This window comes from Pagrus major, chromosome 13 (genome assembly GCF_040436345.1).
Source record: "Pagrus major chromosome 13, Pma_NU_1.0".
Lineage (NCBI taxonomy): Eukaryota > Metazoa > Chordata > Actinopteri > Spariformes > Sparidae > Pagrus > Pagrus major.
The window spans coordinates 2,249,024-2,321,112 of record NC_133227.1 but is presented as its reverse complement, the minus strand read 5'-3'; the positions used below and the strand labels follow the sequence as shown (position 1 = coordinate 2,321,112).

The window sequence follows — 72,089 nt, the reverse complement described above, 5'->3', positions numbered from 1 at the left end:
CCACATGAAATTACTCTGTGCAAACTGAAAGCACGCGACAAACAAGAACACTATCCTGAAAAGGCCACTGGTGCTCATTAGCATTTTTTTGCATTTCTGCACCACACTAAGCTGTATGTGGCACCAATGATTCACGCATGCTTTTAATCCAGTAGAACATATGCTAATCATTTGCCAACGCAGTGCAGCGTAAAATGTCACACATAGCAGCAAAAGTAGAAGGCAAGTCCATTTCCCCAAAGAGGCTTTGCCAGGAGGGGTCCCTTTATTTTGAAATTTACTGTAGGAACAAGAGCAGAGAGAGACTATTTCAGTCATTCTTCTGAAGCCATAATGGAGAAAAATAGACACTACAAGCTAAAGGTAATAAATCCTTTAGGTTTAAATATTTTTTGGCAACATGTTTTGATGTTGTATGCTCTCCGTGTGAGACAGTTTCAAAGAAGACAAACTCACTTCCACTGCAGTGCTTTTCTCCTTCTCCCAGGGCAGCCTGCTGTGCACTGACAGACATTTCTCAAATTCTGTGCAAATTGCCCTGTTATTCTTCTTTCCAGCACAGTGAACTGTGATGTGAATTGCTACATCTACAGGATGCTAATGAATACATCTTTAACACTAATCTCGTGAATGGACGGCACTCTGAGCGGACTCTGATTTCTGGTGCTCACATGACCTTTACAAACTATCTTGAGTCCACTTAGCTCTGGTTTGTAACCGTTAACAATTAGTGTGACGATGAGCGTCAGTTTTGTTGTGTAAATGAACTCTGACAGTGTCATCATGATGATGTTTTACACTCTGAAATGCTTTATCAACTCCTACTGTAAACTTGCTGTGACACGAAGTGTGCTAATTGCTAACTCCTGCTTCTCTCCATGGAGGAAGGAACCCTCAAGGATTTCAACAACAAAAGGGCGGAGAGTTCTTATTTAACCTCTCTTTGTGTTTGTTTTGGTGAGAAAATGTCTTCTGAGTATTGATTTTGGACTTTCATGCAAATAATTGTCTTCATCTTGCCCTCGGTGTGACGTACCAATGATTGGGTAAAGAGTTGGGCTTTTTTTTTTAAAGCAAATGCGCTTAAGGCAAGAGTAAGTGCAGACAGTTACTTGGTTCTTCATTATTTCTCTTACTGTAAGGATTTAACTCTCTAGATTTGGCAGTTTTACAACTTGTGTCAGCATATCCTCTGATGAAGCTTTAATTAGCATGAAGTAATCAAGACTGTCTTTGTGTCCCTTGGAAGACATGACAATAGAACATTAATCTCTGCGGATGACTTTCTGAAGTTTTATTAACCAGCTTGCGTCTCCTGCTGTAAGCTATTTCCTGTGTTATAGAGAAGATATTGAAACACACTAACAATTCTCACTTTGTATTCCCCAATTTAATTATGCCAGCATTGATATTACTCAAATGCAAACAGGGACAGCTGACACAAAAGAAAAGGCTTGTCGCCAAACTTGTTTTATAGTTACGAATGATAATTGTTTATATAGCTTTACATAGCAGTTTTAGCCCAAAGAAGTGCATATATATATATGTGCTAGGATTATTGCTGCTATATATGATAATGTTAAATAATATTTGTTGTAGAGTCATTGTGAAAAAATGGAAATCATCTTCATCATCTGAGCACTGGAAATTCATATTCATATTATATTTAATATATAGTATAATCCTATTCAGACTCTCAGGACGCCAAGTCAAGACCTGCTTCTCAATTTATGCAGCACGCACTTTTTCTTAATGATAGTGAGTGTGAACGTCACTTAAACTCAACATACGTACAGTATATCCTCACATGACTGTCATTTTATGTGCAATTTTATATTTAATGGCATTCACCACATACATGCAGATCTTTTTGTTTTTTATGTATTAATGTTTCTCTTATCTGATTGTTTTATCATAGTATTATTTGTTCTGCTTTTTTATTTATTTATTTTTTTTTACCACGATCTTGGTGGATGCTCAGCTTGATTGGTTGCAGGGTGCCAATTAACAACTGATAGACAGACTCCTGTGGAGCCACTACTTAGTTCAAGTAAAACGTGCTAAACTCTGTTATCAAAAATGAATATTCTATTTACAACGCTGAGTGTAATCCTTTAGTGCATCCTCTTGTAAACACCGAAGGATTGCACAAGCGGCAAGGAGCAACAGTAGCATACACTGCCCCTCTGAACGCAAGCGATAATTTCACTGTGCACATGGACTACCATTCGTTTGTAAAAATCTTGATATTGATTTGGGAGCAATGACATGGCTGGATAGCTAGCTAGTCCTCTTGTTAAAAATATCATAAAATGATATTACCTGTTCGTCAGTGTTATTGATTTTACCCCTTGCAAGCATAACGTGAGCCTTCTGGCTAATAGCGGAGCCAAAGGCATCTATGAGCCGAGCAGACCAGTTTATCTTCTGCTGTCAAGTCTTATCTATGATCTGTCCTATTTACTAGAGTAGTGAACAACGTTTCCATTATATAAGAACCTAAGAGGATTGTAATGACTGTTCCAGCTCTTAGTCAAACCCTCAGGTGTCGCCAGGGTAACAACATTGCCTGTGAAAAACATTTCGATCGCATTATGCATTCAAATATAAATTAATAATCGTATTATTTTTTCTGTGGCAAGTGACCATGGTGTAAGGGGGATAATGCCCTTCAAGGTGACAGTCCCACGCGTAGCAGAGGACTGTTGACTCCATGGAGACAGGTGATCAAAAGTTAAAAAAATCAGCTGAGAAAAATGTTTGTATATCTGTTGTAAGTGACCTTTGATACGACTTGACGATAAGAGATAAAAAAAAAGATGTTTTCTTTTAGCTAAGTTTACCAATTTGTACATGTTATTATATAGTGCTGTATTGGTACTTTATTGTGTATGCAACTCCCGGAAATAAAAGAAATAGCATTATGTGTGGGAAATGATTTCTGATCCTGTTGAGAAAAGGTTATTTCAGTATAAAATTTTCATTAATCAGAAATAACTTGAATATAATTTACTTTTAATTGGTGTTAAATGTATAATAATATGTTCTGTTAAAGTGGTGTAATATCAATCCCTTTTGATTTAGATGTGGATGTTGTGACACCCTATCGAGTATATTTGGTTCAAATATATTATACATGCATTATTCAAATTTGGTTTGATTAATAATTAATTATGAGGCTAAATGTTTAAAGTGAGAGTGAAAAATGCGAGCATGCATGCAAATGTAGGTACAGAAGCAGCATCCATTTGTACTTGACTGTACTGTGTTTGTACTGGGAGGGTAATATGCAAATAGGTTATATCACGGGGTAATCAGGTTGCACTGAGACAGCAGTATGGTTGTCATGTAAGCTTGCTCACATTCTTGAGCTGTAGCTGTGATCTCATTATATGTGGACAAAGTGCTCCTGCAGATACGTGCCAAATGTGGCAAAAAATCCAGTAGCTGTGCCAAGTTTCCGGTCAGTAGCAAAACTATGAAGCAGATTTCAGTTCCCATGTCAGGTTTTGTTTGTCTGTTTACATGAGCCTGTTTTATTAATAAGCAACCCCCTTTCTGCCGTTACAGCTACCAAGTATAAGCACTGAGGACTCTTCCCTGTTTCTCTATAAGGAAACATTGCTGCCGGTTCGATTCACAGACAAAACTAATGAGTCATTTTGACGTGGAGACGCACTGGCAGTGTTCCTCGGGGACAAAAAGGGGTGGAAGAGGGCAGATAGGGGTTTAGTCTCACTCCTCCTCCCAGGGTCAAGTGTCCTCCAGAGGGGCTACAGAGGAGCAGTAATCCACTGAGATGTCAGAGAATGGCTTCCCTTGGAAAGGAAATGTAATATGACGGAGCACAAAGGAAGAGGACTGGCTGAATTTCTTTACAACACAGCAGGAAATAGCTGGAGGCTTTTATACGGCCTTGAACGTGTTAGAATTTGGCTTAACAATCCTGCATAACACACATAACAATTTTGTGTTCAGGAGCCACGTTGGTAGCTGTCTTTGAGTGAATTATACAATCATTTGAGATCACAAATCACCTTGCCTTGACTCAACAAAGAATACAGGATCACAAAATACTCTCAGACAGTATGACAACTTTGAAAAATAGTAAGCAAAACATTGCATATCTAGTAATGACTTCCTTTTTTGCCCCAAGAGGGCGATTCATTTGGCTGACAAGGATCATATCACACAGTGATACCGCACACACACACAGAATGCAAGCAAAACTTGTAACGGCAGCTGCAGTGACGCAGTTTGTGTAATTTATTTAGTGTTGCTTGTTTGTTTAGGTCAATCTATTGACTTTTGGATTGCATCTATTGTAAGCTCCCAGCTCCACTTCATCAAATGTGTCTCTTCAACCCTATTTCCTCAGTCCTTAAAGCTACAGTGCATAATCCAAACGTAAACAAGGGGCACTGAGCATTAGAGAGAAAGTTGTAGACCCTTATTTTAGGTATGGGATTTTTATTATAAGCATATTCTTAATTCTCTCTATGTTTTAATTACAATTATCATCAATACTGTGGTTATAATGCACTATTTTAGTTATACATTTACAAAACACAGTTTTTATTTTATATTACTTTGAGTATCTTTTGACATTTGTTAACACGAGGAGTAAATACAGATGAATTCAGGTTCAAATTCTCACGACTTCTTTTGGCTAGTTACCACAAGATAAAGCTGCCAGTATTTGTCATCCAAACTTCTTACTGGATGTTCAGACACCCCCTTTGAACCCAAAGCTTAGTGCCTAAAGCTAATCAAACCACGACCGTTTCACAATGTTTATAGCGATCCAAAAGTCAAAGTTTGTCATGTGAATGTTTATTTTGAAAGTCTAATCAGAAGTTGCATCGCTAACTTGACCACGGAGCTCTTCGATTGCAAAATTGACACTATAGGGACAAGTAGAGTGTCATAGTCTGAAGCTTAAGGCCACTGACCAAGCTGACGTGTTGGGTTGGGTGTGAGAACATGTTGGAATGGGTGGCATAACTTTCTGAAAACCCACAATCCAGCACTCACACCCTCGTCATGCTAATTGGTCGGCTGTGTGGAGGTGAGAAAGGAGCCTTTTTCATTCTTTACACAAATATGTCTGTCGGCTCTGATGTATACAGATGAATGCAGCACTATTAGGGGAGTCACCCTTTGGGGAACATGAGTTTCTGTACCAAATACATTCCAATCCTTCCCATAATTGCTGAAATATTTCAGTAAAAAAACAACATGTGATCCTCATGATGACACTAACGGACAAGGCAGGGTGTCAGGATTCATCTTGTAGGAAACACGAACGGCTGTACCAAATTTCATAGCAGTCCATTTCAAAGATATTTCACTGTTGGTGGTGCAACAGGAGAAGTCACAGGATGACCAAAGATATTAGGATACATCATCTGGAACCCATTAATATATGTATTAGAAACACTGTGTGTGTCTTACAGACGTCAAGATACTTCACCAAATAAATGAAATAGATGAAAAATCCTTTCCATCCTCTCAAGACCTTGAATGTCAGCAGAGAGTTTTATGCCAATCCATCCAATAGTTGTTGAAATATTTCATCCAGTACCAGTATTTTTCATTTGATTTAGAAGACAGCTTTGATGATAGACAAAAAGCAATGAAGGAAGTGCAGCAACACGAAGCAGGTCAGACCAGCGGCCTTGAAACAGTGAGAAAAAGCTTGTTAGTCAGAAACGTCACTTCAGGCTCTCTCACATCTTGTTAGCACACTCGTGTGAATGAGGATGATTGACAACACAGACAACACAGCTGGAAGGCCTTTTTAATTCTTGTTAATGGACGAGAAGAATCATATTCTGTGGCTAGAATCATCTAATGCAGCCTGCTCTCCTGAAGTCTACACATTCATCACTTGTATAGGAAGCATATGCAAAGGACAAGCATGCAGCTGCACAGCACCATCTTTATATTGAAGCACTGAGAACGTTACGTAAGTATAAGTCTTTAGGTATGTTTGGGAAAATCTATTTAAAGTTTCTTAGAACTATGAATGCATTAAATTATTAATGCTAATGCATTATTAATTTTACTGTTGTCAAGCTAGAACTCGTTTTATATATTGACGTTTGACGTTTAATCAATTAACATTATATTTTTTTCAGAGACTGACATGTTTGTGTTGTAAAGTAACTAGTAACTATACTATTTTAGTTCAATTTTGTTTTCTACTCCCTTTTTATTTGGAACTATGTAGAACTTTGTCCAGTAATATAAAAACAGATATACATTAAAACTGAACGATGCATAAAGATTAAAGAGTAACTATGCCAATTTTACACATTAAAGTGTGTATACAGTCCTTTGGGAGTACTACTGAGCATATGAAACAGTGGCATAAAGCTTTTTGTGGCTCCAAAGGAAGCTGCATGTAATCTGCTAAACTGCCTTCAGTGATGCCACTGAGTTGCTCAGTTGCATTGTGGGTTGATGTAGGCACCAGGTCTTAAAAAGCAGTCCAGCCATCCCTTGTCCAGCACTACACTGCTTATAACACTGTTGGGCTCATTATGGTAAGTTTAAAAACAAATTATCCAAATCGACACAGCAGAACAAGAGATATCATATTTTATTCCAAGCATTCTTCTTTCTTTTCAAAAAATTTCACTGTACAGTCCTTTTGAAATGTCTGATTCAATACATCTTCTTTTCCTGCAAACATCTGGTAAAACTCTGTGGTCATTTATTCTATTTTTTGTTCTCTGCTCTTACTTGTATTACTGGAAACTGATACAATATTTTGCAATGCAATGGTGTTCTGTGTGGCATGGGCCAGATATTGGCATGTAAGAGAAATTAAAAACTAATTAACAAACTATTCTTCTCAAACAAATGCAGTGGAGTCAAAAGTACTTTATTTTACTCTGGAGTGGATTTGACTAGAAGCGTACAAAATTTAAATCCTCAAGTAAAATACGAGAACTTTAGCACTAAGTATTGTATTTAGTTACATATGGCCACTTTCCAGGTGTCAGCATGGAAACACATACAATCTACAGTTCACTACCAGCCAATGTCCAGCAGGAGGAAGAAAAGAGTCAGAGTGTTTGGTTTTTTCAGTAAGTCACCAAAGTACCTGATAAGAAATACAGAGAAAAAGGCTTGATGTGTTGTTAGGGTATGGGGTTGAGTGCATTATGTAATTGCAGAGCTTTTAAGGTTCTGATTCATTTTAAAACAGAACAAAAACACTGACCACTATGACAGTTGCAGTGTGACACAGTCTGCTAACTGTTTCATTATTAAGATGAAACACTGTGTTGTTTCAACCGACTCAGCCAGCGAAAGCTGAAAGCAGTGGCTTCCAAGATAAGACAGTGAGACTGCTGCACAGAATAAGATAATGCAGTTTGTTTGTTTTTCCCTGTTTTTTATTGAATTGATTATAATAACATGATTTTCACAATTATCTGGCATTGCTCACTGCGTGTTCATGTCTGTATGTCTGGAGCATTCAAATTGCTCTAATTAGTTCACTTTAATAGAGAAACCATAAACAGCCCCCCCTCTTCCCAGTGACATAATATTCTTAATGCTCAAGTTGTTCTCCACTTGAGAAGTTTCTGTTACCCCCATTGACCTGGTCAGTTATGAAACATAGCGCAGTGCTATTTCTAGTTGAACAAATAGTCTCACCAGCCTGTGTGATTCTCAGGAGTTCTCCTCCTCCCTAAATACATTATTTTATGACTCCCTTTTGGATTATTGAGGATATTAATATTCCTATCAACATCCAGGCTGATCTTACCATTTGTAATCTTTTAACCCTTTATTTACCATCCATTTAAAGCAACTAAAAGAAGGTTTTCGTAGTTGAATAAAGCTATAACTTCTGGAGGGGAGTTTTTGGAGGATGGTGACTCTCTACCACATCAGTACAGACCATAGTATGGCTGAGAGACACAACCCCCAAGTTACTCATATTATTCATCAATCTCTTTAGCCTGCACGATTATTCAAATTGCTTTAATTGTTAACTTGTTTTCATTTTGAGGTAAGAGGGGTGATTTGATATTAGCTCCTGGTAAAGTTGAGCCCTACCTTGCTGCAAGGAAACCATTAACGCATAATGTGAAGAGCTCCACATTTTACTGTGATGGAGGAGGACAATCTTTTTTTGTCTCTAAATTATTTAATGCTGACACAGTTAAGATTATAGAGCCTGTAGTAAAGATATCAAAACAATGTCACCCATGTTAGAAGTTATTAGTCACACAGCAAAGTCTGTGAATTTTTTAAAGTTGGGACTTTGACACTGGGAAGATTTTGTTGAGTTTCAAATATGTATCATATTAAAATTCCCTTCACCTCCTCCACAAAGTCTCTCTGGCAGGTATCTGCATACCAAATAAAAGTGCACAAGAGTCATGGGGAAAGAGGTATAATTTTGATTAAAATGTTCACTTGATGCTATATCACACATTTCCAAAGCCGGCTGAAGTATAGGATAGTCACTAGTTTGAAGACGAGTGATGGGTGATTATATAGAGAGATTGTTTATAATATATTTTTAGCCATGCTAGCAGCTAAGGATGGGTAAGTTGGTCTGTCTGTCCCTACTTTGGTCCAGACTGAACAATCGCCACATAACTGTTTGATAGATTGTCATGAAATTTAGTACTGTCATCTAGTTCATATATATATATATATATATATATATATATATATATATATATATATATATATATATAGATAGATATATATATATATATATATAGATAGATATATATATAGATATATATGTACACACACACTCCATCACTATATATATACACACACTCCATCTTCATTGGAAGCAACACTATGTAGAAACAGTTTCTGAGTGCTACACCACCATCAGATGCAAATCCCAGGTCTGTAACAAGTTGTCAGACGTAATGTAGGTGCTAACTACACACAAAACTCATAACATGCTCAGATGAGGGCTTGAAAATTGTTTCTATTTTTCCTTTTCTACTTTATCGACGGTGATATGTTGTGGTTTCTTTCTTGTGACAACTGTACTTATTGTAAGTCGTTTTGGACAAAAGCGTCTGCTAAACGCCCTAAAAGTAAATGAGTGAGTGAGTAAAACATGGCATATCTTACCCCACTTTCACCATGTAGTTTCTGCACATTGCAAGCAAAATATAGAGGCTACAAACATACATACAATGAAGACTTCAGGTAATGATTCTATATGAAAAATCCCTATTTGTTAAATGTCATTTTAATCAGTTGAACTACTTCTTATGGAAAATTACACAATTTGACAATCTCCTTGTCATGAGCAGAGTCATGTGTCCAACTATTTAAAAGCTATGGGTGAGATAAATTATCAAGCTAAAACAACAGTGACAACGTTCACGGGCAAACAATGAATTAACGCATGAGAGGGAGTTAAACAGCATTTTACCGTTCCAAGTGTTTGTCTACGCAGAGCAGTGACTGAGAGGGAGAGAGGGAGGAGATAAAGAAAGAGCGTGAGTGTGTGTGAGAGAGAGAGAGGGAGAGAGAGAGAGAGAGAGAGAGAGAGAGAGAGAGAGAGAGAGAGAGAGAAAGAAATAAGTTTACACTTAAGCAGGATCAGGGAAACAGAGGAAAGCATTCATGATCTGGGAAAGCAGGTTGGGATCTGACGACATCTACTGCAAAACAAACCATGTGAGGTGAGTCAACACACTTTGAGCAACTTCATTTGGGGGTTCTATAAAACTCCCAGTCACAAAGATGATGTTTGGTGTTCGGACTGTTCAGGATGTGTTGCTTAGTGATTCATTTATCTCTCATTTTCTCTCGTTACACATTCACATGATGGTTTAGGTGGCTGGTTGATCATGCAGCAGTAAATTGTTATAAACACACAAGCCATAGGTACATATTCAAGGCAAAAACCTGTCAGTGTTTGCATGTGTGGCAGTTATTATAACATTATTGCAAGTCTGAGTGAACTTGTGGTTTTACTTCACCTGTCCAGCATATTAGTTTGTTGGCTGAAACAGGATTTAATGTTGTCACTCAGTTTAAATCATTTTGATCCTACATTAGAATACACTCTCTAACTTGCATCACTCTCTTTTGTTGGTTTCAACGTGTAGCTGGTTGATAAGATAATTAGCAATAATGTGGAAGTTGTTCCAGTGAGTCACAAAGAAATTAAATTTGTGTTTCTGCAAAGATGTTACTGGTCTGCGTTGTGTAATCAACACATCCTGGATGAGCTAATGGTTAAAAATGTTGCTAACACTGTATGATAATAGTTATTTCACTGGTAACAAACATTGGAAGGCTTTATAGACCATCTATTAAGCAACTGTCTATTGTTACGTTGCGACTGATGTTTAAACAGTTTTACTTTGTAAACTGTTTATAATTACTGTGTGGTTTGTCTATAAACATTATTCGGATGGCCATTACAGAGTTGCAACTGGTGTTTATAAACCTTTGCAACTGTTTATTAAGTAATTGTTGTACAATTGTTTTTTTTGTAAATTGCTTAAAAATGTTAAGCAATTGTATATTGTAAACGTGCAACTGATGTTTGATGTTCATTGTTTGTTGACTATTAACTAAAGTTTACTCACATAAATGTAACATTTATAAATGATGGTTACTATAAAGTACAACCAAAATGTCAGTTTGTGGCAGAACATTGTGCAACGACGAGGTATGCATACAAATGCACAGTACACAGATCATATAAAAGTCTCCTTGGCCATGACCTTGGCAAATTGCCAAAGTACCATTCTGCTCTCAGTGGTTTCACTTCTTACATGTTGTTAAATAATATATCTATATTGTCGGCCTACCATGTGTCATTCTGGGCCGGATGTTTTGCCACAATGTTATCACACACTGTTGACTCATCCAACTTCACCAGCTAGATTGAATTTGTTCTATGATGCCCACCTTTGTGTGCAGATATACCTCTATTATATTAAGAGCTGCTGAATAGCAATATAATGTCATGCAGTTAAGTAGATGAGATCATTTGTAGTGTAGAGCACCTGCATATCTGATGACAGTGGTCCATAAATCTCAATTGGTAACTGTTAATAAGCAAACCATTGAGATATGCTGCACATGGCTTACAGAGCCAATATTATGTGGTTTGTAGTTGTGCAGGTAGTTGTAATACAGCATGTGGCCAAAGTTTACAGGCACAATATACCAATACATCCCTTTCACATCATATGGATCCATGCCAGAGTAGCAATGTCTTTTTCTGGCACATTCTTCTCACGTGAAGAAAATTTGACCATCATTTTTTCTCCCTCTTCTCTAAGACTGTCTGGGAAGCAAGAAATTAATTATGCAATGAATTGTAAAATGATCTGGGGTCTCATCGTGGTAACACAGTGTTGTGTTTCACCTGTTACCTAAGTCGCCTGGTCCATCAGCAATGAAAAGCAAAATGAAAGCGTAGACAAACGCGGATCATTTGTTGTTCTTTGAGTTTTGTATTAAATCCTCTTTGAGCACAGTTCACTACCTCTCTGTGACTCGTCATGTCCAGTGAAGCCTGGTTCTTGTGGGACCAAATGAAAGCAGCAGGCTGACCAGGGACACAGCTCGATCTACACTATGTCAGTGCTGAACAAGCAGAGTCACCATGGAAACAAGAAGTGTTTATCCCTGAGGGGATCTATTGACATTAATAAAAACCTTGGATTCTCTGAAAGGCAAGGCAAAGCTGAAACAATGGTTACTTTCAAATACATTAACTTAAAGCCTGGGAAAACACAAGTTGAAATCTTCATTGAAAATTTCTATTGAAAAGGCTATTGAAAAAATAGATTATCTTTTCAATAGCCTGAAAAGATCATCTATATATATGGTAATCATTTTTTGCAGAACACATTTTATGGATGAAATTGTTACTATTGCACTTTTCATAATGATAGTAGTATAACAAAAAATGGTAATGCACTAATCCTAAATCAGGTTTGTTTCCTTTATAGATACCTATGACACAATGACGTATCTAAGTCATTACTACAATGATCACTGTGTTCTAAAAACATGTTGTTAACTCATGTTCAGTTCTAGCACCTTTTTAGGAAGATTTTGACTGTAAATAAAGATTTAATTATACTTCAATATATGATAAAATTCACCAATACAGAAATTATTATTTTAACACCCCCATCATTTCCTCCGCCCTACTTAGGCATTATAACTATATATCCGCTGCTCCCTATCATTGTCACTGTAAACACTTCATATTCTCATATCTTATGTCACACCAGGGATGATATTGTGTTGGGAAAACCCTGAATAAGGTGACCTTACGTGACTCATTGTCACAAAACAAGAGATAAAGCAGTTCCGGGAGGAAGTGGTAATCTGTACTTTCATGTTGTCCCAACAAGTTTGACATTTTCCTTCTTAAACATAAATGAGCAAGCAGTTTGTTTGGTTTAACAAGTCATAAAGTCGGAGGTAGTGATATGCTGCTATCTGTGTAAACCACAGCTACTATTAAATATTGCTTGTGTAACACTTTGTTTTTAGAATCATGTTGGATGGTGGAAGCTACCATGTGAATGATGGACATATGGTAGCTTCTTGTTTGAAAACTTAAATAACAAAACAAAACAAAAAAACAGCCATACGACTGTCACATTTTTCAAATGATGTTACAGGTGTTTGTCCTACCTTAATGTTTTTAATCCCTCTTTATCGCAAGGAGGTCAGATGGGTCAGGTCAAACAGCACCTGGAATCTCAAATGGATTTAGCCATGATGTGATAATTTGACTTGAATTGAATAACACAGGCTCAGTCATACTTTTGCCAAGTTTAAAGTTTGAAGATGGTAACATACGCTCAAGACTTCTTTCAGCAAAGTTTTATGACAAATCATAGAATGATAAATGGCGGTCACATATCGTTTAAAGCCCCTTAAATATACAGTCCCATCTAAGATAATATCAGTCCGCTGCTGCCTTTGATCATCAAACCTTAATTAGAGAATTTGAGACCAGCTTAACATCATCTATTTTTTATGGGAGTACATCGGATGGCCTTGGCGTAATAAGGAAGCAGATGAGCAGGTTAAAAATAACACTATCAAACATGCACAATGTATACACCGTCAGAACAGCCTGTCAAACAGCAGTCTGAACTACTTTAATCAGCCAATACTACTGGCATGGTTTTATGTTTAAAACAGTGGAACACACTAGAAACACAGCATTATTGTCAGTATCAGTGCCTATTATTTTGAAATTCTAAATTTGTTGAAAGAATGATATAGTGACATGAAACACAAATATTGGATTGATATAATTTAATTGTATTAGCTGTCACTGGAAATCTGTTCAGCTTGTTCATTAATAAAGTTTTTCCTTTGACGTTGCACATGTAAAAAGGACTAATGATTTTAGGATGAAGCCTGATGATGAAAAAAATAGCTTAGCTTCCGACAGCTGGGACTTTGAAAGCGCACCTGACAGAAAAATGCCAAAAGTCTGTTAGTCCAGATGGATGATATTTTAGTCATCCATACATACTTTGAGTTATGATGTATATTCAGCTGTGTTATCCTTTTAAAGAGAAAAAGTAGTTTTAAGAAAGATGTTTGCAGGTCTTCAATGTTCTAAAATAGGCAATAAAAATTGTATTTCATACATTATGTGGTCGGATACACAGGAATGTTTTCCTTTTTCCGACTGGAGGGCTGTAATTTGTTTACATTACTCCTTAAACCGTGACTGCATGTTTTATGAGTGTTTTTAAGATCTTGTCTTGACTTAGCCAGTGACAGTGATGCACAATATAGCTCAGCCCACGCTTTAGCAAATGCTTCCTCTCTGTAGTACATTTTTCCGTCTTCAGGAACAGCTCCCCAACCTCAACATTTGTTTACACAAAGGCACATTGTCCTTATCTCACTCTGTGATATGTGTGATATGTGTACCTCCAGAGCGGAAGGCAGTCAAATTGGACTGGAATTCCCAACAGAGTAAAGAGGACAATGAAGTCTACACATGACACCAACTGCAACCCTCTACCCTGCATACATGTAGCTAATTCAGCTCTTATTTTGGCAATAAAGGAGGTTGTATACATTTTCATGTAGAACTACATTTCAGAATGCTATGGCCCCAAGCTTTCTACATACTTTCTCTGATGACTATTTTTGGTAATATGACCCTTAACAGGCAGCTGCGATTAGACTATTCATTAAATGTCAGAAGGATAAACATACTTTACTTTTGAAATACACAAAGGGTTAGGGTCCTTTATATGGTGACATGTGCATTTTCAAAGTAATCACCTTTATTCTTGTTCAGCAGGGAAGTGTTTACTTTGGAGGCCAACGGTGACACAAGACATGGCTGGGGGGTGCTTTCCACTCTGTGATCTACTTCTGAACCTGATTAACTTCATGCACAGGAGCCATGGAAAGGATCCTCTGATGGAGAAGTGAACTGGCAGTACATGAGAGGATTTTCAAAACAAGTGGATGAGCCTGTTTGAACATTTTCTACTGAGATACAGCGGCACTGTCTCAGTGACCCACTGCCTGAGGAGGAGGTCACCATGATCTCCACAGCTGTCCGCTGGCTCTTCCTGGTGTGTTTTATCATTCTGACCATTGGTGGGAACGTGCTGGTATGTTTGGCCGTAGGGCTCAGCCGACGACTTTGGCGCATAGCTAACTGCTTCGTTGTGTCACTGGCAGTGACAGATCTCCTGCTGGGCCTGCTGGTGATGCCCTTGTCTGCCACTGTGGAGCTGCGCAGTGGAAAATGGCCCCTCGGAGGAGCCCTGTGTAACATCTACATTTCGCTGGATGTCCTACTGTGTGCAGCCTCCATCCTTACTTTGATGGCCATCAGTGTGGACCGATATCTAGCCATTTCAGCTCCCCTTAGCTACTCCCGGAGAGTTACCCCTCTAAGGGTGACACTGGCCATGATCGCCATCTGGGCCTTGTCACTGGCTGTGTCCTTTGTGCCCATCCACCTGGGCTGGAACACAGTGGACTACAGAGTGCAGCACTTGGACTGGGGCATTGGGGATGAGGACAAGGAGGGACGCTACTGCCAGTTTGAATGGAATAACAACTATGTTCTTATTTATGCCTTTGGCTCATTTTACCTGCCTCTGCTGCTTATGTGTGGAATGTATCTTCGCATATTCAGAGTGGCGCGAGAACAGGTCAGTGTTTGTTTATTCAAATTCCCTCATGTATTTAAATTATTTTGTTAAACATGCTGAGGTGGGATATAAAAGGTCATAACTTGGCATGCATTAGTTTTTGCACCTGACTGAGGCTGTTGTTTTAGAAATCACAATTTCAAATTAGTGATTTGCATTTGAATGGAAACCAACATCGGAAACAGACTTTAAAATGACATTCACAAAGTCATATTCACTTATAATATATTCAACACATCCTCATACCTAAACCACTGAATAGGCCAATACTCAGTGACTCCCAAGAAGACAAATATCACCATTTCCAAAACGACGTGAACAGCCTACCAGGGACAGGTGGACCTTGCTCATACGGTCACAGTTTGGTTAGGTTTAGGCTGGGCTGGGCTGGATTTTGGCACAAGAATTCTAGGCACATGCCACGGGCCTCCTTGCCACTAGGGGGAGCCGACAGAGGGGAAAAGAACATCAACTGTTTTATTTATTCATTTAAAAAACAAACCAACATAAACAACATTAGCATCAGAGTATGGGAAAAAGTGTGCCAGTGGTTTCACCTCATTGAAAGTCAGGAGAAAGTATCTGTAAATGCAGGTTTTCCATTTCAATATGTTAATCTGAGTAAGACGCATTAAAGTGAAATATTAAATTCATGAAATTTAAAATAACATTATACAAAACCGATTGCATTTAGATAATCTAAAATATATGCCTAACAAATTAATGAGCATAATATTAATCATGTGGTAGTTGTTTGTTTATCAAATATCAAAATGTGCTTACAGGGGTTTGCATACATAGTTTGCCTAGTGTAATCTACACATTTAATCCAGCCCCTGGGTTTATGCATTAAAACTATTCTGTCAGGGTTAAGAAAACATTGGGAATTGGGTTACAATAAGTACGTCACTTATGTATCTTAAGTTACCAATGTAAGTAACAAAGGTTACATTATGTAGCACGTTAGTAAATTAAATTAACTCACCGTTGACTTTTGGTTTCCCATGGGACATGAACAGCGTGTGTTTGTTTAACCCAACGATTCACATCATCCACCTCCTAATGCGGACTTTGTCGCTCTTTATACTCCGTCACTTTACTTCCTCCTTTGCCACCGTAATAACTAATATGGCCACTAGAGGTTGCTAACAATACACCTAAATATAGGTTGTATTAAGCTGCTTGCACAGTCAACCTATATGGCCATATTTCTGGTGAAGACAGGCTAGATATATATTGCAGAATTGAATCCTCACACTTCCACACAGGACAGTGTGTGACCTCATCTTATATTCTGTGTGCTGTGGCGCTCTAACTTTTTCTCAACCCATCTCTTCAGGTGCGCCGTATTCGTGCTGCCACTCCATCATTTGCACGCACAGCATCAACTGCAGCCATAGCTCGAGAGCACAAAGCTACTGCGACCCTGGCAGCTGTACTGGGGGCCTTTGTCATCTGCTGGTTCCCCTACTTCACCTTTTTCACCTGCATGGGCATAAAGGAAAAGACAAACCCGCCTAACACGCTTCACTCCGTGGTCCTGTGGCTGGGCTATTTTAACTCTGCTCTCAACCCCATCCTGTATCCGGCCTTCAACAGGGATTTCCGCAGGGCCTATGCAGAGCTGCTTCGCTGCAGAGGACCGTCTCACAGAAAACAGCAGCTGACTCGTGTGTCTGTGCATAAACGATTGACCTTTACTAACGGACAAAGAATTCCTCGACAAACTGAGAAACATATAGACACAGTTAAGAAAGAAACTGAGGGGAAAAGCCTCACCATACATGAGGGAAATGGTTTCCCCAATGAGCCAAGCTGAAGTCCTGTTGACCCGCTGCTGGACTGTAGACTGGCAGCAAAATGTTGTAAATTACAAACATGCTCCACTACTCGCAGTATCAGATAGACAGTATCAGTTAGAATCTAACTTTGTTTAGTGTTTGGTGCCAAAGCTGATGCAATTTATGTCAAATGCAAGGCACAACATCAAGAATGAACATAACTTGTTGCCTCTTATTTTCTTGATTGCACTGAATTTTACAATCAGTGAAATTCACAGTATTGATATGTCTATTTATAAGATGTGTGTATACAGCACGTTGTTACATGTGTAACCATACAGCATTGTCAAATGTTCAAAATAAAGAGTAGGCAGAGCTGAGCTGAGTGGAATGAATGGATGACTCAGTAAGTTTCCAAGTAAGCTGCCTGGGGACACAGGTGGTTAAAAGTTTGCAAGTTGTTTATTTTCTCTCTCTTCAACCCAGCCAACGAAAGTGAATAAATGACCAGCAAGTTGATTTGATATGTTTAATATGTGCATATGACCTGCATGACTTCCTGGATGTTTCCGCTGGGAAACTCCACCTGAACAAGAAAAATCAGACAAAATACATCAAGAAATTAAACATTATTTTTTATTTTGTGTACCCAAAACATAGTGTAACTCTCTAAGTTAGGATGAAGTCACAATATTTCTAATGAAGCTGCACCCAAAAATCCTGACTGTCTACTGCACACACACTATATAACAATATGAATTAAAATCTATGTCAAAGAGGTACCTATGACAACTTTGCTGCCTTTATGTACTATATATGCTGCTTGGACTTTCTCATGCATAGACATCAACAACAGTTAAAATATCTTGAGACTGTAACCCATTGTCACTAGTCTCAGTAAAGATAAGGAATGTAAATGGAGTGAAATGTGAGAGATAACTTTGAGATGGATTATTGGAAAGAAAGCACATTGATAGTTTCAAAATAATTTTGACCTACATTACATCTGACTAATTGTCGCAGACCTGGGATTTGTTCTCACAACGGTGTTGTTGAGCTCAGAAACTGTGGGGGGCGCCAAATCACACAAAATGCCAATTTCTACACAATGTTGCTTTAATTCATTTTAATTAATTACCAAATAATAATTTGTAATTTCAATTAATAATATAATGAATGATGATATTTCATTATAATGTTTTATAATAAAGTAATACATATGAATCAAAGGCTAATTGCCTCCTTGTTACACCTTTATATGTATATTTATTATTTTTTTTAGACATTTTTATTCATAATCTAATCACTGACAAATGTTTCTTTAATTTAATTGATAAATTAATAATAATATAATATATATTGTTGTTATAAAATGTTTTCTTGCATAGGCAGAATAATACAATAGTTTTTTAGGCAATTATTCATCCATGAAATACACTTTTCCCTAGCTTATCAATATATTGCAAATACTGCACTGTATAAGTAATGGAAGTATTGTGTTGGTTTGTTTGGTGCTTTTAATGATGATTTTTTAATGAAGACCATCACCAGTAATGTGCAGTTTTTAATGCATTGTCAGTATTAAGGCAAGGCAAGCTGACCGTGATTAATGAAAGTTTAATGTGAGCCTCAGCCCTGTCAGTGGTACTTGATGTAGGCTGATACAGTAAGCTGAAACAGGAAAAGAGATTTAAATCCCTGTTGGAATGAATTGATGACTTGCCTCAACCTTGTAGAAGAGGGTATACTGCTGAGGAGGAAACATTAGATCACACTTAGATTCTTGAATATAGGGTCTAAAAGTGGAGGCGATGAAGCCAGCAGCTGCACAGTGACATATAGGTGGAAGTAATAAATTTATCAAATCTAATTCAGGTCAGGTGGCAGAGGAGTAAAAGGTGAGAATGGAGGTGCAGGACCACTTATAGGGAGCATTAAATGCAGCTGAGTTCTCTGAACTGAGGAGGAGTGAATTTTTGATACTGTTCCCAGTCACATCACGTCAGTACATCTCCAGCACAAAGGTCTCTCTGAGTTTTGAGTGTTGCAAGTGCAGTGAAATTGAGGTTAAAAGAGTTGTCTCTATAAAACTTGCTGGAATCCAACAGAGATGGCTCCGTGGCTGTATTTACATACAATATATCAAGCCTGTCTCTGTGCAGACATGGAAAGAGTAAACAAAAGTGATGTTGCAGTAGTAGGTGGCAGTGACAGCTGTACAGTCAAAGATTTCAAGGGCGAAGAGACTTCATGGAGGCTACGCTGGTTGGCACAGTGACAAATGTCACTATCGTCGAATGTTATTTTACAAAGGTGCATTGTTTATACAAATGTATTATTCAATTTATACCTTTTTCTAAAAATCTACTTATAAATCTTTATACAACCTGCATTCCAAAAACATTGGACGCTGCATGTAAAGCATAAATAAAAACAGAAAGCAATAATTTTAAAAGAAACTGGATTTTTCAACGAATGGTTTTAGTTCAATCACGTACAGTCCTGCTCACCATTATTGGCACCCATGAAGTTTAAGTACATAATGTGGAATATTTTCTGAAAAAAATGAATCAAGTGAAACATTTTTTTTCTATAGAGAACTCGTGTTTGATACAAAAGAGCAAATGATAAACAACAATATAAAACAATTAACAATGGGAGGAAAAAATAGAAAAACTTAAAGCTTGCTGTGTCACTGGTATTGGCACCCTTTGCTGTAAATCAGTATGGAAACACATTGTGACTCACCTGTGGTAAATCACAAATGAGAATCATCTGTGATAAATTGTCTGTGCCCATGTGACATGAATTAGCCAATGAATGATGACTTCTGTGTTTTAAAAAGCCATCTGTGATCCCCTGTTCCTTTGTCACAATGGTGAAGACAAAGGAGCTGCCTGAGGACATCAGAAGTGCGATAATTGGCAAACACAAGACCTCCAAAGGGTATAAGGCCATCTCCAAAGACCTTGGTATCCCTGTTTCAACAGTGCGTAATGTTATTAAGAAGTTTGCCAAGCATGGAACTGTCAAGAACCTCCCTGGGCGTGGGGGGAAGAGAAAAATTGATGAGAGAAGTCTTCGAAGGTTGGTGCGAATGGTGGAAAAAACACCACGTCAAACATCCAAAGACCTGAAGGACAACCTGGAACAGTCTGGGGTCATGGTTTCAACAAGTACCATACGCCGCACACTAAACCAAACAGGGCTTTATGGGCGAAGGCTAAGGAAGACACAATTGCTGAAGAAAAGACATAAAAAGGAACGACTAATCTTTGCCAAAGAGTACCTGGACAAACCACAATCCTTCTGGGAAAATGTTCTGTGGACAGATGAAACAAAAATAGAGCTTTTTGGCAATGCACACCAACAGTTTTTTTATAGACGACGCAATGAAGCCTACAAGGAAAAGAACACCCTACCAACAGTTAAGCATGGTGGAGGATCCATAATGCTGTGGGGCTGCTTTGCTGCATCTGGTACTGGAGGCCTTGACCGTATCACAGGAATCATGAAATCAGAGAATTATCAAGAGATTTTAGAGCGAAATGTCCTACCCAGTGTAAGAAAACTTGGTTTGAGTCGAAGATCATGGGTCCTCCAGCAAGACAAAGACCCAAAGCACACATCCAAAAGCACGCAGGAATGGTTGAAAAGGAAAAAATGGACTGTTTTAAAAATGGCCAGCCATGAGTCCTGATCTCAATCCGATCGAAAATCTTTGGTATGAGCTGAAATCTGCCATTGGGGAAAAGAAACCTGCAAACGTTCAAGAGCTTGAACAATTTGCAAAGACAGAGTGGGAGAAAATACCAGCTGAGAAGTGCAAGAAGCTTATAGAAGCGTATAAGAAACATTTGGAGGCTGTCATCACTGCCAAAGGGTGTGCAACCAGATATTAAAGAGGGGTGCCATTATTGCTGGACATGCTGTTTTTTCTGTTTCTTCTTTGAAATTACAATATGTAAGTTGAAAAAACAATTTTCTTTGTTAAATTACTTTGGACCTCCAATTAAAAGATCCTGATGATATAAATTTGGTACATTTCCATTTATTTCTGACGATACTGTAGAGGTTATGCAAAAAATGAAGGGGTGCCAATAATGGTGAGCAGGACTGTATACTGTCACCTGTTACCAGGGAATCTTTTAGCCTGTGAAACATTCAGGTTTTTTTTTTTTTAACAATCCACCACTTCCCCACTCTTTTGTTGTACCTGTCCCAACTTGTCTGAAAGATTTTGCTGGCATCAAATTCAGAATAAACATATATTTGGAAAAACCAATGAAGTTGATGAGGTAAACTAATAAATAGATTGTATATCGTTATATTGTTTTCAACTGATCATGTGTCATAAAGGGTTAACAAATCATCTAATTCTGGTTTGATTAGGTTTTACATAGCTTTCCAACTTTTATGGAAAAGGGGTTGTATGATTTGAGGAAGAGCAACAGTTCAAGTAGCAAATAGGGAAATTAAAGGTTTAAGCCTGTATTAAAATAATGCATGCAATTATGCATCTGTGTTCTTCCTCTACATACCATCAGTCCATAATTCAATGCAGCTTGCTGTTTCATCTGTTCAACAAGAGATGGATCAGAGGGAAATCTAGAAGCTTTTGGAGCTTTTAATACCTGTCCTCTGTGAAATGAGTGAGAGATTCAAGTTTTCAATTAGGCTTTTGAAATGTTCTCTGTCGGTTTTGTTTGTCTGCTATTGTGATGGTGAATTAAGTGCTCCTTTTAAAAAAAAAACATAATAAAATGATGGTTCGAAATTACATTACTTGGCTGCCAAAGACATTAAAAATAAAATTGTTAGTCTGTGTCTTAAAGCTCTGAAATGTCTCTACCTGCAAATTGTATAAAGGTACACTACAGTTTAACCATATCATGTATCATAGATGTATTACTATATAATGCATGCATAGATAGTTCTGATTTAAAAATTTGGCGTGAAATTCATAATGGGAAGTTCCATTTGTGACAGCTCTACCTACTTAAACTTTGCCAGTCTGGGTTCTGTGCATCTGTAAATGTTTGATGACAAATAGTCCTGGACTGACTGACCCCCACAGAAACAGAGAGCAAAAGGAACAATGCAAAAAAAAAAAGGATCCACCACTGATTTTTTATCATGCCAAGATAGTCTCAGCCATGATCGAACTGTCCTCCCTTGTTGTTCTACGTAATGGGACCAAAAATGGGCCTTTTAATCATGTTAAAACTGAATTAAGAGACTACACATCCATAATGTTTCCAGGCAGTGTGCGTCACCAGTGTGCTTTATGAAAACATATCACTCGCTCAGAAGTGGGCTAATCCAATATTGTACTTGTCTCATTACTTAGGTAAGGCCTGGTGAATCAGTGGTGGTGTGCTACCTGCCGTGACCTGGGATGTTGAGGTCTCTAATTTTCATTGTGGTTATCTCTGTTTACTCTTACACTGTCTCTTCCTGTTTCACATCTTAGTACCACAGAGGCAGATAAAATCCCACCTACTGTTAAACAGAGCGACATTTTTATCTCAATGTCAATATTTTTATTGTTTTGGTGTGCGTCTGTGTGTGAACAAATTATTTTTTCATGTCAATGAAACACAGCTAATTCAACTAGATAGTTGTAAGTAGAGTGTTTATAGTGCAAATAATCCAACCGTACAGATGGATTCTGTTCTATAATTGCCATTTTAGCGTGATTACAACATGAGACAAAACACACCAGACAGCGTCACAGTACTGTATGTTCTATGAGCCTGTTCCAAAGACACACTAATTATACTGATGCAGAGCAAAAAAAGAGGAACAGAACCAGGACATAAATATTATTCCAATCCCACATGTAAACATGCCAGATGAATGAAGTGTGAGCTGTAAATACGGTCAACTTTGATAAATTGTATAACTGACGTAATGAACAGAATTCACTTTATTCCTAAACAGATCTAAAAAGTTGTTTATTTTGGGTCATACGCTTGTAAACGTTCTGCATGCAAAAATTAAGCTTGAGCCAGCTGGTTAGCTTAGCTTAGCACGAACACTAGAAATGGGGGGAACAGCTGGCCTTGCTGTTTCTAAAAGGAACAAAACATCACCTACCAGCAGCTCTAAAGTTCACTAATTAACAAGTTACTGTATGTCTTGTTTGTTAGATCCATAAAAGGTAAAAGTGCAAAAACACTCATGGTTTTACAGGTGGTTGTGTGCCGGCTGTGCTTGGCTGGGTGCAGCTACTTCCTGGAGTGATAATTGGTGAGCTTTGGAGTTGCTAGTGACCAGAGCCTGACATGTTGTTTGCCCCTGTTTCCAATCTTTGTGCTAAGTTAAGCTAAATATTCAAGATTCAAGATTAATTTATATAAAATTTATGCAACACAGGATTGTATGACATTTCCGTTGTAATTCCCTTGGCCACACACACACACACACACACACACACACACACACACACACACACACACACACACAAAAAATAAATAAATAAATAAATAAAATAAACAAATTATGTTGAAAGTGTTGAGGATGAGTTCAAGAGTCTCACAGCCTGAGGAAAGAAGCTGCTCTGTAGTCTGGTGGTATGGCAGCGGATACTTCTGTATCTATTGCCAAACGGCAGCTGGTTGAACAGACTGTGTCTGGGGTGGGTGTTGTCTTTTAGTATCCTTTGGGCTCTGTGCAGACATCTCACTTCACTGACATCGCAAATTTTCAGATGGGTACAAATGATGTTCTGGGTGGTTTTAATCACCGGCTGAAGAGTGTTGCCAATTTGTGATGTTTCCAGGCAGGATGCTTTTTATTGCTCCTCTGTAAAACTTGACAAGAACTTGGCACAGGAATTTAACCTTCTTCAGTGTAAGAGCCTTTTCTGTGCATTTTTTTTTTTTTTACCTGAGTGGGATGAGATGTGTGATGATGATGACAGGTTCTCTAGAGTCCAAGGAAACCTAAACTTTTCACCTGCTCCACCTCTGCTCAATTGATGTACAGTAGACAGGGATACGTGTCTTTGCCTCCTTTTTTCGAGAATCAACTATCAGCTCCTTTTTTCGTATTTGCCATACAAATACAAGAGAGGTGACAATCTTCTATCTCTCTGCAAGGAGATGAAGAAGCATATTTCACAAAATGTCAAACTATTTTCCTTATACTCAGAAATGTTTTCATGCCTTAGTTAAACATCTGTTCTAGCAATTACCTTGTGTTAGGTAATGCATTCTTTTCTAGATTTACTCATATTCTTGCTGACTCTGACGCCGATGATGGCACATACTCACTTAGAAACTGAGAACAAAGTGGTGCAGGAATATCACCCTTTAAATTGTGGGTAAAACTGCTTCACCAAATTTGGGACAGAGGTCTTTGTCTGAGTAGAGGATGACAATACTTCTCTGCCTTGAGGATGAGTAGGCGCAGTACATTGAACACAGGGGCAAAGGAATCACTGACAATAAGCCCACTGCTGCCAACAACTTAACTGTAGCAGTGTCATGCTCACAGCCAAGGCAGGGGAGTGCCAGTGTGTGTGTGTGAGTCGACTTCTGAAGGAGCCAGTTCTAGTGATTTTCTCAACTGCTTTCTCTGAAGTGAAGAAGCAGAGAAGTGGCAGTAGCCTTCTTGGGGCTGGATCAGAGGCAAGGAAGGCAAATTCCCCAAGGACCCAGACCCTCGGGGGTCCCAAAGCTTTGGCTGCGGTACTTGATTTGTGCTCCTGTCTTGTAGAGGAGCCCTGTGCCTAAACTTACATGGTGCACACTTCTAAATAAATATGTGTTTAGCAAATTACTCCAAACAATCTGGGCCCATAGCTCATCTCTGCCGCAAGACCTACCCCTAGTGGGTTCAGCCGGCTGTGCTGCAGCTGCTGCATTTATAGCCTTTATAGATTTGAATCAGTTCAGCCAGAGGATACACACACACATCTTTCAGTGAGTGATTCACAAAGCTTTGTGGGTAAGTCCGTGGTGTCTCTATGGGGCATACTGCAGCTTTTATCAAAGACAACAGGACAGTAACAGTTCTGTTCTCTCAAAGCATGTCCACCAGATGGCAGTATGAACTAGTTCTCGCTGCAAACCTGACCTCCAGTTAATGTGGACTTCTCAAGGCCTTATTCTTTCTTCATGTAGTTACTGGTCTCAAGACAAAACATTTTGATGATGGAGCGTACAGATAAGATTACACCAGAGGGAAGGCGGAAACAGCACTCATGTCATTGTGGTAATATGTCCTCAAAGGTATAGACTTAGAGTTTAAAAAGGTCTATTGGATTCATTATAAACTGAAGTCATTAAATAGGAAAAAAAACATAAATGTTACTGTTGGAAAGAGAGAATCAGCTCTGAGATTTGGGAGTAGAAAAATGAATAAAAACAAAACTGATGTTTCTGTCCGCGAGGGCTCTCTTCAGCTCAAAGATCAAGCAAAGCAGAAAAGAGATGTGGATTAGTTCATTCTTCAGGATACTTGGACGTTGCATTTATTCCAAATTTGTTGCTCCAGAACTGATCAAACACTGATTTTGATCATAAATTCATAAATGAATAACTGATCACCTATTGTTCATGTTTGCATCATCTTTTTCCACTTGGTTGGTTGTTAATTCATATATATATATATACATATACATACTTGTCATAGGATTGCAGTAAGTGTTTAAAAAACCTCATGCATTATGCAACTGAGTAGGAGGTAAGGTGGGTGGTGAGGTGCAAAGCGTAAAAAAAAAAAAAAAAAAAAAAAAAGCGATCTTGTTGAGCCTGCACTGTAATGTTATAAATACTGCCACTGTATTTGATTGGAGTGCTGGCTGGTGTTTGTTAAGTCACACATCATAATTGTCCCCAGTGGACCTGAACAGGACAGCAGTTGCCATGGATAATTAAACAAATTTCTTCTGCAGGCTGCACTGCGTGTGGTGAGTTTTGTGGAGGTCTGCCAATCGGTCAGAATAAACACAAGCAAATGAAGGAGCTGTTCAGTTCAGTTTAGTAGCAGCTGCATTTTGTGTCTCATTTCTTATCTGCAGATTTGTGCCCAAAAGGCTGTGATAAATTATGTTTTTATCTTCATCTCTGCTGTAACACAGTGTCCCTTGCAAGTAACACTCATCTTCTGAATGCCGATTCAGCTTTCTCTGCACTTCTTTATTGTTCCCACATTAGTGCCATCTGCAACAGAGGCGTTTTCATGTGAAGCGCTGCAGAAAGACTCAAGAGCACTGATTTCCAAGTTTTAGCAAACTTACCATCTTTTTTTCCTGAGCATTTTCCTCATTAACTGGCATTTTTTTTAATTGCTGGTTGCTTTGTTCTACGACTTTTAGCCACAATAGCAACATGATTCTGGTCTATCAGTCATGAAGTGTAAGATCTTTGGTGATGCCCTGTCTTTTCATCTCGTGCCATCATCTGGCATAACATTCTTTTTGTAAAGCCCCACCATCGTTTATGGCCCAAATTTTGTAAAAAAAAGCAACTTCACATAGAAATATGCATTTTGTGCAATTTGGCGCCACCCACAATTTCTGAGTGCAACACCACTGTCGTGAATACAAACTCAAACAAATTTGTCCGATGCAATGTAGGTGCTAATTACAAACAAAACTAATAATAATAATAATAATAATAAACAAATAAGTCCCTTTACTTTCTGTTCAGTGCGAAATAATCAAATGTTAGCATGCTAACCAGCTAAACTAAGATGGTGAACATGGTAATCATTGAAACAGATAAACATCAGCATTGTAATTGTGAGCATTTTATTAGAGCCCACTGATGTTAGCATTTAGCTTAGCTTGTCCCAAGTACAGCCTCATATAGCCAGGGCTGCCCGATCAGATTGACATTTTCCGACCAATCACAACTTAAAACCTGCCCAATTCAATAAATACAAGCCTGATCTTGCCATAAATCTGTGCAAAACCATAAAACCATTAAATTAATAATAAAGCAAGTTATACGCATACACAGCTATCTGCATCAGTAATGTTTGTGAAATTCACCTCTGTCGTTGTACAGCTACAATTAAGCGATAAAATACTGCCATGAAATCTCAGAATGAACAAAACAGCCCATCAAAATCAAACCTATTTAAAAACTACAGGACGGCAGACTCTGCTGAGCGCACACACACACAACAAAAGTTTTTAAATGATCACTAATTGACTTTGTGTTAATCAGCTGTCACATGTTGACAAGAGCATGCAGTCTAAAGTTGCATCTACTTGTTCAACAGTATTTTTGCCAACTTAACGTAAAGTAACCCAAATGGGCAGAAACCTGCTGAATATGGCAACGCTGCACAAAGACGCTAAGACAAAATGCAAAAAACAGCTGAATGTGGCAGATAAACTTCACTTCTACTTCACAAAAGTTTGTTTTGCAGCTTTTAACCACAATAACAATAACTTGCTGACTATTCCACAGTCATTCTTTTTCCAAAGGATAAAGCCGATTATGTACTGTAGCCTACTTTTTTGTCTTCAGATGTTTCTGTATTTATTTCATGTACTGACATGCTTTAACCAGATCTGCTTTCTCCAGCAGGTTTTGGCTCGTTCCACATTAAACTTACTGAGACTCTAACTTGTGGTTTTAAAAAAGATTACAAAAAGCTATTGTGTTACAGCCAAGACATGTTATGTGTGCTTGCTTACTGTATATGTTTCTGTGGCCCTTTTTGTGTTTTTGTGTGTGGGTGTGAGTTTGTGAGTGGGTCTGGTAATAAAGCAGCTGTTGGCTTTGCCTCACACTTCAGGATCTCTCAGCTCCTTGGCCTCCCACTGCTCTTGTCACTTCTCATCCTTCCATGTGCAGATGACTGCTAAACTCCTGTCTCCAGATCAAGAAGCAGGTTGGTCTGAGCATGCTCAGTGCGGGGGCTTGTGGGACTTAACATCTGAGTGTGGGAGGCAACACAGTGCTGCTGCAGGGGTTCAGTATCTGCCTGCACCCAGCAGCAGTTTTTACTGACAGCGCTGAAGAGCCAGCCCTGTGGCAAATGGAAAATCTGAGACTTCAATAACCAGAATTATCATAATCAATGGATAAACGAATCACTGGGTATGAAAACAAAGCAAGTCAATAGCATTAAAAATGTATGCCACCTTCTTGTATCTTCAACTTCCAATTCACTTCACTATGGCAACAATATTTGCAGCAAAGTCATTTTGTGAGTTTATTATTAATATCTTCATATCACCATGGACACTAGTATCTTTCATGCAGCCTAACTGAGAATAGTCTTTTTCTTCCTCTTCACCTACTTTTGGTTTTTCTAGTGATGATAATATTGAAAATACTGCTGCAATTTTTTTTTTTTAACTACTATGTTTAATGTTTAAAACATTAAAAATAACATTTATGGAGGCATTAACATGTTATCACAATCAATACCAGTAAACATTAGAAAACATTTTATGTTGCTTTATACTACTGCTACACTAAATCTCAATTAGGCAATTATTGTACTTTTTACTCTGCTATGTTCATCTGGAAGCTGAAGTTAGTAGCTACTTTTGAGATTACAGTTATTTATATCCTTCCTGTCCTGTGACAATCATTCAGGTGATTCTGAATGTGAATGTTTGTGATAAATGTTAGGAACTGTGATAAACTGTTCGTTTATGATTTGAGGAAACTGTCCCACATCTTATCTTAAGCTAAAGGAACTGAAAAGAACCTCTTGGATTAGCTGTAAGATGCATTTTCAAAAAGGCACTAACAAGGCTGCTTTGCTGAGCTCATGAAAAGCAAAGTTGGCTTCTTTAAGATGTGTGGTTCTCACAGGAGAGTGATGACCCCGTAAAATATGATGCACTGCTGAAGTCTGAACCTGTGAACCGTATGTAAAGTAGTACAAATGAGCTCAACCTTTAGCATCCACAGCCGTAAATTGCAACATATACATTAATGCAGCAGTAATATTAATCAAAAGTCATCATATATAATAGTAAACAACTGACAGGGAGTCAGTTTTACTGCACATTGGCGACTTATACTTTTGATACCTTAAGTAAATGCTGCTGTAATATACTTTTACTCAAGTCAGGACTGAATGCAGGACTTCTAATTGTTCAATTGGTGTATTTTCAGTTTTTATAGTATTCAAAAGCTCTGGGACATGCTAGTGCTGAGGGGCTGTATAAAAAACTTTACAGTGCCATAGAGAGAAGAGCCCAGATGTTATGTGACATTAGTAAATTGTGGTCTAATGTGTGTTGACACTGCCTTTCCTGCTAAAGGTTACATTGAGTGGGAGGATGCATGACGATGCATTTAAATCAGTTTAATTTCTGGACTCACAAGGTGGTTTGCGGCTGTGGTGGAAAATAACTTGTACCAAAGTATTTGCAGTTTTTGTTACTTTATACCTTCACTGCACAACATTTCAGAGGCATATAATCTTCACTTTTCAAATCAAGATTTTATATTAAAACACATCACCGGCTTATAAAATATAACACATTGTTTAAACAAGTCGTTCCCAAGCTTTTGTGTTGAGTTGTGGCCTAATGTCTTCAAGTCAAAGTTAAAGGAAAGTTGGGTTAAGTTTCACAGTCTTCAAAAAATTTCTGGAGCTCCACTCCAAAAAAAACAAAAAAAAAACATAAAATGCCTCCATGCAGCTAATCTTGCATCATCCAAGTCTTTGAAAGCCTATAAAGAGGCTTCACTCTAGCTGCTAAGCTAAAAGCGTGAGCGCACACTCTGTATGTAATGGGGTCACAAGATCAACGGTGCATCAAGGGCTTGTCTTGTCAAATCAGTTTGAGAACCATGCGGTTTCAAGAGACTTGAACGAGTATGAAGCAATGTAATGGGTTTTTTCAGTTGTTTTTTTTATGTTTTAAAACAAGTCCCCATCTACTTCAGCTGTTTAGAAGAATGCTGTTTTGCTGTTTTGCCCGACTTTCCATCTGCATGAGGGTGAGTGGATAATGACTGAATTTTCCTTTATGGGTGAACTTGACCTTAAGGATTGTCAGTCCTTTTACTTAAGTAAAGGATCTGAGTTCTTTTCCCACCACTGTTTAAAAAGTGGTGAAGCAAAGGTGTAAAAGAGTTAGTTTATTAATGTGACCTGCTATTATGTAATTTGCGATGCAGTCTGCCACTAAAACTTGTGAATAATACAAAGTAATACTGCGCTGGCTCCTTTTACCCTTATAATAAAGCTACAAATAAAGGCCTTTTAAAAGAGAACAAAGCCCATTGAGACAAAGTATGAAAAATCTAAAGTAATTTCATTGTTCATGTTATATAATTACCTGTACATACGTAAGCTCTTTTTGACAGTGTGGCTAGCACTGTGCTGCTATTTTTACTCTGCCACTTTTCTGTGAGTAAAGTGCCCCTCTCCTGGGATCTAAACAGGATTGTGCGAACAACCACCTCAAGTCACGAAAGCTATGGTCTTCCTTTTGCAGGTACTTTTGTTTGTTTGTTTTTACCTGTGACATTTAGGACAGAGATACTGTAGGACAGGGACCTCCAAAAATGCAACTGTGCCTGTGAGGCTATAATAAAATCTATAAGCATTAAATATAGACAAGACAGAGGATTAAGGGTAGGAAAATAGACAGAGGAAGCACTGCGTCATGCTCTCCTCAAGCATTTCCCCAGTTCAGTGGAGTGAGAAACAAAAAGCTCGGTCTGCAGGCTTACATAACCTATCTTGGAGTTATTTTGTGATAGACTAGACTGTGTGTTTACGGGCGATTGCCTGCATATATGTGAATTTGGCACAGACCCTGTGGTGCTATTTCAGCAGTGATAGCTTCTCAGCTCTGGTGGCTGCCTGATCACCATAGAGACAAAAATGTGCATTCGGGACAACAGATTTACCTCCTGCCTAGCTGTGATAAAAGTATGAAAGCAGATCATAATTATGATGATGATTAATATTATTGCTGTATTCTTCTAGGATAACCTCTGTAGCATAACATGTTTTTAGATAGATTGTTTTTGGTAGTTCACTACATACATATTAATAAACTGGATATATCACTAAACATTATAAAGCATTCTCTCATCCCATCCCCAGGGCCACCTTTTTTGTTTTCAGCCAAAAAGCAGAAACATAATGGGTATGTATTTGCTGTACACTAGTAATATTCTACGTGAAAGCTAGCTAGGCAACGGGTGATGTCAATATTCTGCAAGGAAAGGTTCTTAAAGGAAAAGTTAACCCAAAAATTAAAAATTCTGCTGATGGAAAGTGAATTTATGGAGCCTCACAGCAAAACAGCACATTCTCCTAAACAACTGAAGTAGATGAGGACTTGATTTGAAAGAGAAACAAACAACAGAACATGTAATATTTCTATTCAGCTCCCCATCGACTTCAGCTGTTGAGGAGAATGCTGCAACACTGTTGTTGTTGTTATGAAGATCGAGAAATGGTTTTTCGGCTACGAAACTTCAACCATCCATTCTTTAATCTTTTGTGGTAATTCTGTCAGCACATCCAGCAAATATAAAGATATAATGAACATATTAGTATTTCATACCATTTTTAATAAACATTAACAATTTAATATGGCAACTGTGGCACAATCTTTTTTTTCCAATGTTGGCCACACATAAGAATAAATAGAAAAGGTCTGGGGTGTAGTTTTTTTTTCTTTTCTCACAGAAAGTACACTAAAGCCCTATATGTCTGATTCATAAAGACATTAAGATGTACTGATTAAATACAGAGGACTCTGATGTCTCACTATAAGCTGTGATATGGCCTTATGAAAAAGACATTCACAGCTCTGATGGTGTGTCCTGTAGACTGTAAGATGTGTGAAGGAAACTGATATTGTTGTGTGATATCACAGTAAAATTATACAATGCAGTTGTTATCCCCAATGTGAAGAAGATGTTGCAATAGTTAAGAAAAACTTGACTACATGTATTTTCCACAGGAATCTGAGTTCTACCTCAAATCAAAATTCCCCTTGTTTTTACACCTTGTTATCTAATGGATCATGTATCACGCAACTGTTTAGAGCTCTAAAAAAAAGCAGCGCAATGAGCATCAGCCAGACTGACAGTGAGAAAGCACATATGCAAGACAGGAGGAGGGAGTACAGAGGAGGGAGGGCGGGTACAGTGGTGGCTGGTGGCGCTCTCTGCAGTACAGATCTGCTGAGAGTGCCAGAGCGGAGCTCCTCCACAGACCACAGCCGCAGGGCTCCCACTGCAGCTCAAACGAAAACCTCACACAGAAATACATGTACTGGAGGAGAAAGTGCTACCTCGCAAGACCACAGACAGAAGACAAGACAGAGAGGAGGAGAGGGAACGAGTGATCAGATACATACAGAAAGGAGGTGAGAAGAACTGGACTGCTTTTTCTTAAACGGACAGAACTTCCAGGGCGCGCGGCTCGTCGCGTTCTACTTTTGGAGTCCATTCAATAATTTATCTTCTGGCTCATGTTGGTCTGTGGAACACAACTTTGCTTTTTTAAAAGTTTGACATACAGGTCTGGATTTTTATTTCCACTCAGCATTTCTGACTCTTTAGGTAATTCTAACACTGTTTCAATACCTGCCTCTAAACTTCACCACAGCATGTGCCTGTATGTTGAGCATCAGTTTCTGAGTGAGTAAGTGAACTGTATCTCATTCATTTGGACTGCTGGGAAGAGAAGACACATTGTTTCGTTTGTAAGATACAGCAGAAGCTTACTTTTGCTGGTGAATTATCATTTATCACCATTTTTACCTTAAAGAACCTAAAGATGTTCCATAACAAAAACGATTGAGGCAGATTCATCTTTGGATTGAGGACACCACAATATAGCTCCCTAAAGGACATTGTTGAGGGACTTGCAAGCTTGAGCTCTCTGGTGAAGACTCGGCCCCCGTCGGCCCCTGTCTCTACCTCAGGATGGCTGGCTGTACCAGCCGCTGCAGGCAGGGGGTGCTCAAATTAATCCAGTCCCTGCAGAGATTGGTCTCAGGAACCCTCACGAAAGGTACTGTGGTTTTTTACGCAAACGCAAATTATTATTATTATTACTATTGTACGTCTTTCACTCAAATGTGCACAATTCATGACTTTCTTCGTGTGTATTTGTTTGTTACAAAGTTGTTTTATGAGAGGGCTACACCCAACATTTAATGGATATAAAGATGTCTATCTGTGTGAGTGTTATAGTTATAGTATAGTATAGTTATAAAGAGCTCTACTTTTACAGCGGAATTATGTATCTAGCTTTCTTTTACCAAACAGATTTCAGCTGCAGTGTGATACAGTACTGCACACTTTATATTGTCAAATGGTCAAGGTCAAGATTCAGTTCCCACAACAGCCAAAGTGCAGTCTATTCATCAGCAGCCACGTGCGCTGTCACAGTGTCCTTGAGCAAAACGTTGAGCCTTTTCTTTGCAAGCGTAGGTCTGTGAGAGTTTCAGTTATATAAATACAACACAACCTCTTACTTGGTGATGCCGTACTGTTTAGATGTAACACAGCTTGGAAATGCAGTACAATTCTTGATGGTAATGCCAGCAATAGGCGCTGATAACTGAGTTTGAACTATTATTTTTTGAGCACTAGAAGAGTGTGATACACTGTAACTGGTGTTGTGTTGGTGGCTGCTATATTGAGCCATCAGGCCAGATGAGTCAAGTAAGGATAGAGGATTTGTAGCTTTTACATAGGCCAGTTGCACCCAACCCTGGGTTTGGTTAATGAGATGTTTCTGTTACACTAAATTATTCATAATAGTTCATTTTTTCCCAGTTTTCTCATCTCTTTTTCGTGTGAAATATTTCATATTTTAAAACGGCTTCATAGGAAAGAAATCTGAGAAGAAAAACTCACAATTCCACAATTAATGTACACACTGAAGGCCATTCAACTAAAAAGCAAGGAATGTCTGTGTGTCTGGATGTTATATGCATATCACGACAACTGTTTATCTCATCTACTTCACACTTGGCAGGTGTGTTGCTGAGGACCCAAGTAAGTGTAGTGTCGGAATTAGTGCAATTTGGACACTCAACACGTTCAGTAATAATACACGCTGAATAAACAGAGGACACCGCTCTGTGCAGCAGCGGGGCGTGGCTTCAGTGCTCTCGCTTCATAGATCTGCAGCTATCCCCCTCACATGAACTCATGCACAAGCAGACATATACAAAATGGACTTTAGCCTGTGGAGACGCTGTCAGCACGTTTTTTCTATTCTTCAGCGAGATTTTAAGTTTCTCTCCACAGTAGTATGCTAGCTAACGCTAGGCTAAAGGCCTAGAATGTTTACCGTTGCTTGGCAGCACCGTTAGCTGCTCCGGGATGCCTCTCTCATTGGTTGTCTTGGTCCTGCTCAGAGAGTACCAATGTAATCATCCAGATTTTGAATCATAAATATCAAATAGCAATATTATCAGGGGGCCCAGATGAGTCTGTGAGAGCTGAGGAGGTGACAAACTGGATCTGTAAACCCCTTACATTACCAGATCATCTGTGCCGAACAGCATGTTTTAGCGGGTCACATTAAGGAGCCAGATCATCAGAAACATCTGCTTTAGGCTAAAGACACCATAACTGCACATTATTTTGCATTCCTGCTATAAAACTAGCTAAAATTTGTCCTATTTCAAAAGTATTGGCAATTATCCTTTCATTTTGACATATTCATTTCCACCTAAATTTGATCTACTATCAGTACGCCTTGAGCTTCCCTACAAACATATTCTATTGGTCTAGGTGGAGAGATTGTAGTAATGGCTCATTTTGTTAGTAATGAACATTTAATTGTAGTAATTATTGAGTTTGCCTACCTTTTATGTGCCAGTGCATTAGGGCTTTTTAGGTTTTCCTGCATGATCTGTGTAAAAAAAAAACCTGAATGATGTATGCGTCATCCGTACGTCCCCCTTGGGCAACAGTTGCGATGCACTCTCCACCTCTTGTCACATTCGTCATCTTCGTGTTAAAAGCCCTGGATCTCTCTCTGCTCTCGACCTCCGTCAGCCTTTGGTTAAGTTACTTTTCACCTTAACAGGGAGGAACAAATGCTGAGTCACCAAGTCAGAGTGCTGCTGCAATTAGTCACGACTGATAAAACACACTGGGGCTGCTCTCACATTAAAAAAAGCCTCTGCTCTGATACAAATTTAAAAATAAAAACCTGCACCCAAATATGTCAATTGTGCAGGTGCAGGCAATGCTGCTTAACCAGCTGCTTATTTTCCAACTAGAAACATTTGGATGACTCTTTCTATGATGCTCTGAATTGTTTAAAAGCATAGCCACTGCCAGGAATTGAACAAAACCTAAAAGTTCATTCTTTTTTCTTCTTTTTTTCTAATATTAAAAAAAAGTAGCAGGTTAGCTGTAAGAACACAACTTAACAGTAGCTTGTTTCATTATCCTATTTTCTACAGTTTCTGTTAAAAGTATGAATATGCAATTGACAATAGCAACAAAATCAGTGTTCCCAAAAGCCAAAATCCATTCAATTTAGGCTACCTTTGTACAGATCACCTGACCAAACTCACACATGACTTATGTCTTGTTACCTGTATGTAGGATGTGGTTGTCCAGTAGAGCTGCCCAATGGACACTGCTAAAATCAATCTAACCTCAAAAGCATCTACAGTATATGCATATTTACAGTATGTGGCAGTCCTTTGATATGAAAACCTGCAGTACAACCCGCTGACGGTGAATCTATGTGTTATAAACCGGTGTCCTCGTCAGCTACTGAGCTATTCTCGAAATAATGTAGCCTACTTATGGCTCCATGGGTTGACAATCTGGGTCATGCACTGCAGCCACAGATCTTAAGTGTCTCAGAGACAATCCATCCTTTTATATAACAAAGAAATATGCAGTCATGCTTGGACTAATTGCCAAAGTTAAGTAACAATACAAAAAAAAACATACACTTAGATGTTGTCCTGTGTGGAGGTAGCAATCAAAGGAACAGTTCACCCCAAAATCAACAATACATATTTTCCCTCTTACCTGTAGTGCTACTCCATCGATCCATCTAGATTGTTTTGGGGTTAGTTGCCAAGTATTGAAGATATCAGCTACTGAGAGGTCTATATATGTTACTGCATCATTTCCATTAAGCAGTGGCTCTTTGGCAGAGGTGGAAAAAGTACTGAAAATCTGAGTTTTGCTGCAGCGCTTTGTGTTTTTTTGTGTTTGTCACGGTTTTCATTGGCCCCTTTGTGACTGGATAGCCTTTCTGGCTACAAAAATGCAGATGAAAGGTTTAGATATGAATTCAAATTGTACTCAGTACTCAATTATGATCTTAAAAGTAACTAAGTAGATCACATGGTGTCATGCATATCATGTAATTAGTTTCTTCCACCCCTGCTCTTTGGCACCAAAATCAACATTAAATCCAGAGCACAAATTTAGTAATCCAAGCACACAGATTATTATCTTGAGGGCAGAGATTTTCTTTTTTTTTGCTCCAGTCTCTGGGCTCCAAACTCTGTGTCCTCAAAGTTAGTTGGTGAAATGGCGTGTGATTTCTATGGAACATCGAGTCCCTTGTCTTTGGGCCTCCGTATATGTTGGCTGCTTCTCCCCAAATGTTTTTTTGTGCTTTGTTGACTGCGGCTCACGGCACTGCCCTTTTTGTTATTTAAGGTTAAGATGCTTGTGCACTGCGCAGTACAGAGGCCATGTCTTCATTCAGTTCCATTATTGAACGTCACTGAGTTTATTAAGTTCCTCTGGTCAAATTAATAAGTAATAAATGACCTAAAATATGGCTCACAGTGGGGTTTTTTTTAATTTATAGGTGTTACCCTAATGCATTATCACCTTTTACATACACATTTGACTAATACAATGCAGTTTAGTAGAAACCTCTAAAACTAGGGCATCAAAGAGGAAGCTGAATCAAAATGTTTCTGATACAGACTGTAAAATCTGAACATTAACAAAGACATTTGAGTATTTATTGTGAGGCAATTGTGTAAGATTGCTGTATACTGTATGTTTCTGTTAATGTCCATAAACCTTCAGTCCTAAACCTATATTCTTTCACCGTGGTTGTAGATTGAAACGTTTATTTCTGCACAATTTGCTCATCATCACGTCTCAGAGCATCATCCCCACTCTGCAGATGGTGCAGAGGACCTGCATGCTATCATATGCATGGAAGAAGACATGCAAACCTGCACACACATGCATGTTCATCTTCACACACGCAAGCATGTCAGGTAGACTGAAAAATCCCTCATGTTCAACACACACGTATCTTCAGTAGTTTGGCCTATTATGCATATTTGCCTGCACACACTTGGATATATATAGTGACACAAACTGTAAAACGCCACCTATTAACCTTTAAAGTGCTCTACTTACAACTGCAGCTGCATGTATATTCATTTTCAGACCTTTAAACGTTGCAAGAGTGTCAGAGTTGTGGAAACGGAGCTTGAGAAATGCCCCAGGCCCTAAACTGACTGGCTCTGCAGTTATTCTGAGGTCCCCAGTGGCTCCTGTATCTTAACTGTTTATACTTGTAAACTGAACTTTATGTTCTTGTTCTACATAGCTCTGCTTCTAAAAAGGGTTTAGCTTTCATCTGTAAGATGTAAGGTGAATGTAAAGTTAATGAGAGTTACTGTTTTCGTGACTATAAAAGCCTATAAAAGCAACTTTTTGTTGTTTAGCTGCTTTATCTCTTTATCATGCAGCTGAACAACACTATCAAGACAGTTTCCAGGCATACAAAGCTCCTAGTTTCAAGTCATTGATAAAGTGTCTGGCTTATAAATGGACAGGAGTACTTGAGTTGCGGGTGGGTGGGGGAACCTACAATCCCCTCCAATGTACGGACAGTGGCAGAAGAAGTGCTCAGATCTTTTACTTTAAGTAAAAATACCAAATTGTGATTGCGTAATATTGCAAAAGTATTTACGTGCATCAAAATGTACTTAAAGTACCAAAGATATTAGTACTCATCATGCAGAATAACCTATTTCAGAATCATATATATTATATTACTGGATTATAATTAATGATCACTAAGCACTTATGTTGTAACCAGTGAAGCTTATCTCAACTACTTCCTGTACTGCCGGGAGGCATTGTCTTAAATAACATATACAGTACATAATTTATAAGTTGGTTACATTTTGCGTTTATAAACGGAATCTGTAAAGTGATTGGTTAATAAAACTGTCAGATAAATATAGTGGAGTAAAAAGTACAAGGAAACATATATTTATCTATATATTAGATGGAAAGACTCAAGTAAAGTACAAGTATATACATTAAACCTGTACTTAAGTACAGCCCAAGAGCAAATGTACCACTTTGTATGGATTGGGGAAAAACTACTCAGAATCACCTGACTACCAGTTGGACTTTAGTGTACTGTACTTACATGTAAGACCTCATTATCATTATCATGTACTCCAACACTATACACATTAGCCAGCCATTCATAGTTAGCAGTAACAGCTATATGAGTCACTGAGCAACTAGCATCAACCTTATACGTCCTTGGTGTCGAGACTATTAAATCAAGTATTAACATTTCCGTAAGTGAAAGTCTGACAACACAAAGCTAGGTAGACTTACATTAAACAAACAGTAATACATCAGCTAAACATTGTATAGTGGCTAATCTTTGCTAATGTTAGCATACTTGAGGTAAATAGTGCTGTTTAACGAGTGCATGGTGTCTGTATGTGTCTGGAGGCTGTATGATTCTTCTTCACTTGTGCTACTGTTTAGATATAGTTTTGCTTGTAGTTAAATGCCGAAAAGATGTTTAGCATTTAGCTTTATGCCATAATTGTCATTTGTAGCCACTGTTCAGTTTAGAATTTAGCATTATCAACGGACTGTAAAGACACAACAGCGTTGACATTATGCCAAAGAAGTCTTTGTACTGTGTTGCAGAGATGTCTAATGAAGTTAGCATGCTAACTAGCTAACCACAGCCCATCTTGTCTCGTAATACTACTTTGTAGCGGCCAACAGTTCCCGAAGTTTAAGCTGGGAGATGTAAAAAGTAAACAAATTCAACTCACAAAATGTCAAGAAAGGAGTTAATTTTACACCTACTGTCATTACTAAACAGAAAAATACAGCCATACACATTCTGAATTCAAGTTTCTCTCTTCTGCAGAGCTAAGGCTAGCTTAATTGGCCCAGCAATTCATCGTTAAACCAGTTTAATTCAAACTTGTCGTTAACAAAATAAGACTTACCAAAATATTATTGGTTTGTCTTTCCACAATCACCTGTGTTTTAGTCAAATAAATCCTCAATTGACCAAGTATGATGTGAAAATATTCAAGCTCTACACGTGTACATGTCCTGGTCAGTGCGGCTCAGGGGCTGTGTTCAGTCCCAGTCTGGTTTCCAGCCAGCAGACTCCTGTCAGCTAATAAGGCCACTTAGCTCCACGGCTAACTGAGCTACTTGCTAACGGCAGCTAGTTGCTACAGCCAAATCAAAGAGTAGCAGGTCCAGTATAGAGAGCAGCAGTGAGCGGGTAAGCTGCCCCCTATAGTTTTGTTGCTACCTTTCAATTCTGTCCATTTCTGACAAACAATCTTGTCGACCATGAAAGTATTTTGACTTTTTGCTTTTACTATGATATACACGTTATTGTGTTTACACCACACAGACTCAGGTCCTGCTGGAAACGGTGTAGTGTGAAGACAGCAAACCAAACATCCTGCCCTGTGCTGCACTTGTCCCTTGCCATTACAAGTCACATGTGCCCTCTGAGTGCGTAACCTTGCAGCAAGACTCACTTCATCCCACACTGCGGAGACTGACTCAAATCTACAGCCTGCGTGTACTTCCACCACACTTCTACTATGACTGACACATATTGTCGAATTATCCAACATCACCCTTCATTTGTACACTGTTCTCCCCAAAAACCCATTCTCCTCTGTCTCCTTTCACTCCCTCTCTCTCTCTTGGTCTGTGGCTGTAGAGGCAGTGGATTGGAGCTGACAGTGTGTGTCTCTGCTTTTAATTTTTTACATCACCTCACTACGCACTTTTATGTAACTGTCTTCGTCTAGATTTATTTTTATCTTCTGCCTCCACTGTGTCTTTCATTCTCCACGTTAATTCTCTCCGGCCTCATTGTTTTAGTATCTGAAACTTGCATGCAAAATACACTTTTGACAAAGGAGTATCGAGCGCAGAGAATAGCATTGTGACGATGAAGTGATGTGTGGTGTTGTTGGGAGGTGCTGTGCGTTCAGCTTACACGCTCTCATGTTGTTGTTCATCTGTTCACTTTAGCTCCCTTTGTATTTAGTCATGAGCATGAGGAGCTTGATGCAGTGGTGACCCGAGGTGCTGACTGTGTCGGGGAACACTGTACTCTGCTGCCACCTGTTGTTCAAAGAGTGACACCACAACATAACGCACAAGGAATGTGTGCTGTCAGATAACAAAGTCAAAGACACAGCCATATATACACAAACGTGGCAAATAAAGCACACAGTATAATCACTTTCATATAGTATGTGAGTAAAAGTATTTAACGTCTGTGTATTTCTGACTCTGCTGTTTTGTGTCTACGGTTACTTGTGTGTGTTTGCTCGGTCAGAAGTTGGCTCCTCTTCGCGTTGTGCTCTAAATGTAATCCATCTCATCAAATAGAGCCAGTGGCATATTTTTCCGCTGAATATCTGTCTATATCTATTCGAGGGCACTGCTCCGTACAGTACGAGCACTATGAGCACTTAAATATGAATAAATAAATATTTAATTTAACTGAATTTCCCCATTTTTGACATGCTTTTATATTCATTTTAAAGACAGGAAATCTATGCTGTTGTTATTATGCAGTTCTTATTCTTAAAATGAATTGAAAAAATCTGGATTTTCAAAAAAACTTCTTACTGATATTGGTAGAGGGTTTTAATAAATATTCGTTGCAATATACATTTTAAATAACTAAAATATGGGGGGTACATTTTCCTATTGCTCAATTTCTAATTAAGAATTCATTTTCCATTACTCACCTAATTGATTAACTTGTCTGACCAGTCAAACAGGCCTCAAGCAGTTACATTTATAACAATATTAAACATAGAAAAGCAGATAAGTAAACCAATCAATTACTATAACTACATTTTCACTGTACACATTTGAATTGTGTGACGACTCATTCATCATGTAAGCTTTTTCCCTTTGTCAAATCCATGTTCGTCATCTCTTAAAGCACAACTAGTCTGAATGTGAAGTGTGCAGGAGACAGAGGGAATGTTGAAGTGGAGAGCAGAGCAGTAGAGACAAAATAATTCAATAATGGCAGCTGTTGCATAACGAGGGAACCTCTCATCTGGTCTGAAACTGCCACAACAGAGATTGCGGTTTGCCCACAGATTATCACAGAACAAACAGATTTTCCTATCTCTTCCAAATTAAATCTGTTTAGTCTTGAAAAAAATATCTGTTAAATTGATTTTTAGCAGATTTTACAATGGATTCAGTCTGATAATGGGCTTAACGTGAGTAGAACATGAAGCGGTTAACAGATAATGAAGCCATTAGTAAGTCAGACTGCGGTGCAGTGTCCTTGGTCCTTGTCAGTCGGTGATTTGTTCATCTTAACTGGGGGGATGGCCCAATGGGAGCACTGTTCTTGTACTGGATATGGACATTAAGCACTCTAATGATGCTTATGTTTCAATACACACCGTAGGTTTGATGGTATATTTAGCAAGAATTATGTAACTGTAAACGCTGAGCGCAGTGCAGTCAGTGCAGGTTAATGTCCTCGGTCATTTTACCTGCTTCACTCCCAGGCTGCACCAAACATCTATAGTAACTGACTAACTGCGATTTGTAGTCACGTGATTCCTTAAACATTTCGTCACGAGATGGCTTGGTCTGAGGGTGTGTTTTCAGCGTTACAGTCGTAACTGTATGATCACAGAAATATACAGGAATACTACAGGCAGCAGTGTGTCTCTATGTTCCTCTCGCTCATGTTCCTGCATGTCACTTTGATTATAAAGCTGACAATGTACAGTATTTAGGCTACAATTTAGAATAGAATAGAGTGTTTATAATATTTACTTTTAATTTATTATAGATCTAAGACAAAACTTACAGAGGGAAGAGAAAAAGGAGCAATAATGCAACACACCCACAAAACAACATATGTTACCGTCCCCAAAACAACATGACTGTTGCTGAGTACCGGTTACGAGTGTACCGGTTTGGTTGAGTTTAGGCAAGAGTACACCCAATCCATGTATCTACTGTACAGTATATGAGTGTTGTAGTACTATGAGCGGGGCCCTGCTAACCTGTGTTACAGTAATGAAATTAGAAGTTTTTAAACCTTTTGAACTTATTTATGAATTACAAATAAATGGCAATGCCTCCACTTAGCAGGAATATATACATAGTACTGTACTTTAAAATTCAAAACACACCTCAGTGAAATGCAAATACCCTAATGAAATGTACTGTTTATATCACACACAGTTTTTAACTGTAAATGATGAATTTGGTTAAATGAGAAATGGTTTTAAACGAGTAAAAACATAAAAACAGACACTAAAGACTTACCAAAACGCTTGGAAGTGTTTTCCTTTTCAATGTAAACCTTTCTCAAAAGATTTCACTTAGCACATACAATCAACCTCTATCAACTGGTGTTTTAATTTCAGTCCTGAGTTTTGACCTTTTAATCTCATTTACCAATTCACAAGCTAATAACAGCCATTTACTTCTCATACTGACTTCATGTGAGCTTTAAACTAGCTGATAACATTAACACATACTTACAACACACAGTAACATTAGCAGCTACTACATTGAAATAAGGGCTAATTCCACTCATTCTGAAGAAGCAGTACAAATATACACACACATCAAGTATTTACCTTATGCACGCTTCCTTATGTCCGTAACTCGTCGGTGAACTCTGCATCCACCACAGTGTTAGACTTAAAAAGTCTCCAGCAGCTTTACACCAGCTTGTCTGTGTATCTTCTCGTTAGCCCTTGGCTTCAATTTCAGGGGTCATCATGACATCCCGCCCCTCTACCTTTCCCACAACCAATGCAATTCACAAAAATAGAAGATGGACAACTTAACCTCTGAGATTAGGTTGTGAGTTAACCACGTTACTCTTCTGTGCACCGTAAACAAACCTGTTTGAATGACAATTAACTTTATTAACACAATGACAACTGCTTGTAGCTCTTTTATATTTTTATTTTTCTTATTAACACATTTTAACACAATATTTATTCTCTATTTTTGAACACATTTATCTTATTTATTTCTTAACATACTTATTTGTCTATATATGTATATATATATATATAAACACATATATATATATATACATATATATACACACACACACACACACACACACATATATATGTATATATATATATATATATATACATATATATACATATATACATATATTAGAGGTTTCTACGCTAAAACCACTTGGTTAGATTTAGGAAAACATTGTGGTTTGGGTAAAAATAACTACATTACTTATGCTTCTTCAGTCACGAACTGACCTGCATTACATCCGTAACTGCAGTTATGTTACGTAAGATGTCGTCCCTTTCTTATGTTAGCAGGTTAAAATAACTCACTGCTGACTTCACATGGCACACAAACAGAGGTATCCTGGATTACAGTCTTGTGCTTGTTTGATCCAACCTTCTGACCTCCTCCCTATTCAGACTTTCTCATTATTTACATAATACTACTCCAAATTAGATAGGGACATGGGTGCATATAAGCATGTGTGTGGATAAGCAATCAAAGTCAAATGAAATGTGTTGCATTTTTTGTGGGGAAAAATATTCACAAAACACCAAATGCAAGTTCAGATATGTCACGGAATAAACAATCAAGTGAAACATTAAAATATCCCAATATCCCTAATTACTTTGGAGTAGTGTACCTTGCCTGACTTCCTCCTTTACCACTGTAATAATTCCTATGGCCACTAGAGGTCACCACCTAACAATAAAATGTCAAATATGGGTCTTAATAAGTTCCTTTTACAGTTGACCTATATCTTCGTTTTCCTGATGAGGACGGGCTGCAGTAACAAATGTGTTGACTTCTTCAGCACCACAGACAGCACCGTGGATATATCAGTACACAGTTAGGCTACTGATATTTCAGAGCCATGGTCGGGACCCTCTGCCTCTGCACTCTCTCTCTCTGATTAGTGGATGGAGAGGGGGGATGGCAGGTGTAGTGTCTGAGTGTTTCTTATACCTTCTGAGCTCTGAGTGACAGGACAGGATGGGACAGGATCAAATGCTTTCCTTTAAGTATATTTGGGAAGGAGACAATGTAGAGGTCTCATGTTCAGGATAACAACACATTAGTTCTGTAGTGTGCTTCAGAGAATAGCTAAAGGAAGAGGCCCACACCAAGGACTGAGGAATTCAGAGGTTCAGTGTATACATTTCCATCTAAGGATAGGAAGAGGTTTAGGGTTGATTTCATGTACACATTTCCATTTACGTATATAGAGATTAACATCAACATAGTCACGCACACACCTCCATGTACACATATTCCCTTGAGAGAGAGATGTTATGCAGACCCATCCTTTTCTAATAGGATAGATGGGCCCTTAGTTCCCCAAAAAGGAAACAATTAGAGAAACAGGCGGACCTGAGCGAAGAGACTCTAAAAAGACACACACACCAGAGAACGGGGGTGATTTTGGTTGATCTCCTAAGACTGATGGTCAGAGAGGAGTTCTGATAGAGCAGAGGGCAAAGTATTTTGGGCATCACTTTGCCAAGATTTGAGAATACCAGGGAGTGCACACTCTGGTTCGGACGCTGGCTTGAAATCTGTTTCAATAAAGATTGCTCTGTCAAATCCACCCAGCCTTGTCTCCGAAGAATCTCTTATCAACATACTACACGCCGACACCTTTCGAGGACGACAGCCCATACACTTCACAGGTTAACAAGGGGGATGCATTTTGGTAATATTGCCAACAAGTGAGACAGCATCCCCCTTTCACCCCCCATAAATCATTTGCTGGAGCTTATCACAGTGCAGGGTGACATGTCCTAGAGAGAAAGTTCCAGACATCTGTCATGGGGATTACAACGGTTTACTCATAGTAATCTGAACACTTAATTCTCCATCTGCAAGTGTTTGAATGTGTGTCAGGAGGCTTCAAATTGGGGGAGTGGAGGGGAAATATTGTTTGTGATATCACTGAGAATTTTTATGTTTTGCTTCTTGGTCTGAGAATGTGTATTTGATTTGTAAAATAGAGGTAAATTTCTTGTATGACAACATTTATATGGAGGGATTTGGGATGCAAAAAGGGAAAGGACTTTAGCAAAAGGTAGGACAGTTAGCGTGAGATATGTGTACATAAGAATTATGCATGACTTTATGTTTAATTAATCAGTGCATGTTAAAGTGTTATCTAGCTTGTATCAGCTCAGCACTGCCCTCTGCAAGCCACATGTACACACACAACTTAATTTTCCTACACCAGCTATCTTAGTCCTGAGCAGTGCTCTGCTAGTCAAACAGCATAGAGAAACACATGGCAGACACAAGGCAAGTTTCCAAGGGTTACGTAACTATGACATAATAAATATTCAATTCATGAATTTCTGTATTGATGCCACCGGACACCTTTCACACACACGGCTTCTGCTCTTTTTACAGCTGTAAAAAAGAGGAAGTGGAACGCAACTTTCAAGAAACAAGAAACGGCGTTGAAAAAAATGGCAGACCATGAATTTTTTAAACCAAGAGAGGTTTTTCTGAAGCCCACACACACATACACACAAAGAAAGAGTGATGCAGGGAGAGCATTTACATTTCTGGTCTGCAGCCAGTGGAATATTTAAAAAGACATTCACATTTTCTGCTTCACTCCACCCCTTTACAGTGTACTGTATTACTCTCATAAATCAAAGCAATCGCTCTTAAAATGTCCTTTCTTTGATTAACTCATTTAGATCTTCAGCTGAGTTCGCAAAGAATCACTGTCAGATAACATATCCGGTCTTAAATCAGACTGAATCTGTCTCAGACTCATTAGACGCCTTTTACCACAGTGAATGACATTGTTTAAGAGGGTGAAGCACTTATAATATAATTAACATTTACTTCTGCTTCCAACAAAGCTGTTTGAGTTTTAATGCCAAGCACTTTTACAGACATAAACATTACTCACACCGACTGCTTTCCTTTCCCCTATGCACACAGTCTCATTTTCGTAAATCGAAGTCGCTCCATGAATATTAATTGATACCATTTAACACTTTAACTTGCTTGTTTAGACCACAGTAAGAAAGAAAAAATCATTCTCTGGCGCCCTTCACATTAGAACAAGAGGGAGAGGGTCACAGCTAACATATATATACAGGCTAATTATGGGAAAAAACGTGGCAGGGAGCAGAGCGCTAATTTGAAGTGGTATTGAACTGAAGTCATCGTTAGCATTTGTGTTGAGTGTGTGTGTGTGTGTGTGTGTGTCAGGGTAGTAAAAACAGAGATAAGTAATGACAGTCTCATGACCTTCACCTGTTACCATTCATTTGTCAGTGGTGTTATTACTGAGCACAGCATTGGTTACCACCAGCACTCCACAATAACATGAAGGCATGAGGAGGCAGGGAGCTAGAAAGAGGGGGGAAAGCTGACAGATGAGTGGAGTGAGGCACAGAGCGGAGGGAGTGGCGCAGAAAGGCAGGAGCAGCTTGTGAGTGTGTTTGGAGAAAGAGATCAGAAATCCACGAGAATCAGCTCAAAGAGGAGAGTCGTCCCTCAGTGACAAAACCAACCAGAGGAACTAACGGGGGCAAAGCCCCTTTAAGATCCGGAGCTGTGGAGGCAGATAAAGACAGAACGACAGGCTGACAAGATCGTGAAATAAATAGAGGAGTATTATTCTCTGGGTTGTTTGACCAGGCTGGTTTCCACGGTGACAACATGGGTGCAGTGGTGGGCACTTTGACCATGCAAACCAAGCAGAGGAGACCGTCCAGAGGTACGTCAACAGTAGTCAGAGAAAGATGGAGAGGAGACAAAAGAGCAACAGAAGTGAGAGAGGGAACAACGAGAAAGAAAACATTCAGATACAATTTCGGACCAGCTGTAGTTTATGATACATGTTTTTTTTTATGTTATTTGCTATATGTTGCAGACCTGCACGTTAACATTTCTATATGTGCCAGATTTCCTAGGAGTGACTATAAATTATTGAACAAGGAAGTCAGTCAGAAAACAGCAAAAATGGATCAGCTAATGCATGTAACCAGATGTTACCTACATGCGACCAAATGGCATATACATGTAAAGTACATTAACCAAAAGCACTGACGTTATTTTTTATATACAAGTGTTGTATATATATATTTTTTTTCATAAAAATGTATAAATATTAATTCAAAGAATAAGCAGCAATACAAAGTGCGAGGAATAACCAATATATTGTGGTCATGATGGACAGATTACAGCATACCCTGTGGTAGTGTGTCCTTGAAAATAACCAGAGAGCAAAATCACTGCCCCTGACTCTATTATTATATGTGTGGGTGTGTGTGTGTTGTGCACGTGTGGGTGTCCGTTCAATGAGTCAGTGTGTGAGTGAGTGAGTGAGTGAGTGAGTGAGTGAGTGAGTGAAAGGGGGGGGGGGGGGGGGGGGGGGGGGGCAGAGGAGCGAAGGTTCAGAGGGGAGCATGTGAATTAACACGCAGCTCACATATCATACCTCTCCCTGGCCTTATGCTTGAGATCCTCGTTGTCATGGAGACTGGGTTGTAGGGGCATAGGAGGAGAGTGTGAACAATTCTCAGCCAGGATGAATGATGAATTTATAGCAGCATGAAATAGAGATAAAATAAGTGAAGTGGCAAACAAAGGAATTGCCCTCTGACGTAGGACGTAATACCCCACGAGACAAGGGTGATGCTCGGTATCTGTTTTTACGGAGATGAGATGGGATCGTCCGTCCCTGCTTTGATAAAAGCCTTTGAACAAAAAGGAAAAAAAACACTGAGGTCACCTTTTTTTAGGTCCATTAAAGTTTGTCCTGTGTTGTCAACCGTGCACAGGTATATGAGATGAGATAAGGTGGATAAGGCTTTATTGATCCCCAGGAGGGAAAGTGAGTGTCACAGCAGCATAGGAGACAGAGCAGAGATTAAGGTCAAGGCAGGATCCAAAAAAGATAAGCTAGAGTTACATACAATACTATATCTTAGACCACTGAGCAGACGGCAAATGTGCTTTATAAACAGACCAAATCTTTTTTCATCAGTATGGTGGATACGTCTACGGTGTCACAACCCAAGTCTGGAAAAATTGCACAAACCAAAGTCGCTGAACAAACAAAAGATTTGAAGCGACAGCTGCTATCGTTCCATGACACGAATGTAGAAAATATAGTGTTAAATAAAATAGAAAGTGGTTGCTGTCATTCTCGAATAACCCCTCTGTTTCTTTGGAAATGAAAGGAATAGTTTTGTCACCATTGGTCAGAGCAAGGCTAGCTTGCTAGTTTCCCCCTGTTTCTAGTCTTTACGCTAAGCTATGCTACCCCTGGCAGCCAATTAGCTTAGCTTAGTACAAATAATAAAAGCAGGGTCAGGCAGTTAGCTTGGCTTTTTCCACACATAAGATCTGCTCCAAAGCTCACTTACCGTATAAAAATCGACATGTTGTGGTTTTACGGGGGGGTTATGAGTCTGTCTTGGCTGGGCTGCAGTTACTTCCTGGAGTTTTGTCATCACCATGAGGCTGCAAGGCAACAAGCAGGGACTTCAGGATGTTACTGGATAAAACAAACAAGATAAAAGCTTTTATTGATGAGCCTCAGAGGTGCTGGGAGGTGGATTTAGTTGCCTTTGGAGAGAACAAGGCTAGCTGTTCCCCCGTTTCCAGTCTGTATGCTAAGCTAAGCTAAGCAGCTGCTGGATGTGGTGTTATATTTACTACACAAACATGAGAGCGGCATCAATCTTCTCATCTAACTCTCAGCAAAAAAAGGCGGATACTGTAACTGTATATCTCAAAATATCAAAGTTAAAGCAAAAATGAATCCAACCTGTTGTGAGCAATCAAAGCTACATTTGGACCCTTTAGCACCTCAGACCTCAGTCTGTGTGTGTCTGTATGACAGAGCTGCTGTTTGTCTATGCAATCACCATCTTATCTCCATCACTTCATCACATAACATCCCCCTCCCAGCGCATGAAGATAAATGTTTACATCAAGACTCCTGCCTTGTATATAAGCATCAAGACGATAGAGAGCCTGCAGTATTTCTTCTGCAGACTTCTAAGCATAAATCCATCACTGGTAATCAGATCATGTTGTCATCTGGTAATATTCTTATTCTCAATAAGTGTTTTAAACCCCCAGGTGGTTCAAAGGTAGTCGTTACTAGAAAACCTCAAATTCAAAATCAATATGTCTGGTTCCTCATCACGCTTCTGAGATCAATAGCTTAGTGTTTGTCTTTCCATCCCATTTATAGCATACACAAACATATTGTGTATGCTGCCATATGTTGTTCTCTCCCCTAAAATGTATTCTTCACACTCCGCCATCTCCCTCCTCCTGTCTTCCCGATGTCTCACCCCTCCTCTAATCAACACCTCCGCCTGTTTCCTCTTCTCGCCCTCATTTCATTTCATCTGTTTCTGATCGCACATTGCATTTTCAGTGAGGCAAATGCACCCAGGCAGTAAGAATACATGCATACAAGTGCAGCAAAGCAACACCTTTGTTGTTTTTGCTGTCATGCGAGGGGCTTTTGCACAAATTGTGTTTGACACCTTTTTCTTTTTGATCAGTTGATCCAGTATACGCACCACTGTTCATGTTCGTCCTGGCTGTCTATCCCCATGACAACAAGAGTCAGGGAGATCGCAACAGGAAGGTGGAGGGAAAGCTGCACATAAGTACACGCTGTACTGTATGTTCAGCTGATATCAGTAAATATTCTAAATATACCACACTGGTTCAGCATTGAATAGAAGAAACAAAAACCGTGAGAAGATAGAGCCAAAAAGGGGGATAATCTGTGAAATGGGGGCAGGAAATCTGTCTCAAAATGTGCTAATCTCACAAAAATGTCTTACACCAGCAGGCACATTATCTCTCTGGGTTATTCTAATAGCTTTCTGTGGATGTAGAAGATCTTTTTCAAATTAGTTTTTTTCAATTTCATGCTATCTCGATATTAGCATAAACCTAATAGAGTACTCATAAATGCTGTATGTAACCTACATACTGTAAGCCTTGACTTTGATCTCAACAATCACATGTAAGCACGCGTGAACGGCTGCAAGTTTAGACCATTTTGCATGAATTGAAAGTGAGATCAAAAAAATAGCAAACTGGATCCAAATGAGGATGATTTAAAGATAAAAGCAGAAGCAATTATTCTCGTACAAATAAGACACAAAAGCAGCTAATTAGGGCTTACTTTTCATATTACCGTCACACACAGTTGATGCCTCTGGGAAATGCTGAAAAAATCCGATGACCAACCGGATATTTGATATAAATTTCAAATTAAAACTGCCTCTGGCAGGTGATGCATGACATTAGATACGGTTTCAGTGTTGAGGATTAATCTTGACACCGCTGCTTAATGGGATGAAATGAATGAGTCATCAGCACCCTCCCCAAAAGCAGGAGTATTATATCCATTTTAATCTTCTTTTCTTAAAGGCTGACTGAGCCAATTGATGCTGACACAGCTGGAGCACAATGCTTGTTCGGACTCACACGTGTGTATACATGTGAACATTTGTCAAGTCATGGCTTGCTGGTCAGCTTTGTGGCGGGATTTAATATATTAAAATAATTAATTAAAGGATATAGCATGTAAAATCATTTGGTCTCTGTAAAACCAAAACGTATTGCTTAGATCTCAGGGACCAGTTGGGATTTGATTTAATGAAGTTTGATTGACGAGAACAGGCATGGAGTTTGGTCTAATTTTCACTAAATCTCATACGAGAGACGCACCAGCTCTATACACAAGGCTGTAAATGTGTGTGATCGGCCTACTTTAGGTTTCTGCCGCTGCCAGAATTCAATAAAGACTTCCAGAGAGCTCTTTATATGGCTGTTTTCTCTTGGATGTTTGCTCATGTTCGAGAACTCGCCGGTGTGTGTATTGTGTCCACTGCCTGATGTCAGGATGTTAGTCTTGCCCTGGAGCTGGAGACAGTCGTGGTGACAAACACTTGCCCGCAGCAGAACCAAAATGCTTCACATCATTAAGCACCATCCATCTCCACAGCACACGATACCGTGCTCCATGTTGCCATTAATAAAATCCCTCAAACCCTGAGGGGAGAGTACATGTGGCTCTTCTATAATCCATCTTTTTTATCTCCTATTACCTCTATGTGAGCCTCTCGCTGTCCTATCATTCTGCTGCTTCGTGAGCGCTCTTTCTGCTGTCTAATCAAATTTTTGATGTTTCTTGTCGACTTCACATTCTCACACTTTGCTGACTTGTCTCTTTGCTGTGTGTTACAGTTTTCATATTTCCAAAGAATGGTAAGAGCACATGTCGGACAGAAATTGTAGAGGTCGTTACCTGATAATGGATACATTTCTTCCTGTCTCTCTTCTTCTTCCCTCTAGATAAAGCAGATGACGAGCTGGAGATGACGATGGTGTGCCACAGGCCAGAGGGCCTCGATCAACTGGAAGCCCAAACTAACTTCACCAAACAGGAGCTACAGATTCTCTATCGTGGTTTCAAGAATGTAATCACCCACTTTCTGATTGTCTCATTAGAATACTTTGGTACACAGGGCGTGCATTTCTGATTCTTCAGATTTGGATCAGCCTAATTCCAAAAAAAACATTTACCCATTTACTCCTAATGGTATCCAGCCATGCGGAGGATTTCTATTTGAACAAGGCTAAGAGTCTACAGCTAAATGCAAGCAGATCTATGAGGCTGTACTTAAAGCCAGCAGTGCTGTGAATGCTAACGCAAGCTTTTGTTACTCCGATCTGGTCGTGACAATGCTAACATGTATACAATGACAGTGCTAGCACGCTGATGTTTAGCTGGTATAGACTAATGTTAACCATCATCACCATATTAGTTCACTTTGTTAGCATGCTACCATTTTGCTAGCACAAAAATCTAAGAACAGCTGAGATGTTGTTAGTTTTGCCCATAGGCTATGTTGTTAAAAACTCATGTACTGGAAATATTAAAACTTTGACTGCAGGCAGCGCTAGATGGAAGTTAGGTCATGATATTATTATATTAATATTATTAATCTCTGGGGATCATGAATATCTGTACAAGACACAATCAATAATTGTTGAGATATTTCAATCTGAAGCAAAGAAAAACCCTAAGAGCAGAACAGAATACAAGATGATTTCATGTTTCATATCTGACATACAAACTTAACATGTTATAACAAGAAACCTTTCTTGCTGTAACAATAATATCTATCATATTATAATGCGAGTGTTTATTAAGTAATAACTTATATTGTTACAATGTGAAACTAATGATTGAATGAGGAAATGCTGTGCGGAGAATTATAAATTGAGGAATATGTATATAGTATAATAGTGACATAATATATTGTATATATACATATTGCTGCCAAAAAAGAATATTTCTCGTTATACTCTGGGGACAAGTGACATATATGAGTAGGGTCACATGACTGTGACTACATGGTTTTGGTGAATTCTTCCAGCAAACAGGAAATAAAGCATTGACGTTGTTGAGTAGATTAACCCTAATTCATTTATTTTTTGTTACACAGGAATGTCCAAGTGGTATGGTGAACGAGGAGACATTCAAACACATTTATGCACAGTTCTTCCCTCACGGAGGTAAAATGCTTTGTTTTCACATCTCTTTCAATGCTCTGTGAGGCTTATTGATAGCAGGAGACCTTACTGGTGTATTTTTGTGTTGCAGATGCAAGCATGTATGCACATTATCTTTTCAATGCATTTGACACTACAAACAATGGCTCCATCAAGTTTAAGGTAAAAACAAAAAGAAAAGTCCTCCATTGTAATTGCATTTTATGTAAATTATTACTCATACATTTACTTCCATGTGCCACGAGACTTTTAGAATCTGAGTTTGTCTTCTGTCTCATTGCTGCCAGGACTTTGTCACGGGTTTGTCCATACTGCTGCGAGGAACGCTGAGAGAAAAGCTCGAGTGGACGTTTCACCTTTATGACATTAACAGAGATGGCTACATAAACAGAGAGGTGAGACCGGGCCGTCACAACATATACAGTGTTTTGTGTGTCATCTAAAGGCCACGTCTCGTCACAGTGTGAAACTTCTCTTCTCTCAGGAAATGACTGAGATTGTGAGAGCCATTTATGACATGATGGGCAAGTACACCTACCCTGCACTAAAAGGAGACGTCCCCCAGCAGCACGTGGACGCCTTTTTTCAGGTTCATTTCTAATACATGGGATTAACATAAACGAAAGTCAAAAGTCAAATGTTTTAAGAGTGAGGGGTGATTTTAAAGCCATTGTGTTTACACAGCATGAGGGAAAACATCCTGACACTTAATGTCTCTCATTGCACCCCAACAGCTTCCAGGATGAACCTCTGTGGTTTTACTGAGGCTCTTTGCATATATTACAAGTTTTGGATAAGGCTTATTAAGTTTAATACTAGCGAGTCCCCGGGGTGCAGAACTTATAAATAGTATAGTTATATACTATATTATATAATGTGAACACAATGCTACAGCAATGACTTTCTATTTGATACTGATTCACATTATTTTGTCGCTTTTTTCACAGAAAATGGACAAAAACAAGGATGGAGTGGTGACTTTAGAGGAGTTTGTTATAGCCTGTCAGGAGGTATGTATTGTCCTACATCTGAGTTGTCTATTCCCAAATGAAACTATAAGAAATTATAATAAATATATATTAACCACAGTCAACCATATGTTGTTTCAAGTGCATTTTGGCACTTTAAACAAACAGTGCATGTAGATATAAACTGTATTTAGATTTACAACATGTGAAATCAAATCAGAATGGGATACATGAATACACAAATGTCCAAAGTCCAAATGAGGCCATACACATGCAGAGAAAACAGACTTAAACACCATAAATAAATGTAAACCTAAAGTGTAGAAACATCAACATGTCCTTTTGAAACAGTGTTGAAATACTTGGAAGTCACGTCCTGTTTAATGTGGAACAGAGTTATTAAAAGCTTCTTTTTTCTATGCAAAATGATGAAACTTCTGACTTCATGCAGCTTGTGCAGCAGGGCTGACTATACATTACTATACACACACTACACTATACAGGGTACAGCACATTACTTGTTAATTGCATCATTGTTCCCTGATTACTCATCCTCTCTCTCTGCAGGATGAAACCATGATGAGATCCATGCAGCTGTTTGAGAACGTGATGTAGGACAAGAGGAGATGATGGAGACAAAAGACATGGAAAATGAGAGGGCTTGGTGTGAGTGCGTGTGTGTGGATGCATATGTGCAATACGTCCGATCTCTCCTACTCTTCCCATCTGTATCCAGCTGTGGTTCTGGATAGAATGCCCCACGGTGACTTGAATGAAGGGATTGGACTGGAATGCTTTACACTCTCCTGCAGAGATTTCTCCACACGACACAAAGTGACTGATGTGACAGACTTGGACACATCACTCTTCAGTCCTGTCTCGAAGATTGGCCTGTTAAAGATAAAGTGCTCCCGACCAGCAAAGAGCTCCTGTTCAACCAGCGGAACTTTTTTTTTTTTTGTCCAAAATAAATGCATGCTTTTGCAGAGGTTTTGATTTAACTCCAGATATTTGCTATGGGAATTTGGCCATAAGGACTTCTGTATTTATCTCATGCATCTAGTGGTTGACGATATGGAATAATTCAAATGTCAGGTGTTGGTTTCACTGTTGCAGTGACCCCTGTACTTCTGTGTGGACCTGGCTGTCGCTTGCCTGCTGAGTCTGTCTTGTTAAGAGTCTGTCTAAAGCTTTCAGTAGAAAGTCAAACGTGGGTCTTGTATGGTGCGTGTGTCTGTCTTTCTGTCTATTTTGGAACTTAAGTTTTAGTGGAAACAAAGAAGAATTGAATCCTTTTTTGAATATTTTCACATGCTGCTTTGCTTCTTGTGGTCAAATTGGTGTGTCGTCAACAAGTATTGTGGGAAAATGTGCATAAATTTGGGATTTCGTGATGAAGGGCCCGCAAAAACAAATTTGTTGATTAGTCAGAAAGAGGTTTGTGATCATCAAACCAATATCTTTATTCGCACAGGTGAAATCAGAGATGGGGAAAAAAACGCTGACAGTAAAATATTTGTATGGTGCAACCTTCCTGGTGGGAGGTGCGGGGCCAGTCTAATGAAATCCGGGTATGAGAAAGATCATCTTGCAGGGAAAAACCACTGAATGTCAGCTTTGGAATGTGATGTTTTCATGACACGGAGGACAGCTCCATCTGTACAAGTCAACATTTGGCGCTGCTTCCTCCGCCCAAACCAGATCTGTGATGTCACACTGACGTGCAGGTACAGACATCACAGGGCAAATCCTGCGGATGGTTTCCTGTGAGTCGGGGTGCGTTGGAAAGCATCCCTGCAATAGAAAACTTTCTAGGATGTAGTAGTTTAAGCACTAAAATATTCATCACCGTTCTTTTTGCTGTCTGTGGAGCAGCGTCTTTACTGTCAGGTGCATCAGCGTGACATCACAGCCTCTGGTCCCTGAAATCTTGGTTTGGAACAGAGTTGTTAGATCTCCAAAAACAGAAAATTAATTTTAAGCCATAAGAATAAATATGTAAATTCTTAAATTGAGTGGTGTATTACTTTTATTTTAGGGGTGTGTGTACGTGTGTGTCTGTCTATGGGTAAGAAAGTGTGTAATTTAACAATAAATCAAAGTAAAAACCTAAATAAATGAGTCCGGAAGCATAAGAAATGAAGTTGACTCCACACAGGGTGCCACTGTGGTTTGATGTGTATGAAAATTATGAGAATATTATGCCGTGGCCTTCGCGATCCCCAGATCCCAATCCATCTGTCTCAGTTTTTTTTTTTGTTTTTTTTCACCCTCACTTTAATTTAGCCTTCAAATTGAGGTCTGAGTTGGATGAGGCAATTACTGCTAAAGGTTCAGGGATACAGATCCAGCTAAATGTTATTTAATAATTATTTTCATATAGTCATCTTTAGAAATACAACTCCTTCTGCTCAGAAAATGTATCCCACTAACAAAACATATAAATATATAAAAACATATAACACAAACATTTTTTAAAACATATATGTTTCTCTGGGTAGAAATGACAAAGTAGTGTGACTGGAAGTCGCTGCTACTCCAGTAAATATCGTGGTTTAATTATTATTTTGAAAAGCTAAAGGTGAGCACATAGTTTGTAAAATTGTATTGTCTTCTACAACCTGAATGAATGAATGAATGAATAAATGGGGATTACAGAACACCTCAAATTCACATGAGACATGTCCAGAGTATATATGCATACACATACAGCACCATACATTTATAAAACATTGCTACAACAGAGAAGAAAGCCACTTTCAATACGTTGATGAAGGTTCTCAGTCATGAGGAACAAGGAACTGAAACAAGTCCAGTTGCCTACGACACAGCACTCAGAATCACTTTCAATACTTTTCACAATCAGAATTTTAGACCTTTCGACCAAGGCAAAATGCTTCATTGACAACAACATCTCCTAAACTGATACAAGAGAAATCAAGATGAACACCAGTTACTAAACGCCTTAATTTCCAGGCTTGTGAGACACAGTTATCAAAGAGAAAACAGGCAAACCACTCTGGCTGTGCTATGTGTGCGCTCCACACTGCGGTACGCTGGGTGGCGCTGTTTCCGGTCTGCGTGTCTTGTTGGCTTTCTGTCCAGCGTGAAGCAGAGAAGAAGAAGAAGGCGAGGAGGCGGAGTCTCACGTTGGTCTGCCATCCGTCAGGAGTTGCTTATTCTCCCTCCGCAGACAAGCAGCAGGTTGTCAGCGACTTCATCTCCAAAATGAACGGTTTAGACGAGGAAACGATGGCGCCACAGACCTTTCTTTACGGTGAGAAAACTTCTGCATGTTGCCTGGTGGTTTGAAGGTGTTTAATGTTTCGCCTCCTCATTGTTTGACTGCTGATATCAGGACGAGAAGACGAGTAAATGTAGCGTTAGCTGCCTAACTTAGCTGCATTTGGTCCTCTGTAATGGAAGGTACTGTTTGTAATGACATGTTATGAGATTATAAGAAATATATTATAAGAAGTCTATTAAATATGGTATTAGAAATGATGGTACTGAAGCAGGAGGCTGAATGAGTGAACAGCGCGGCTTCTCACCAGACTGAATTAGCCATACACGTGTTTGACTATCAACATGGCGGCGCCCATGTTTAGCGAACAATGTTGATATTTGAGCATTTTCTTCGCACTAGACGTCGAAAAAAATTGATAGTATCATTTACATTTCATTTAGACTAACTGCGAATTTGAGGCTAACGTTGGACCTGGACGTTAGCTTGTCAGGGGGTGAAAGCTAGCTCAACGTGGGTTCAGGCACATGCGGACCCAGCTGCTGACGTCCTCCTCTGGGTTACTAACCCAGAGCCCTTTACCTCGTTTGACCCTGTCCCAGCAAACACTTGCAAAAACTGTGATGTTGGGTTTTTTTGTTTTCTTTTTTTTGTTTTTTTCACGATCAGAGAATATAGTTGTGAGTGAATTAGCCGTCAGGTCATACTTTTACCAACATGTCTCCTAGAAGTTTCTATGGTTGTCACTTATTTCCCTCCTGAGATGGATTTATATTTAGACATGATTTTTAGATTTTCATTGCAGACAGGAAACGCAGGATAGTACTCTCTTCTGCTGAGAACTGAGTTTGGAAGGAATGTGAGACACTAGAGAGATGAGCAAAAATATTTCTCACATGTGGTATGTGAAAAGGATTTTGTCCTAGCAAGGAATCATTTAGAAATACCATATCACTTTCATGATCATGCTCCAGACAGGATAATCAATTTAGTGAATTTGCCACTGTATATGTTAATGTCTTCAGTAGTAGTGGGAGGCCGGTATATGCACAGCAGAATACATTTTACTTTAACAAAACCTATTTAAAATATATATTCTTGTGTAAATAAGTGCAGCAAAATGGTATTCATCTGTCAGGGTTATTAAAGTCAATAAACGTATTTGTTAGGAAGCACCACAGACACCCAATAGTTGTGTTGTTGAATTTTTTACCACTTAAGTGAAATTAATTTAGAGTTGTGTCTCCTCACTGAGGGGACTTCAGGCCATGTGGAAAAAGGCCATGTGGAGGTATTCACATCAGTAGTCTGTATGGCTCCCTCCTGTGTGCCTTTGAAATATTGCACTTTACAGCCAAATTATTTCCTGTCTGTCACAGATTAAAAATCTCAGGATGTATGTTCTTCAGTGTATACATGCTATATCATTATTTGAAATCTTTCCATCAGGTTGCATGCTGGAAGCTGGGAAGGAGGTGGTGTTCAACCCTGAGGACGATGACTTTGAGCATCAGCTAGATCTACGGATGGTGAGTACTCTGAGATCTGAGGTGTTCAAAGGGGGCCTGTAGTATTGCATATATAACACATGTTAACTACAGCTAACTAACCACCATTTTTGCTATTTGCTAACTTCTCCTGGATTTTTTTGTTTTGTTGTTTTGTTCATGGACTAGATTGTTTTTTGAATCTTGGACAAACATGAGGGTACAGCATGTACAACTGTTAAAACTTGACTCATATTGATTTTCTATATGCACATAGATTGACAGTTGATTAAGTAAACCTAATAAAATGCTTAAAGTGACTTAAAAAACAAAGGCATGGTGTCAAGTGTCTTAACATTTGGAGAATAAGGTCTCCTGCAGCTGGATGTAGCACAAGAAGCAGAATATGAATGAAGCAAACAGAATCTTAAGTAGTGCAACCAAATTTTAATTTGTAGTTTAAATTTAATTGCTCACTGCTTTTGCAATTTAGTTAGTTCGACATTAGCATCCCGTTTCATGAGGTGATTACATTTTTTGTACCACCCTCTCGTGCATAGTATTGAAGTTGCTCATTTTCTTTTACAAAATAATTACTGTCTACGCAAGAATAATTACACGCCTGAGCTTGAAACACAATTTGAGTCTTAATAAGTGCCTCTCTAACAAGGTCAGTGTTTAACTTTGTTCCGTACAGCAGTTTTAGGATACAAACATGCAAACACTCCCTTTACTCTGTTGATTCAGTCGGTATCCAAATCAAAATTCTGACTGACAACCAGTCGTGCTGTACTTAACTGAACCTTATTTGTTTGTTCATCTTTTCTGATGTCACAAAGAAATCAACCAAAAAAGTAGAAACAGGATGAAAATAATAGTGTGCTGAATGGTAATATTCTTGGGATAGTTCCTGTGTGTGGTTTCACCGTTTTACTGTTTGACAACTTTCGAGTTCCTGCTAAAATCACACAAACAATCACAGAATCCAGTGGCTGTTCACACCATAAACAAACGGGCAAGCACACCACAGCTAGTTTGAACAGAACCGAACAGATCAGGTTTGAAAGTGTCCCAAAGATTAATGTCGAATACAGTCTAACGTTGCCTTGTTCTCCCCAGGCCTGTGTGGATGCCAGCACGAAAGATGAACTTCACATGGTGGAGGTAGAAGGACAAGACACAGAGGGTCAGAAAATCAAGGCAGCACTGGTCTCACTGAAGCCCTCTACCCTGCCAAGTGTAAGTGAACTGCTTCTTGTCATCTCAGTGTGTCAAGGCTTCCTGTCCCTCAGCCACCCACGCATGTCAAAGGCCGTGTTGGTTAAATAAGGTCATCACCAACATCGGGTCAGAAAAGTTACACCTTTTATTCTTTTAAATGCTGCTCTGCTCAAACTTTAAGAGCACCCAGTAAGAGTAGTGTGCAACACTGTACAACATGGATGCTAATGTGAGTGTTGGTTGCAGGTGTGCCTTGGTGGTTTCACAATCACACCCCCAGCAGTTTTCCGTCTGAAGTCGGGTTCTGGTCCAATCCATATCAGTGGACAACACCTTGTCAGTGAGTATTTATATGACCCTAACCCATGTTAAGGTTGTTAAGTGTTTTTTTTGTTTGTTTTTTAATAGTAAGTTATATCAATTTGGTTTTGGTAGTGGTGTTTTAACCTAACATTTCTAAATTGTTCTTAAAGTGATGGAGGCGGATCAGTCCTTTGAGGAAGATGATGACGACGACGATGAAGAGGAGGAGGAAGATGTCAGAACATCAAAGAAAAGACCTGCTTCTTCCCCTGCCATCAAGTCTCAGGTTTGTTTTAGATCCTTCCAGATGTGCAACTAATGATTATTTTCATGATTAATCGCTTTGTCCTTAAAATGTCAAAATGTTGGGAGAAATGGTCATCACAATGTCACAACAATGCAAACAAGGTGACGGATTGCTTAAGAAATTACCAAAAAGATTAATTATCAAAATAGTTGGCAATACATTTTCATTCATATTGACTAACTCCTTAAATGACTAAATGATGCAGAGCTGCAAAGATTAATGCTTTAGTTTCAAATTCGTCCAGATTAAGTGGCCATAACCTTTCTTTTTTTTTTCTCGTCCTTACAGAAGAAAATGAAAATGGACATGGAGGAGGATGATGACGACGATGATGAGGACGATGACGAAGATGATGATGACGAGTGAGTGTCGAGCTGCACGCACATCATGCTAACCTTTTCAGTTTACATACTGTCAAACACAGTGGGGTTCAACAGTTCTGTTTTTATCGAACAAATGCAAATATGAATTATGTATGTAAATTACATACAGTAACATGTATTATGTAATCCACCAATAGTTTAATACTTAATGAAGGTACACTTCTCTTCATTTTTTTATGTCTTAATAGCAGTGTATACTCCGGCGTCCGTTTTACTTTTGAAAATCCAAATTTTTTTCATCCTTCTTAAAAAAACATTTCTGTGAATGTCTGTTCTGGTGTTGCATGTTTGGCTTGTCCTGACTCAAATGTTTCCAAACATATTTAATTAGTTTAAGTTGTAGTAACTATAAAGAATAATGTGTCAAGTAGAACTTTTTTGGACTTCAGACAGACAATAGCTTCACTGCATGTTAAGTTCACCGTCCTGCTGGGATATGAACTTAATTCTGCTCATCTTGATGCCAGCTGGCATGGCATGCATCTGTACAACAAACAGGGTTTTCTCTTTCATCAGCTTGATCTTGATAATCTGCCAGTGAAATTTTTAATGCGATTTGGTTCATGTTAAACGCTTCGTGTCAGTTGTTTGGAAACAGTTGTATTGCTATTTGGCAGTTTGATAGTTAGTCTGACTGGAAGATACAGGTGCTTTTTTTTCACCTGGCTTTGCCTCTGTGATGGTAATGCTGTTCTATTAGCTTGATTTACAGGTGTGGCTTTAGATGTACCTGGTTGTTCTTTACATAAACATGATTTGGTTCAATTGTGTCTGTTATACTGCTACCTTTTTTAGAAAAAGATTGGCCATATTTCAGCGCTGGGAAAACAACTTTGACCTCAGATGCAAGCCTTTTGTTAAAGTTAAAGCACTACGGATGTAATAATTTATAGAGGACAGTGTTTTTTTAGTCTATGCTTAGTCTTTAAATGCATTGTGAACCGTCGTCTTTAACCAAAAAACTGTTTTGGCATAATGATGGTGTTGAAATGAAACTTAACAACTAAATGTATTTTTGATATGTGATGAAAATATTATTTAGAATTTGGATTTCTGTTCACTTTCTGTTTGTGGATTGATTAAAATATTTTTTCACCATAACTATTCTTTTAGGGATGATGACGAGGATGATGAAGATGAGGAGAGCAAAGACGAAGAGTCACCTGTTAAGGCAAGCACCTGTTTCATAGTTTCTGCAGTTGGAGCTTAAATGACCGTGCAGTCCTTTTGTCACTAACACCTGATTCTTTGTTACAGGCCAAGCAGACACCATCCAAAAAAGCCCCTGCTCAGAATGGCAAGAGTTCGAAACCCAACACTCCAGCCAAGGCGCAGGTAACTATCAGTTTTCATTGACTGGCCTTTTGTTATACGCTGCATAGCGGGTTGGTAGTCTACTTAACCACTGTTGGAGGCAGTCACTATATGAATATTTTCAAAGATCATAAAATGTGTGCAAAGCTTTCTCTTATCCAGTTTTATTTCAGTTGATTAACAAAAATGTATTTTTACTAATATTTAAACTTGATGTACTTCATAGGCAAAGACTCCTAAAGGTAAGGGTGAGAAGTCCCCTAAAGCCCCACCAACTCCCAAAGCTGAATTATCACTTCCTGAGATTAAAGCCAAGATACTTGAGTCAGTGAAGAAGGTTGGTGTCCTTTTTTTAAAAATCTTTTTGGTTTTATCACAATCCTTTTCCTCCATTTGAAAATGTAATATGACATGAATTAAAATGCTCATTCTTTGTCATTGTTTTTATTTTACAGGGAGTAACATTACCTAAAATCCAGCCCAAGTTTGAGAACTTTGTGAAGCACGGTTATAGAGTCTCAGATACCAAGGTACAGTACAAGTTCACAGTGCTTGCCAGTATTTGTCTGATACCCATTGTTGACTATCAAAAGTTTAACAAAGACATGTTACCATGAAGAACGGATCTGGTATCAATCTTGGTTAGTTTGGCCACGTTTACTAAGTGCAGAGTGCATGGCAGGAAAATAAGCAATCTTTGGAAATTAAACTCCTGATGCTCTACATTTTTATTTGGAGAAGAAAAAAATGACAGTCCTGGTTTAAACTGGCCCCAATCTGTTGTTTCCCCTCTGTGTTCTGCCACTAGAGGGCCCCCAAGTTTTAAAATCACAAGCAGTGGAAGTGATGTAAAATAAATATTGCACAGGAGCCGGTCAGAAAATAATGTACACAGGAAAGAATTAAGAAAAGTTTTGATTCTTTCTAATTAGACACTTAAATGTTTCTGCCTTTGCCATAAAGTTGTGCCATGATATTAACAGACATTTTGTTTTTTCTTCAGGTTGTTCTGGAGCTGTGGAAGTGGAGGCAGACGGTGAAGGATGCTAAATAATTGTCTCCATAGTTTTATTGTCTCTTTTTATGACTTGTTTATACCCATAGCACCTCTCAAACCCTCTGAAACCAAAACTCTGTGCCTCACACTTCATTCACACTTAATTAATTCTAAGGCTTGTCCAGCCCCTCCTGTATGAAGAGACTAGAGAGATGGTGACGTAGACACACGTTACAAATTTGCATCTTTTGTAAATGTGTAAATAAAATTCTCACTAGATTCTTGGCCCATGAGTGTGGAGGATATCTTTGTTTTTTTTTTATATATATGTAGACAGTACAGGTTAATTTGGCCTCATGCAGGAACAGTGGCACTGCATCAGATTATGACACATCTAAAAGCACATACAAGACTGGCAACAGAGCTCAAGAAAGTCGCATCTATTTTCAACAGCCAATAAAACATCAGCTATTAGCCATCTTCAGAACATTTACCAGTTTTAGTAAGCCTGAATTTCTGGTGGACATCAGTAGTTAATGATCACAATATTGATTTAATATTAATTTGTTTGTTATCATGGACATTTTGCACTTTTTGAAATGTTTTGAATGTTTATGCTATTGTGAGATTCCTAAGGTAAAGAAACCATGGCTACAAACTGTCCACTGAGTTTCAGTTTGAAACGTCGTGTCAGAATTAGACGTATTCTGTAAATTCTTCAGATTTTACCGTCCGGAAATGATAAACCATTTGAAGCAAAGCGCTAAAGCAGCCTTCACATTTCAGCTCTGTAAGTGGCCTGAGTGGAGACTGTTTCACTTGTTTTGTATTGCCATGACTACTCATAGCAAACAGGCCAGTTGTTGAGTAACACTCTGAGTGACTGAATGCATGAAGGAATTTGCAAATGAGGGTGTTTTTTCTTTTCAATTATGAGTAGATTTTAACTCCAAATCAGACCTTGCAGATGTTAGAATGTTCTTGGACATTTCCACCTGTACTCAAGTTTAATGAATTCACTGTTCTCATTTGACCATTTAAAGTAATGTTACAAATGTTGATCCATAAGGCATGTTAAAGCAGAAGATCATTCCATGTTCTCAAAGTATAAGTTTGTATGACTTAAAATATGCTGTGGGTTTGGATGTGCTATACAAGATTAATTAAATAAAAAAATAATATTGTGGAAGTGTTGTAATTGTTCTCATTCTCTGAGATGATAGCTGATTTTACCCAGTTTTGAAGATGAATGCAGTTGATGGATAATTTTTCTAAGTTTAATTTTTGTGCTGCAATCTACATTCTATTAAAATTTCAAGCACTGACAATTGTCTTGCCATTCGTTTCTTTTAATGTGGACTTTGAATAGATTATGGTCTGCACAGCTGTCTCCTTAAATGAGTCTAAAGTGGATTGACTTTATTTTTAGGCAGAAAGTGCAGTTTTAGTAAAGAGTTGATTATTGAAAAGGTGCACATTATATCTTTATTCTTTATGTATGATTCTTTACCTTGTATGATTTATCCTTAAATCTTGAAGTCATTGGCAGTCACTGTGAGTGGACTCCAGAGGGAGTGTGTAAAGTGACTATTTCTCAACATGCCACAAAAAACAAAACTAGAGCAGAATAATTTAAAATAAAGTGGGTGGGTTCTTATTTTCTACTTATTAACGACAAGACAATTAAAAAACTAAAACAGGAGCATTTACTATAGTTGTGAATTTCTTGATAGTTCACAGTTCTATAAATACTTCATATAGAAATTATAAGATCCTGAAGCCAAAACGTGTTGTGCTTCCAGTATAATTATGCAACCATGGGCCAAAATTTCACTCACCCTTCCTTGATATTCTGTATTTTTTTTACTGCCAATTTTCTGATGATGTTGCACCCAGTAATGCTCTTTCTCCCAGTAAGATATCCTGTTGGCACATTGGGGATATTGACTTTATTTTACCTCCAGATATTTACACCATAACAAACCGCAACTACCGTGTCAACTGGGTCACATACACATACTGCATTGTTTGCACTTTGTGACCCTTGATCCAATAACATTTTTATAGTCGTGTACTCGTCTCACAGCAGAAGCAGCCGGTACTGTGTTTTATAGAGTTGGAGAATGTATATCGGCCCATTCTGTAACCAGGATCTCTTGCATTTTGTGTCGTGATTCAAAACCAGTTAAGATGAAGGTACTTTAAAAGTCCAGAGGAAAGCAGACATCTTCCCCTTTCCCCTCAGATTCAAGCTGCGCTAAATTTGCATTGATGTTTTGATTCTTTATTTTGTGTGGGCGGACAATCGTATCTAGATCCAACTAGATCCAGTTCAAGTTTTGGGGAGATGAGGCCCATTTCTTTCCATTGCAGCTATTTGATGTATTTTACATTGAAGAAAATCTTGCACCATGCAGCTCCTAACACAAACTAACTCAAGTCTCTCCAATCGTTCATGAATGAATGAATGTGCATGTTTGTTTATGTGACGACAGTTTGAGTAGTGGATTCACTTACAGGGTAATAAGGCCAATTCAACCCCATTCTGTTCATCTTTACCTTTAATGGTCCAATAAATGCCCACTTAGACAGAGTAGTGCATCATTTACTGTCAGGCTGATGGACAGTGATAAGTCTTCATTATTATTCAGTGATTCAGTAGCACAGGAATGCCTGGTGTAATGGCCTGGATTTACTGTGATAAATAGCCCGACCTTGATTAAATGATTAGATTAGAGAAGTGAACAGGTGTAATGTGGTCTGAACTAACGCAGGAGGGAAGAATGTTTTCCGAAAAAACAATTAAATTCCAGCAGAGAGGATTTCACAAGAAGAACGTTTAACATGAGCCACTTTAAATGACAAATCCTGTGACACCCCCCTGTTAATGACAAATGAAACTCATCAGCTCATCACTACAGTGTAGATATAAAGTCTTACAATAGAAGAAAAGAGTTCTCTGGTGGCATTGTGTGAGTTTATAGGACAGAGGCAGACTGGGGTCAGACAGTTTGGCCACTTAGGAGTGAAATCATTATCATTATTACTTTTTGGATCTGACCCGAGGGGAAGAAAGAATAATGATTGGAGAACAGCAGGCAGAATGAGAGCAGAGGAGAAGGAGAACTAGAGCAAGACACTGCTGGCTCTGATGAATCACAAGAATCATAACTTGGAGACATATAATGACAAAGTGAGGAGAGATGAGACACTGTAAAAAGACAGGAGGAAGAAGGTGGATTTTGCCTTTTGTTTTAAAGCTCTCCCACATCATCTGACAGCTTAAAATAAACCCACAAAGACCCGTGTATGTTGGCTTACACAGTAATACTTTTACTGATAGTTGAACATATAATACATGATTTCTAATGCACAGTGACTTCAGCCATCCTTACAATACATATATCTACCACAACTAAAAGCAGTTGCCTATACACACCACAAGGTGGCAATAAAAACCAAAGCAACTTTCATTTTGTTAGCCATTATGATGCTGTGGAGCCATCAACTCAAAGGAAGATGGCCTCCAGCCAGAGTCAAGTGAGGCCCTGATCATTTCAGATTCCTGCTTCTGTAAGAAAATCATCTGCAACCAGTCTTTCATGTTTAATCACCAACAATTAAAAATTCCAATATGCTGTCTGTTTAAGGGAAACGTGTTCAGAATTACATAACATCTGCACATGCCAGCTGAGTTTCACAGCATGCAGGACCAATCTCATGTACTTTATTGTTGTATTGTCCATGTGTATGTATTGGTGCATACAGCCAGTTTATCATGTTTAATTTCTTTAACTGTTTATTTTATTTTCTTCCTCTTTTACAGAGAACTAAATAGTCTGGGTTTTGTTCTTTGTAAATGCATATCCTAAAATGATTTTGTATAAAAGGCATTTCCACAAGCCAGAAACATTCAATTTTACGCTTTTATTTTATATACAATACAAACATTGCAAAGTTACAACTTCAAAAAGTTTTTAAAAAAGAATATTTGGTGAGTGCAGCGACAGCTGTTGAGACAAAAAACAGGAGCAATAAGCAAAGCCCATTCACACAAACTGTTATTACAGAACAAGTCAAACAAATACAAAGCTATCAACAGCTGTTGCTGTATGTATGTCAGCAAGAACATTGGCAATCGGAGCTTAAGGAATCAGTTTGCGGTGATTTAGTTACAATTTCATTCCAGCACTTGATTAAAACAGAGGAGTCTCCAAAGGTTTTGTCACGTTATTATAAATAAGGCACAAATACATGATAATAATGAACACAGATCTCTTCTCAGGTGCCAGATGTTTAACCTATATGGATTCAGCTTCACAGTAACAAGTGATGCAAGACTTGTCCACTGTGATTGTGATATCTGATTTCTATTCAGTACATTCAAACTGTTTCCCAAACACACTGTACAAGTTAGCATGAAGCATTTGACAAATAGTGCTTTACAGGTGTCAACTAAGTGGATAGTATACTACACAGTATACAAAACAGTAAGCACTGACTTTAGTTCAACAAGCTCTTTAAGAAGTAAACAGCTGTTATTTAAAACTTTAATAATTCATTTAGTAAAATAATATTACAGTAACATCATAGTGGGGCCCTGAAGAAACTAAAATATACAATAAAAAAAATAATAAAAACAGGTACGAATCGTCTCCTGGGATACATGTTTTCAATGCCTCAGTCTCTGAGTAGGACTAGCATGAATGTCAAAGTGTTCCTTCAGCCTCTAACACCGACTCCTGTCCTGTTCAAACGTATTCCTTGCTGCTGGGGGGTCTGGAGATGGGGTACTTCGGCGAGGGTTTCCCCCTTGGGCAGGATGCTGCCAGCATGCCACCTCCAATTACAGCCAGGAAAGCTCCAGCCCATGCGATGAAGATGGCGGAACCAAACTCATACCTTCAGGACGAGAAGTTACAGTAGGTCAGAGCAGAGAACATAAAACAAACATGCACGATACATTCATCAGCACTGACAGAACGGCTGGACTCATGCAAATGTCTGGAGGGCAGGACGAGCTTAAATCCAGTATCTTAAATAAACAAGCACGTCTAACGTGTTAGAGATATTGTATTCTGCTCGTGTACTTACTTGGTATTGACGGGGGTGAATGGGTCATAGAAGGCCCGGATGATGTCGTGAGCGTACCAAGAGCAGGCGATAATGGAGCACAAAGCTGCGGGAAAGCAAAGCAGAACGTCACCGAGACTGTCTCGGGGAAAAGAAACAGACAATCGTAAACAAAAACAAGTTTAAGTGGTGTCTTACATCCAATCAGGATGATAATGCCTCCGGTCATTGCAATGCGAGACTTGCGTGTCTTGTCATCTCCTCCACAGTTGGTGCACTTCATTCCCATGCAGGCTACGCCCAGGCCTGCCACCGTTACAATAATGCTGACAATCATGAGGGCGCGGGTTGCCTGGAGGGCACCTGGGTAAGAGGACAAGAAACGGTTAATCCATCAGTTATTGTGACAAGTATTTAAATACACTTAATAAAAATAATAAAGGTAAAGGGTGTGGCAAAACTTGAAAGGCTGCACCGGTTTGGCAGGAAAAAAATGTTATTTATATTTGAATGATTTATGTGATAACACTTCTATAAAAAACCTAAACTTATATTGGCTTTAAGCATTTAGAAGTCACAAATTTGACACAAATAAAGCACTAAACAAGCACTGTTCATGCACAACACAGTGGCCTCTGTCTCCTGTGTCTCATTGCCGCTCCCTATAACAACGCACCACAGAAACTGGCTCCAACCGGAAGCCCAATGGAAAACTAAAGGGGGGTTGGGGAGTAGGTGTGTGGGCTTGTGTGCTTGCATGCAAGTCAGAAACAGGTCTAACCAGGTTTCAAGTTTCATTATAAAAAAAAAGAAGGCACTCCCACTTTCAGGTGCTCACAGCCCACTTTTCAGCAGGTGGACATTTCGTAGCTTCAAACTGCTACCTAAAAAAGACACAACCATCTTTGAAATGTTAAGAATGCCCAATGTGGCATCAACTTAAGAGTTGGACTCAATTGTTCCTAAACTTTAAGTGTGTGTAAGCAGGTTTTTGAGCAGGTATTTCTGAATAATGAGCCACTATTTGTCTACTTGCTCCATATCTAACCACAGCTTTAATCACACAATGTTTATCAAAGTTGGTTTGTGTTCATGTTTGAAGAGGCGATAAGGCACAATGTGCTGCAGATATTTAATCAGATGTTTTGATAAGCAACTAGGGAGAAAAAAATAAAAAGAAGAAAATAAGCCATTTTGGAGGAAATGGCCGGTTTGTGAATTTTTAACTCAAAGTTAACAAGTAACTTGCAGCTGTGAACTCTTTTGAGTGAATAAGGCGAGTCAGGATAAACCCACAGGGAGGGGACTTCATACGAAACATATCCCTGTGTGACATTCTGGCAGTTTGTGCCTGAGGGCAGACTATCAATCAGTTGATTTCCAGACATGCACAGTGAATGAATCCAACCGTCATGCCACCATTGACCCATTTAGCCACTGCTTGATGAGAAGAGATAAGAGCCATAAAGACAGATATAGTACAAGGACTTTCCTGACAAGGAAGCATAACAACTGTTCCAACTTCTTCATTTAGCTTTAGGTGTTCTTTTTCGACCAATGAGTAACCTCCTCATTTTATTACATTTCTCTGAACGGCAAATGGCCCTTTATTGCCACATACAAACTATACCCAGGAAGTGGGGCCTATTGTAATTGTTGTGTGTTCTGCTCAAACATTTTGAAAAATTAAACTCGTTTAATCTTTTCTTTTCTTCAGGACATTAGGTGTGAAAGAGTCAACAATTATGGGCCAGAAACTTAGCAAAGTAGTTAATTTGAGGCCTTATACAGGCCAACTGTTTGTGGGGCTGTTGGTATCCAGTTCTGTTGACTAAACAGTGGGTCATACAGGTGTTGTTTAACCTGTAACTACATATGCTGTGTAATGGATGTCCGACACCTTGGGCCTTTCCACACATGCAGGAAGAGGGGGGGTAGCCATGCTGAGGACAAGGGCTAATCATTGTCCAAGAAGCCTAAAAAGTGATGCACACACTCCCTCCTGGGTTTTTTTTTTTTTCTTTAGTTAATTAAATTAATTCTGGCAGTTAAACATCAAACTACTCTGCTGTACAATGCAGGTGAGGCCTCATAGCCTGCCTTAAACCAAATACCTGCATTGGGGAGAGGTTAATGAGTGACATAAACCGGTTAGGCCGGGGGGGATTCTGGGAACAGCCAAGAAGTGAGAAAATGGCCGAAAGAGAGAGAAGTCACTTCTTGTTCTCCCAACAGGTGCATGTCTTTTTTTGTTACATCATTTCCTGCAACGCGTTTTTTAGGTCAGTAAAATTAACTGAAACCAGTTTTATTACCAAGAAATAAACGTTTAAGAAATGAACAAATAGGCCCATGTGTGATATGTTTAAGGGCCTTCTTATTCGGCAGGGGGTAAAAAAAGTGAGACATTAAAGGCATCACAGCTTTTCAAGGTCTCTCAACCCAAAAGGCCTCATTAAATATGACTAAAAAATGTCCCAAATTTTGACACTTTGTTCCCAATGACAAGAACTTCGACGACACACGCTGTGAGTTACTTACTGTTGAGCTGCAGGATTGAGTCGTAGACTTTGCACTGGATTTGTCCTGTGCTCTGGAAGGCGCAGGACATCCACAGCCCCTCGTACATGGCTATAGCTGTGATGATGTTGTCCCCGACATACGCAGACATCTTCCACTGGGGCAAAATTGTGCCAATTATCAATCCAATTAAACCCAGGAGGGCCAGGGCGAATCCCAAAATCTGCAGACCCTTGTTGGCCATTTCTTCTTCTTCTTTTGTTCTTGAACCGACAAAGACGACGTCCAAATCCCACTCCTCTCCACCTGAAGGCTTTTTAGCTGAAGTTTGCTTTGTTGCTGGTAAAGTCAGCTCCTCTTGCTGTTATATATTTGTGTTTTCCGGTGCTTTCTGAGAATGAGCTTGCACACAGCGGTGATGGGACACTAAATGAGGTGTCTCGGTGATTCTTCACGCACCTGTTCCTCAGCCGCACCTTGAGTGGGGAGGGAGCGGCGGGAGCGAGCTTTTCTAGGCGGTTTCTGTTACAGGTGGGCGGGGACGCGCACGCAGTATCGACTCATCAGGCGTCGCGGCAAACACCTGAAGTTTCATGATGTCAGGACTTCCGGGAGCAGGAACAGACCCCCATTAAGTCATATATTTCAGCGTGAGAGCTGCAGATAGACAGACATGTGACTTTTTGATAAATCTGAGAATATTCTGTGAAGTTAATTTGGTGTATAATGATTTGATTTGTGTTGTTTATAATAGATTAGGATACAGAAAAAGCATCTGGGGTTAATATTGTAAATGTCCCATTCATAATAAACCAATAAGTATCTTTAAATGTCATATTATTTGATTAAAAAACAAAGTAAGAGTGGACCTTGGGAGTCAGCATTCGTCATATTCCTGGATGTGTAACCACAGGAGAGGCTTGGTAAGCAGATAAAACACAGGAGGATTCAAAACCACAAGACATTCAGCAACAGCTGGCATATTTACAGCAATGTTCATCAATATGCACTATCCCTGACAAATAAAATGAATAAATAAAATAAATAAATCATAATCTCTCTCTCCACCACAATCTTATTCACTATCCATGATTTTTAAAACATTGGTAATCATCTTTTTTTCTTTTTAATATGTTATGCATTTGTGTATACTACTTTATTTACTTTACATTATTAGATTTTTTGTCTCTTCCTGCACATTTCTTTCTGAAGTTATTGTTTTTTTTTTAACTTTCCAGTCATTATGTAGGCCTACTGTATGTATGTTCTGTTTACTGATCAATTATGTATTTTTTTTTATGTATATATAAATAAATAATAGGGCTGCAACTAATGATTATTTTCATTTCTGATTAATCTGTCGATTATTTTCACAATCAATCGATTAATCTTTTAGTCGATGAAATGTGACAAAAAATTGCTCATCAGAATTTCCAAGAGCCCAAACTTACATCTTCAAATTGTTTCTTGTGCCCAAC

The 72,089-nt window shown here is 38.8% G+C and overlaps 4 protein-coding genes across 8 annotated transcripts; 3 read left to right on the top strand and 1 right to left on the bottom strand.

Moving 5' to 3' along the window:
• Positions 1–14,561: 14,561 nt before the first annotated feature.
• hrh2b (histamine receptor H2b) lies at positions 14,562–17,001 on the top strand. Its single transcript, XM_073480135.1, has 2 exons — positions 14,562–15,182; positions 16,522–17,001. Exons 1-2 carry the CDS (start codon positions 14,562–14,564, stop codon positions 16,999–17,001), a joined length of 1,101 nt encoding a protein of 366 aa, XP_073336236.1.
• Positions 17,002–32,847: 15,846 nt separating this feature from the next.
• kcnip1b (Kv channel interacting protein 1 b) lies at positions 32,848–54,377 on the top strand. 5 transcript variants are annotated; one of them, XM_073479742.1, is made up of 8 exons: positions 32,848–32,935; positions 51,571–51,695; positions 52,728–52,797; positions 52,886–52,956; positions 53,082–53,189; positions 53,279–53,383; positions 53,742–53,804; positions 54,330–54,377. In XM_073479742.1, the coding sequence occupies exons 1-8, from the start codon at positions 32,848–32,850 to the stop codon at positions 54,375–54,377; spliced, it is 678 nt and encodes a 225-aa protein (XP_073335843.1). The 5 variants fall into 5 exon arrangements, with proteins under 5 accessions (XP_073335843.1, XP_073335845.1, XP_073335846.1 ...); XM_073479744.1 differs by lacking the exon at positions 32,848–32,935 and adding an exon at positions 46,517–46,532 and having other exon boundaries at positions 51,577–51,695; XM_073479745.1 differs by lacking the exon at positions 32,848–32,935 and adding an exon at positions 46,523–46,532 and having other exon boundaries at positions 51,580–51,695.
• Positions 54,378–56,909: 2,532 nt separating this feature from the next.
• npm1a (nucleophosmin 1a) lies at positions 56,910–63,311 on the top strand. The gene is made up of 11 exons (XM_073479769.1): positions 56,910–57,039; positions 58,456–58,535; positions 59,613–59,732; positions 59,961–60,054; positions 60,188–60,303; positions 60,613–60,686; positions 61,821–61,878; positions 61,965–62,042; positions 62,248–62,358; positions 62,477–62,551; positions 63,025–63,311. The coding sequence occupies exons 1-11, from the start codon at positions 56,991–56,993 to the stop codon at positions 63,073–63,075; spliced, it is 906 nt and encodes a 301-aa protein (XP_073335870.1). The 5' UTR covers positions 56,910–56,990; the 3' UTR covers positions 63,076–63,311.
• Positions 63,312–66,930: 3,619 nt separating this feature from the next.
• Positions 66,931–71,094, bottom strand: LOC141006961 (claudin-7-B-like). The gene is made up of 4 exons (XM_073479278.1): positions 70,633–71,094; positions 68,290–68,454; positions 68,113–68,197; positions 66,931–67,920 (listed from the first exon to the last, which is right to left on the bottom strand). The coding sequence occupies exons 1-4, from the start codon at positions 70,853–70,855 to the stop codon at positions 67,770–67,772; spliced, it is 624 nt and encodes a 207-aa protein (XP_073335379.1). The 5' UTR covers positions 70,856–71,094; the 3' UTR covers positions 66,931–67,769.
• Between the last annotated feature and the right edge of the window lie 995 nt (positions 71,095–72,089).

Bases quoted from the DNA above. Each gene is read 5' to 3' on its own strand.
- kcnip1b (XM_073479741.1), top strand. From the start codon at position 46,894: ATGGGTGCAGTGGTGGGCACTTTGACCATGCAAACCAAGCAGAGGAGA. The intron at 52,828-52,864 runs ATGCTCTGTGAG...AGGAGACCTTAC, and splicing joins TTGTTTTCACATCTCTTTCA to TGGTGTATTTTTGTGTTGCA. The intron at 53,805-54,329 runs GTATGTATTGTC...CTCTCTCTGCAG, and splicing joins TTGTTATAGCCTGTCAGGAG to GATGAAACCATGATGAGATC.
- hrh2b (XM_073480135.1), top strand. From the start codon at position 14,562: ATGATCTCCACAGCTGTCCGCTGGCTCTTCCTGGTGTGTTTTATCATT. The intron at 15,183-16,521 runs GTCAGTGTTTGT...CCATCTCTTCAG, and splicing joins TCAGAGTGGCGCGAGAACAG to GTGCGCCGTATTCGTGCTGC.
- LOC141006961 (XM_073479278.1), bottom strand. From the start codon at position 70,855: ATGGCCAACAAGGGTCTGCAGATTTTGGGATTCGCCCTGGCCCTCCTG. The intron at 68,198-68,289 runs GTAAGACACCAC...GCTTTCCCGCAG, and splicing joins CATTATCATCCTGATTGGAT to CTTTGTGCTCCATTATCGCC. The intron at 67,921-68,112 runs GTAAGTACACGA...CTCGTCCTGAAG, and splicing joins TTCACCCCCGTCAATACCAA to GTATGAGTTTGGTTCCGCCA.
- npm1a (XM_073479769.1), top strand. From the start codon at position 56,991: ATGAACGGTTTAGACGAGGAAACGATGGCGCCACAGACCTTTCTTTAC. The intron at 57,040-58,455 runs GTGAGAAAACTT...TCTTTCCATCAG, and splicing joins GCCACAGACCTTTCTTTACG to GTTGCATGCTGGAAGCTGGG. The intron at 60,304-60,612 runs GTTTGTTTTAGA...TCGTCCTTACAG, and splicing joins CCCCTGCCATCAAGTCTCAG to AAGAAAATGAAAATGGACAT.